Source organism: Pyrgilauda ruficollis, unplaced genomic scaffold, assembly GCF_017590135.1.
Source record: "Pyrgilauda ruficollis isolate IOZ18807 unplaced genomic scaffold, ASM1759013v1 scaffold28, whole genome shotgun sequence".
Lineage (NCBI taxonomy): Eukaryota > Metazoa > Chordata > Aves > Passeriformes > Passeridae > Pyrgilauda > Pyrgilauda ruficollis.
In genome coordinates, this window is record NW_024524155.1 from 1 (window position 1) to 71,553 (window position 71,553).

Sequence of the window (71,553 nt, forward strand, 5' to 3'; positions counted from 1 at the left end):
TGTTTTGGCATGTTTTGGCCTTTTGCCAAAAGATGTGTATATAAAAACATAGAACTGATTCAAGCCATACATACACTAGACATGTTCTGGTTCTATTTCTGGCTCCAGCCTGACATTCTGCAATACAATGCCTGTTTTGTTTAGAGAAGCTCCTTCTGCAAATTTTTTTAATAAATAATTTTATAGTACCCAGCCCTGGAGGCAGCCGAGGAGCCTCTGCAGAGCTGGCTCTGGGAGCCCCAGGGCCTCCAGCACAGCGAGTCGCCCCATCTTAGTCTGCTGCCTCACAAACTGGAATTATCAGTTCTGCTATGTGACACACCTAATGCATTTGTAAATGCTTATTTCTAATGATGCAATCTAAACCCCAAGACCTATTTCTATTAAAAGATTAACATACAGCCACTTCCATGTCTCTCAGGTAATTTTTTTCTTGTTTCTCATAATTGTTTTTTCCAATTTTATCTAAATTACTAATGCCTCAGTTGTTATTAACATGCTTGAACAAAAGCATGATTGACCAGCTGCGTCCAAATGATATTCAAACTGCCTTTGACCTCCAGCTTGCACTAAAAAAATTTAAGGTTCTATGACAGAGGATATAACCCCCCAGATGATACGATAATAAGGTAGACTGCAGTGGGAAAACAACTTGGTAGCCTTCTGATTCATTTATTATTATTCAAATGTAATGCTTAATTAAATCCCTAACTATATCCCTACTTTAAAAAAGAAATCTGTGTTTTGTAATTATCACGACTTAAACCACTTCTTCACTAGCTCAATCTAAACAAAAGGACACACTGCAAAAACTTTCTTCTAGAAATTTAAACTTCAGTAAACACATTGTATTTTATTAATGAAATTACTCTATCTTTAATAAGGTATTCAAAATCTAAAAAGAACTGTCCAAGACAAACAGATTCTTGATTTATACTAAAAGAAATACTGAAAAAGACTGCACTCAAATTAGCAAATTGAATTCAAGTATGGTATCAATCAAGCCAACATAAGGCAAGTAACTGGAAATTAATGGTTACTCTTCTTTTTCTCAACAAAAAGGAGCTAATAAAGTCAGTATATCAAAGGACTTTTATAAAGCATTTCACAATTAAAAATCATGCTTAACATTCCTAATGCCACCACACAGAAGGGATTTTCTCACACTCATACAAATAACATTATCTACTGCTGAAAAAGAGGTTATCAGTCATGGTAGTAGTTTGCAAAGAAACATTACAATCAAGTATTGATTTAATTCACAGAGAGATTGGATTTATGCTATGTTACTTCAAAAAGAGTACATTAACTTATCATTATTTCCATGTACACTTAAAACACTCACATACAACTCTGGACACATTTAAATAAAACCACAATAAAACACCACAAAAAAACCACGATCCCAGAAACCTACCCATGTTTTGCTGGCCAGTTATTAAGAAGTGAAAGCACTCAATTAGAGGGAAACTCCTACGAACTTCAGGAAAGCTCAGGTTCATCTAAGAAGTTTAAGGCTCACTGTTTTTAGTTCCCAAAACAACAGGGTTTTTAATCAAATACACATGAAGTTTTTAAATACAGGGAAAAGCACTCTCTTCTCATGAGTACACGTTTGAGAAAATGAAATAATCTGAAAGACATTATCTCTAGATACTGTACATCTATAATTTCTGATGTCAACAGACGCTGCATAAAAGACGCAATAGTACCAATTACTGGGCCGTTAAAATCACAGTTCTTTGGTCAAGTATCACTTTAGGGAAGTTCTGAGAAAAGCAAGCAGCACTCGGAAACACATTAACTTCTCCAAGAAAGTTTTGCATCAAAGCTCTGCTTTTTAACTTTTATTTTTTAAACAACAACAACAACAAAAAAATTCTGCACTTAGGAAAGTTGTTACCCTCTTACATTTCAGAATACAAAACTGAAAAAAATCCCTATTAAAAAAAAGATAGGACTTCAGCCAAGTATTCAGCTACTTATTGCTGTAGTTGTAACTCAAGTCCCTTGAAATCCCTATGTTTTGGTTGTTTGTAGCGAAAACATGTTTGGAACACTAGCAGCAATAGAAAACCCCTTGAAAACCTAGACATAGTTACACTGTTGAGTGAAAATCAGCAGAAACCATAGCCATTGGAACATAATAAAGCATCCTGTAAAAGTGAACTGGTAGCTAGAAAAACAGGAGATTTAAAGTGCTATCCCAAAGTCGTATGTGGGCCAATGCCAGTAAAGAAAAGTCCATTTGTCCCCCACCCAGACAGAGTCCAGAACCACAGCACTACTTCAAACATAATGAATGCAGTCTTCACTCTGCTTCAATGCCTCATCTCCCCTCCCTCCTCCCACAGGCAGAATACAGAAACTTGAAATAATTGCTAATTCCAAATGTAGGTGATATGCACAAATAAACTGTTGAACAAGGCTTGGACAGCAAACAGTACACCTGAGTTCAGTCATACAAACTAACTTTTGTAAATAGCATTAGATGAATATATCCATGTCTCTAATATGAATCTAGATGTGTTTTCTTACAAAACGCATTAATAGAAATATCCAGGCAAATACATACCATACAATAGCAAAAGCTTTAAGCCCCATTTAATAAGATGACTTTCTGATTAAAAATAGAAGGCAATTAAGATTTACTCAAAATTACAATTAAGAAAAGCTTTCACAGTGCAATATTGAAACTGTCACAAAGTTAAGAAAATACTGATATCAAAGTACAATCACAATGTTAAAGTAGACAAAACTACTATACAAGGGCATATCTTGTAAAATTAAAGGGAACGAACACAACATAGGGGACATCTCACATCCCTGTTCTACATATCTCATTTCCTAGTCTTCAGAGTCATAATTGTGTCTTTCGGACATCAGTAGAAATCTTGGTAAAACTTAAGAGGCTCATTCTTCTTTGTAGACCAGATTTCAAAGCCCGGTTACTTCTTGAAAACATGTTCTTCATCACTGCACAATTTCAAAGTAGTGCAATATTGCCATGATGTGCTGAGGCATGAACACATAGCCTGTGTACAGGGCCATTCCAACAATGGAAACTAGCATGGAATCTGAACTACAGTTGAGGAAAAAAGCATTTGAAATAGAAACCACAGAAGACATCACAAACTATAGCATTAAAACTTTAGTGGTTACTATCTTATAACATTATGTTTCTAAAACAGACACAATCAACTGTATTCAGCAATTATAAGCCACAGAAGAACCTACTGAACACTGAAACACTGAAAACCAGAATGCCAGTAGAAGCAATCAGCTGAACTGCAAAGGATGCCTTGCAAGTTATCCACTGCCTTGTCAGTGACACAGGAGCACAGGTGAGAGCATGGCAAGTGTGATGGAGAACAGAAAACGAGCACTGAGAAAACACACATTTTCAAACTCATCTTCTCAGATGTTGAGCAAGTCTTGCAGAAGCCAGCCCCATTCAGCCAAGCAGAAAAAAGTCAACTACCGCAAAAATACAAAAGGAAACAAAACTATGAGCAGCTTTACTGAAAAAATATAACACCATTCTTATTTGTGGACGACCACCTTTTTAAGTAGACAGCATCAGATGTTTTTTAAGTACTTCACTCACAGTGCCTCAGAGCATGAGCATAGTTTTGAGTCAAGGTGTGTACTTAAATAAATACACTCATTAGTACTTTACTACAGGAGACTGCACTGCAAAATAAACTTCATGTGAAGTTATCTGCTAAAAAATCTGCAATGACCACTTTATTAGCTGAACTCCTCACAGAGAGCTTTTATAAAACTTATATAGAGAACTGAGACAATAGCTTATAAAGTACATGTACAGTTGGACTTTTGTCAACCTCTAGGGCTTTTGAACCTTTATCTAAACAAATTCTGGCATCATGGGAGACAGGAAAGCGCCTGCCCCCCCCACCAAAAAAAAAAGAAGGGGGAAAATGATGCCTTAGGTTTTAGCTTTTATCATTTTTAGATTCTGCACTGCTTTAGTGTGTAGCTCTGAGCTTCATATTAAGGGATGGTAAGCTCTCTTCACAGAGTAGCTAGACAAAACAATTCCTTTTCTAGCTTGGAACCAAGGACAGCTGATCCAAATTTCAGGCCCAAGAGCATAATAATGTGGACTGAAGCAAGAAAAACAAGAAGGATGGGACTTCATGAACTAAAGGTATAATTGGACAATTAACTCAAATATGCTAATGGACCAGAACTTATAAAAGCGACAGACCTCGCTTTTGAACGGTTGTCCATTTTGTGGCCATTTTGGGTTCGTCTTGGGTGTAGCCCTGGCTGGGCTCTTGTACTGCCCAAGCTGTAGCCATTGAGGCCTTTTAATAAATATCTACTTTATTCTTTAACTCCATCTAGCCTCTGTTCTAGGTCAGCCTTGACAAGGCATCAAGATTACTAAAATATTAAGGTTTCAGAAAGCTTAAGGTTTCAGAAATTCAAAAGTACACAAAATGAATAAAAAAAAAAAAGCCATTGATTTCATCCAACTACCTGCAGAGATTCAGTAAACTTAGCCCGAAACACTGTAAAACACACTGGAGATTAACAAGCCTGATAAGGCCAGACAGCAGCACTCAGTTTCCACAGGTGAAACCAGAGGAGCTGTGCGTGCTCTGCGCTCTCCTGAGATCAAGTCTGCACAGCACAGGCGTAACAAGCGCTCCGTGCCTGACTCCCCGCGGCACAGCAGAGCTATGAGGTGCGCCTGTTAGAGCTGCTTGGTGTATTTATAGTCCCAGAGGATTATACAGTAAGAGATACTAAAATGAAGGTCAACTCATAAATCCACATTTCCGTATCAGTGCTCACTTCTGATACTGGAGCACAGCCATGCACCATTAGTTCCCAAGGCCACTGTGTCCCCACTGCATCCATACAGCACCTGGCAGACATGACCCACCTACAGCCAAAGCTTCCAGTTTGAGGACAAAAACCATTTTTGCTCATCTGAGGTCAGAAGTGATGCTTGTGCCACATTTGTACATTATGTGGCAATTATGATATAAACATTTTATGAAAGTAGAAGTGCACACGCTTTCATTTACTTAAACATTTTGCACAAGATAAAAAGGAAAAAAAAAGTACTCATGACTAATATAATGGCAGGGAAAACAAAAATTACGTTTCCTCAGTGATACAGTCATGGCATAAAAGGAAGAAGGTACGTTAACATGGAATACAACATAAGAACCTCTACCTGAACAATTGTGCACAGTAAGTGTATAAAATTTACTATTTCTCTTTTCCAGTAATCTCCATTTCTACTGACTTGACACAGGAAAAAAAAAAAAGACTGATCACACCACTGTAACTTGGGCAATCACTTTTACATAACAAACGTGAGTTTCTTCACAAAACTTAGCAGAATCTCAGTAAAAGCAGCTTCTCGCTACTGCTTATACCCTTCTCTATGTTAATGTTTTAATTCATTTCTCTCTCTACCGCTCAGCATTAACTGCAGATGGCTCAGGGTCACTCATATTGACACAACATTTTAAGTCAAGATCAAAAAATCAGAGAAAAATACTGGTGATGCCACAGCAACACTTAAGAAAATGCTGTATGAAAGGGCCATGTAAAGAAGCAAACCTATAAACAGCCTTTATAGAGACGCCTTTACATGAGCATCTATCAAGTTCTTCCACTCTAAAACAGCCAAGCAAACTTACCAGCCCGAGGATTAAATATCCATGTAATAAAAGCCATGTGACAAAGCAGCATGAAAGCTAGGTTTGCAAGGCTTTGCAGCGTGCACATTTACTTTCCTCTAGGCAAAATACAAGAGAAATCATTAAAAACACTTATCCTTAACAGAAAGGTCGGGATTTCAGTGCAAAAGACAGAACTACCATAACTCCAAAGATATAAACTTCTGCCGGAGGAGAAACGGACAAGGCTGCCAGACGCCCGGACACAGCATGCCAAAGAGCACAGCGAGGTTTATTCCCAGCCCGGGCAGGATGTTAGTTTGGAAGGGTGAGGAGCTGAGTCCCCGCCAGCAAGGAGAGGTCAAGCCTCAGTCCCAGGCGGAGAGTGCCGCTCCTCCGGCAGCCGCGGGCTCTGGGCCGCGCTCAGCGCCTCAGGCCGGCTGCCCCCGACCCGACCCGACCCGACCCGACCCGGCCCGGCCCGGCCCGGCCCGGCCCCGCTCCCTTCCCGGCCCGACTGTCCCCCGCCCCCAGCAAGCCCCGCCGGCGGCAGCGCTCTCAGCACCACCACGGCCCGGGCGCTCCCCGCGCACCGCGCAGGGCCGGCGGAGCCGCCACACCCGCCCGGCGGCCTCGGGGCAGCCCCGGAGCCGCCGCCGGACACAGCGCGACAGGGAGGGGGACAGCCCCGGCCCCGCACTCGCACCCGCCGCCCCGCCAGGCCCGGCCGGCAGAAGGATACTGAAGACGGTGCGCTCCCAGGGCTCCAGCATGTAGAGCGCGGTGACCAGCAGGTACTGGTAGTACAGCCACGACATCTGCTTCCACGCCGAGCCCAGCGCCATGGCGCTCCCCCGCCCGCCACCGGCCCCGCGCTGGGCCCAGGCCGAGCGGAGACGGGGGCGGTGCAGCCGGGACCGCCCTCCTCCGGCCCCGCCCTGCGCCCGGGAGCCGCGGCCACCGGCAAGGAGGAGCCGCGGCCTGTGGGGCTGGCGTGGGGCGCTGCCCGCGCTCCCGGAGCGGGGCAGAACGGCGGGGACGCACGCCGCTTCCCCGGTTTTCCGCGCTGAACGCCGACATCGGGCCCGATCGGATTAAATTATACGGCTGACTCTGAACCTGGTAACCTCCCGGCCCCAGTCACACCGAGGAGATGGTGCTGCAACCTACTTTCTCTCATCCTGTTTAATCTGAATTGACGTTTTGGGAATCACGGAAGAGCCAAAGGCTGTGCTTGGCAGGGCCTAAGGGAGACATGTTAAAAATTATCTGCACGAGTCTTCAACTTCGTTCAGTTGTCGGAGGGTAAAGCTCACCCACAAACGTGGTTCAGATAAATGCGACCTTAAGATAGGCCAGCTTTGGCGAGATTAATCCATGTGAATAGGAAAAACAAAGAGGTGATGAATCAACTGTTTACTGTGACTGTTCTAACGTTGCACTACCCTAAGGCAGTCGGAGCGAGAAACCAGAGATTCCCAGAGTTTGGTTTGGTTTGGGACTATGTGATTAGGAAAACCCTTGGCAGTTTATGCTGGCACTGTAGAAGGCGCAGGTCGAAAACCGGCTGAAAGGGGATGTACACAATCATCAGGCACCTTACATGAGCGGAGTGTGTGTTGAAACTTCAAGGCCCTGGCTCCAGGCCAGCAGTCCAGACCACACATTCCAAGTGTGCACAGCATAGATTAGAAACTGGAATTGACCCACTATACTTACTCTGCTTAGTAAATCAATTTGCAATTATGTCACTGAGCAATGTGATTCTGTCTTTGTAGCCGTCCCACCCCTACCTTCACCTGTGCTATTTATACAATGAAAAATAAGGAAGTACAACCACAGGAGAATGCACATTTGAGTTACTTATACAGCTGCAAAATACAACTACATGACCAGGAGATAACTGTGAAAAAGAAAAGCAGCCAGCAAAGAAAACTTAAGAGTGTACTATTTTGTGTGGCAGGAATTTGAAATGGGATTTGATCCACCCTGAAGACACTTAGACACACCTTATCTATGCAGATTTATTTCAACACCAGGAGAATTAATACCCTGGCATAACTGCCTATGGGAGCTGTTGCCACTATCCAAGTCTGCTGTTGCTTGTTGCAGTCTCTGCTGGAGGAGTCCTGTGTTGGTGTTGCTGCTTGAGTAAACAGTGGTAATCATGAAATGTGCCTTTCTGTATAAACATGTCCAAAGTTCAAGGACAAGTGGGGTATTCAGCACAACTAAAGCGTTATTCCTGTTCAAAGCTGCAGGAATGGTATCAGCATGGAGCAAACAGGTCCAGTCCTCTCTGTTCCTGTGATCCCTAACAAAACGCTCTGCAATTCAAGTGGTAAGGCAAGCAAAATGCAGCAGCAATAAAGGACCTGGGATGAGAGGAAAGGTAATGCCTAGAGGCATGCCAGCTTCACAATCTCGTACATCTGCCCTAACCCACCAGGTAGGTGGCCCCTTACACTTTTTTGGTATGGTGCATACTCATGAGTTTTTTTGCTAGTTAGCCCCTTATGGAAATGAACATTATTCCTCTGTGCAGTTTCGCCTCCTTCACCAGCTCCATTCTACCCCTGCTTGGAGACTGTCATCATGTAATTGTTTTTCCTGATACCACTTGCATGGACACTTGAGCCCTTGAACTACATTCTCACGTGCTCATGTTTCCAGGAGGTCAATGCAAACATCCTTAACCTGACACTACAGAGAGCCTTTCTGTTTCATCTGGAATGTAAAGAGAAGTAAATCAAGGCCAGCATGCTCCAGAGCACAGACCATATTCCCCATTACTTGTATTCCTCCACACTTCTACCAAGAAACAGTTCTTCATGTATTCAAAATTTCCTGTGTACACCTCTTGGCTCATGGCACACAGTAAGAATTTATCCCACTTCACATGATCCCACAGCATCTGATACTGCAAGTTAGATATTTCACTATTTAGTCTGAATGTAGGTAGTAGCATAGATGAGATTGAAGTCTTGTCTCACACATACCCCAAGCCTCAGAACCAGGAGAGCTCCATTTTGTTCCTAAGTTGCATATGCAGAGGAAGGCACATCATACTGACCACCCACGTGTTCAGCAGCTGCATCAGCAGTTCTCTACCTCATCAAGCAGAGGTTAAGTTTCTGCTGATTTGAAAATAGTAATTCCGTGTTTTTCTTATGTAATCCTGACAGAAGAACCAGCATGTTTATTTCTTCCTAATCTCATGTAACAACATAGAATGAGTGTGTGTAGATCAGTAAAATACTACACCAGGGACTATAAAAGGTAACCAAAGAGTTAAAAGATTTTATTATAATCTAAGGCACAAAAGATGTTATTCATGTTTCTACCTCCTAAGTTCAAATATTTCTTACAGTTCATTAAAGTACATATAACTAGTTATTCCTAGTGCTATTACGAGAAAAAACCACAAAGATGAGATTTATTTTTTTTCAGACAGACCATTGTTCAAAGTACAGTTTAAAAATATCAGGCTATAAGAGATATTACAAATAAAAAGCAAGAGTTTGCCTCTTGGGCACACACCTGAATGAAGACAGAGAAGGATCCAGAATTAACAATACAGTGGCTTCATAGACATAAATACCAAGTACAGAAGCTCTTTGTGCTTCCATACAGAAGCTGTAAATGTACTAAAGAAACAGAAAAAGCAAACTAGTTCTATAGCAACAGATCTGACTATAAATTTCTTCTTAAAAGGTATCACAAGGAAAACAATAAAGTCCAGTACTTTCTTCTACTATGTATATGTAAATATACATATTTAAATGTACAACATTTAGCTGTATTACTAGGCATTACTAGGGATGTTGTTTTACGTGATCAGTGGTAGAACAGTCCATGCCAGCAAAATCAATATAAGCTCATCTCAATTTTTTGAGATCTTAATTAACGAAAAATCCAAATATCATGACAATTCCTTCTTTATCAGAGTGTCCTGGTCTTGGCTGGGACAGAGTTCATATTCTTGTCAGTAACTTGGATTTAGTCTGAGAATAAGTTGTTCCATGATGTTTTGGTTGTTGCTGCATTAACTACTAAGGCCCAAACAACAGCCCCTGAGCCAAAGTTAACCTCTAGATGAACATTCCAGCCAAAAGTTATGTATATATTTGCTCATTAATAAAGCATTGTTATATGTATTCATTTATTTGCAAACCTTTCCATATCTAGAAACCTGGGAATGCCTTACTGGGGGGGGTGTAGGATGAAAGACAACTCCCTTGGTTCCTCCTGGAGCCCTGGTGAGGCTTTAGGGAAAAGCCAACAGAAGAATTAAATTAGAAATTATGTCAGCTTGTTTGTTTAACAGTATAAAGTCTGGGCTACTTTCACAGCAAAGTCAGGGGAGCCTGGAGGCCTGCAAGGTGGACATACCACTGGAGCTCTGTTACCAGACGTGGTTCTCCAGTCCTTTGCTGTGACAGCTTCACCCCACAGTTGATGTTCTGAGGACCTGGATGATGGTCAAGTAATAGCGTAACACGTGATGTATCTGTCTTAATCACTGTAGGCATTCACTCATAGTAACAATTAGGTGCATTGCTTATCTTATCCTTTTGTAATTCTTTGCTAAGGATTATGTGCATTGCCTAACCTATCCTTTTGTGATTCTTTGCAGTTTTACATTACAGTAAATTACACTGTTCCTCAAGTTGGTGTCTGTCTGTGTCTATGTCTCTGACCCTGCTCACTGGCAAAACACTAAGTGGTGCTTAGGATAACTCACAGACTTTCCAGTGTCTCATGTCTGCCAGTGAGGAGCACCACAAAAAACTGGGAGGGAGCCTTCTTTCTGTACCAAATTGGCCAAAGGGATATTCCATACCCTAGAATATCATGCCCAGTGTATAAACTGGGGGAGTTACCTGGAAGGCAGATGATCACTGTTCAAGGACAAGCTGGCTCTCATTCAGCAGGTGGTGAGCAGTTGTGTTGTTGCGGTGGATTGACCCTGGCTGGACACCAGATACCCAGCAAAGCTGCTGTCTCTCCCCTCTGCAAATGGACAGGAAACTCACACAAAGGTCCATGACTAAAGTATTGGGAGAGCTCACTCACCAAATACCATCATGGGAAAATCACTGAACTTGGGGATATTAACTGAATTTATTACTAACAAAATCAGAGCAGGATAACGAGAAGTACAATAAATCTTACTTTCCCCTAACTCGCCCTGCTTCTTGGGCTCTACTTCCTCCCCCACCAGAAGTGCAGGGAGACAGAATGGGAGTTATGGTCAGTTCATCACCCATTATTCCTGCTACTGGTCCGGGAGAACTCCTTCCCCTGCTCTAGTGTGGGGTACCTCCCACAGGAGACAGTACTCCACTGACTTCTCTAATGTGAGTCCATCCCACAGGCAACACTTCTTCCCAAACTGTTCCTTTGTGGGTCATTTTTCCAGAGTGCAGTCCTTCAGGCACAGCCTGCTCCAACAGGGGCTTGCCACGGGGCCACAAGTTTTATTAGAACACCTACTTTAGTGTGGGCTCCTCTTGCTGTGGGTTTGCAGGTCCAAATTTTCCTCCCCACAGGGGGAGGGGGTGGAGGGAGTGAGCAAGCAGCTGTGTGGCCTAGTTGCCAGCCAGGGTAAAACCGTAACACAGACCACGTGTGCAAATCTACCAAGAACAGCTTAACAACATCAAACATTCGGACTGAATGTTGTTTATCCCTTGCTATAAAATAACCAATGCAGCTATGGAAAGTCAGTTACTATAAAGTGTTTATTCCAAGAAGCCATTCTAATGCACACTGAGATAATGAATGATAGTGTATATATACAGGGAATGATCGTAATATACAGATTTTACATGGTATTTACAAAATATTTAATCCCCAATGATAACCCAATGACAACCGCCTGATGGTGGGAACGAATATAGCTCTCATATACACGCAGTTAACAGTATGCCTTTTATGAACTTTGCAAAAAGTCCAACCATTATAAAGTTCTCAGATGAAAATGCGCATTTATAAGACTACATTTTCAAAAAGGCAAGTGTGCCTGCATTTCTAACACTTCCCACGCTCTTAAAAGCACACAGGATTTTTCCCTCTGCATTTCCACATTAGGAGTGGCTGGCCAGAACGTTGAAGAAGTGAAAAACTTCATCTTTATCCATTACTGCTACTTCAGTTGAGCATTCAGTACATAATACTGGATGATATATTTCCTCTTCTTCTTCATTTGACTGTATAGAGCCAATTTCTTTGCTGTGCTTAATTTTCTTACTTCTTCTCTTTACCTTCTTTCTGTACTTCAGTATTTCCTCTTTGTTAACAACGCAGTTCATCACAAACATTGCTCTGTACTGTGTTTTGTAAGATTCATGTCTGTGGAGAAGGGGAGAAAATGCAAGTCATACCATTCATACAACTCTGCTTCCAAGAAATCTGTTACCATCACTGAATATGGGATTAAAGATAGGAAGTAACATGCCAAAGGGCTGAAAGCCAAGTAAGTAGGAATTTTATAAACAGAAGTCACAGCTACAAAAATAATAAAAACATAGAATTGCAGCCATCTGTTGTTTTTTAAGGCATTTTTTAAAAATACTGTCTGTTGCTGAAAGAAATGCCCTGGAATACAATGGTATTGGTCCTGCAGAATTATGCATTGCTACATGTACCTCATAATAGTAAAAGATCAGGAAACTGTGAGTGTAAATGACTCATCTACTGGCACTGACATCCTACAATGTCATGCAAGTCTGAAATTCCTTATTTATAAGTAATATTGACATTATCAAGCTAGAAGCAGCATGTCTATAACAAAACATAAAATTTCAGCTGTCATCAGTCTTAACAACTGTATATCTGGAGTGTGTAGCAAAATTTAGTACTGTAGTTCAATTTAACACAATGTCCCTCAGGCTGCAATTTTACAGCAGCCTGAATGAATACAACAGTGGCTGCAGAAGTCCAATCTCAAATTCTGCTGGCTTACTGCTTGTATGACACTGTGCTGAGCTACTGCAGTAGATTAAACCCAAGAAAGACCAGTCTGACAATAAAAATATAGTTTTCTGTTATCTTAGCAAACTGAAATAGTTAACTACAGAAGAAGGTCACGGAGCACCAGAGCCAGCAAAGCAAAAACAGATAAAAACAGCACCCAGTACTTAGATGATTTCAGGCTGCTGTGGAATTTCATCCTTTATCACCAAAAATACTCAAAAAATGACAGGCATTTTATTCCTTGTTTCGGAAGATTTCTTTCTACTTTACTCCCAGTTCTAGAGTCCTTTCCTTAGCACAGGTTTACAGCACTAGGCCTGCAATGCAGTCAGATACTGAAGAGTAGCAAAACACACTGTGGACTCTCACCTAAATACCTTCCCGGCACTTTTAAATGTAACTGCACTCAAAACCCTAACTGCTGAGACTCAAACCAAGCAAGAATACATGATCTTCATTTTGCTTAATCCTCCTTTAACAAGACATTTTTAGACAAAAATAACCAATAATAGCTTTATGCCTCTAAACATCAAGCCAAAATATACAGAGATATGTTTCTCTAAAATCTCCAGTCTGCCTGAAATGCCTGTTGAGTCTCCACAATTATTATTTTTTTTAAATTTTACCTACTCCGCTATACTAACATTCTACCCTGTTCTTCCCCATCTCCACACTGCAGATCAAACTGATCATCGCTCTTACAAACCAGCATCTAACCCTAAATCTAACTCACACCTACGTGCCTTCTTGTTATTAGGGCCACCTTACAAGACAGAGTTGATAAAAATCCATAGATCAAACTAAATATACTAACAATACCACTGACCAAGAAAAAGAAATTACAAAAAGACCCCTCATTGTTCACTGCTGTTACCTCTGGCAGTCCAGACACAGTGTTGTCATGCAGGCAGGGCAGTTCAGAACAGCATCACTATTTGGAACAGCTGCAGGTTTTGCCTGCCGCTGCTGTGGTGCTCTTCTCTGGTTACGGTACCTGCCAATTCGAGAGAGGAGGAAGCAGAGACAGAAAGTGAAATGACGTGCCCTTGCTGTTGGTCGTATCAATTCGCTGTCAAACCCTTCTTTGCATTAAAATACACCAATTAATACTTGGCTCATTCTGGATACCTTTTGCATTAACTCAAAGAATACAAATGAGAAGGTGAGGGGAAAACACATACCAGTATCTTTTGATTTACAGAGTATTTTCATTTGGTGACACAAATACATCTGGCATGAGAATTTGTGCCTAACAACCCTGTCCTCTGACAAAGCAGGTATCTCTCGTAGATCTCCGCAGGCAACATTCATTATCTTACTCAACAGATTGAAGTGGGAAATTTTACTGCAACAACCTGTTGTTGCTGCAACAACCATTTTTCTACTTCAACCTTCAAAAACCCTCATTAAAGTACCTTTGTATTGTTCTTGTTTCCCTGCACATTTTGTGGCTTGCTAAGTTCAAAGTTTTCCAAAAACAGAAATTCAGTATTTATCAGGAATAAATATTAATCAGCAATCAAATTATCTTGCAACATTTTAATTCATAGCATGATTGTTTAGATGAGATCCACAGACAAAACTGGCTTAGAGAATTTGGAAATCTTGATTTTTAAAATTCTGAAATTTTGTGTAGTTTTGAAGACTCAGCTTCCATTACATACACCCAAAACATTTTACAGGCATTTAAGTTTCTTATGCTTTAAGTTTATATATAAAAAAGTTTCATATAATGGATTTGACAGCATTGGCTTTTTCTCTACATTTACCATTTTCATTTAAAATCTTCAGTTGATGTTAAGCATCTTACAATTCAAGTATTTATGGTTGCTTACCCTCTCCTCTGTGAGTCTACCCACTCTTGGTCTCTGCTGTCTTCTTCTGGGTCATACAGCAGCTCATCATTGGAGAGAATCCGACGTTGCTGATGTTTTCTGTTTTTCCGGACATCCTGTGTATCTAGAAAAAAATTGTGCATGAACACATTACATCCATCAGACACAAATTATCAAAATATACCATATACAATTTCCAATTTTCATTTTCCATCCTTGCAATAAATCAAACCTGAAACTTAAATGCCTGGCTCATCTCTCCTCCAAGTGCATGATGCCAGAGCATTACACTGGAATACATCATAAAATTGCAAGAGCTATGCTGAGATGATACAGGCTGATAATTCCCCTCAAAAATGCTGCCTTCAAAAACAGCCTCTTGACCCCGCCAAGAGGATTCTACAGGATCCAAGAGAGTGAGAGTTACTATAAAGATGCCCTCCTCTTGCCTCTGTCATTTACCTATTTTATCTTCATCCTCTGAATCAGAATCAAAGTAAACATCATCATAGTATTTTGAAGTGCTGGCAGATCCAGTCAGCCCAGTGCTTGAGGAAGTACCTACAGGTGAAATTAGAAGTGTTAAGAACACCCCACTAAAAGGACATCAAGTATAAAGCCCAGAACAAACCTTTACTTTCAAGTTACTCTGTTCAGAGTGCTCTGTTCTACCTGGGTGTGTTAAATAACAGCTCTCCCAGTTTATTCCCATACCCTTATCATTCACATCACTTGTGTTACTTCATTTACAGGCATTCTCAGAGCAAAGCTGCGCCCTCCTCCCTCAAGGATGAACCTCAGGTACCATTTGAAGGACAGTTTCTCCTAACACTCCCTTTAGACACAGAGGATACCACATCAAATATGCCTGTCTGTGCCCTACAGAATACACACACAATATCTTTAGTCACGTGAAGGACATACAGGTGTGGAACACTGTTTCACAAACTTTGATTACAATAAAATTCACTAAAAAAGTCCCCCAAAATTTCAGGGCCACAGAAGTTCAAAAATGCCTACATGAACTGCCAAGCAGTCACAGCCCCTCCGCGTCATAATTCCTATTCTGTGCTGTATGGATGTGTAATGTAAATACTGCTACATATTCTTAACAGTACAACCACTACCTAAAGATGATTTGGCCACTAACACATAATTCATTATTTCATATGCAAGCAGATGTTAAGCTTGATTTACCCATTTCGGGTGATTTCCATTTGCCTTCCATAGTCTTCATGGTGGTGTTTAGTTCTGCTTCCATCTCCTTTTGGAACTCATCATCACTGGAAGACTCGCTCTCACCAGTCAGGCACTCCCGTATCAGCTTCCGCTTCTGGTCAGGAGTACCATGTAGGAGCACGTCCACCTCATCCTCTGAGCTACAAGCATTGAGGTGGTACACATCTGATTATTACATATAGGCTACAGCGTGGACATATCACTTTGGAGAATGAACACCTGAACTGTGTGAGTGCACGGGAGAGCATTTACTCCTAAGTTTATGGGCAATGTACATATTAGAACACTTTACTAGCTATGCGGTATTGAAACTGGTTCAAACGCAGAGGCGCTTCAGCCGGCTGCGTGCGGCCTGCCACCATGCCCCCGGCAGCTCTCGCTCCGCGCAGGGAGCTGCGCGGTCAGAAATACGCCGGTTTCAAGGAAATCGCCGCGGCTGATGTGAGGCCGATCCTCCTGCACTCCGCGGGCAGCCCGGGGTCGATGCCCAGCGCCGTGCGAGACCCACGGCTCGGCACCGCCGGCGTCGCTGCGCGCCCGGGCCGGCACACGCCAGGCGGGGACCGGGGCCCGCCGCCGCCAGCCCGAGCCCTCCCCCACGGCCGGCAGCTCCAGGCACCTGCTGAGCGCTCGCTCCTCGTCGCTGGGCTCCTCCACCACGTACGGATCATCCTCCTCCCGCAGGCTGCTCATGGCGCCGCCGCTGTGCTCGCCCGCTGCCGCAGCCAGGCCCGGCCCGGCCCCTTCCGGGCGCCCCGCGGCTTCCGGCGGCCGCGCCCCGCCCGCCCCGCTCCGCCGCCGGGCCGGGCCAGAGCGGGGCCCCGGCGGCTCCCGGGCCGCCCCGCAGCGACGAGCGGGCAGGCGCGTCTTTTCCCTTCTCTCCACGGAGTTGCAGGTCCTTGGGTCACGTTTTAAGTACTTTTTTCCAGAGTCACCGAGACAGAGTTAGAGCTTTAAGAGACACACCCAATACCAAGAGGCTTGGAAAAAATTTAATGAGCTAGTAACACTCAACAGCAAGGACTAATCTAAAAACTGTTCCCACATCCTACTTAAAATATTTACAGTATTGTTAACTATATATACATTGTCATCGTTGTCCCTTGTAGTCTATTTATAGATGAGTTCCTTAGGAATTATACCTGTTATATCTAGAAGATGAACAGCACAGTATTAGTGTAGTAGGCATTGCTGGGAATACTCTCTGTACACTAGGTAAGTTGCTGAGACCCACTGGGCACTGGGCATCGAAGCCTGAGGTGATGGGTACATGAATCAAAGCACAATGCAAACTTCTCTGCCTGTGCAATGTTTTGATGTGCAAGGCAGCAGGGTAAGTATACGACACTGTGCAATTCACCCTATCTGAGGAAAACAAAACAAACCACACACGTCTGTGTGGCAGTACAGGGCATCTGTAATCAGACGTTGACTTACACTGATCTGCATTTCCAACCACAGCATTCACCCAAACTTCGCTGCTCCACTGAAGGCCTGCAAACAGCACATATTGCTTATAAAGCAGCAATCCCACTGTGAAGAGACGTTCATCAAGTAAAGCCTCATTTTATGACAGCGTGAAATTACACAACATAGCAGCACCTCTTGGAAAAGGGTCATAGTTCAAGGAAGGGAGACTAATCAATACAACTAACAATACTGGATTCATAGCTCTAAGTCTTAAGTCCAGTTAGCAGAATGAGATCCTCTTAACACACTCTTTTATAGGGGATACCTTCACTTTTTTCCTGAAGCAAAATATTTTATCTGTATGACAGTGGGGCAGTATTACTTTTCACTGATACTTTATGCACCTTCTGAACTCTCTTCCAGGGCTTTATTTCCCCTTTCTCAAAAGAAACCCAGGAAGCTCTCTCAAATGTACTTCTGCCAAAGAAATTGCAGAGTCAGCCACCAAGCTCAAAACAATTTAAGTACACTGGATAGGAAAGTCACAGACAAACAGATAAAACCTGAGAATGCAAGTGAAAAGTACTGGGCGAATAGTGTCAGACCAATCCAATATTTAGTCAATGGTTTTTACACAATGAATAGAGGAAAAAAAAAAAACCAAATTAATCTAATTTACTAGAAAATACTAAGCTTATAGATGATACAGTGTCTGCATCATTTTAGAAAAATCACTGATTTCATGGTTTATTTTACAATAATTGGATTAGTCTACAAGTTAAGGCAAACATACTAATGCATCTGCTTTTCTTTTTAAATCATAGTTATAAAGGTTACACAAAGTTCTCCAAAATTTCTAGGAAATGTTCACAATTGAAAAAAAGATAAGTTTTTTGATATAAGTACATGGAAAAAAAAACTAAGACAGTGTATACAATGCCATTATAGTAACAATATTCAAATATCTAATGGTAATATTTAGACCATTTGAACAATGTGCTTCAAATGGTGATCTTCAGAAATTACTTACAAAGGTAAATAAGATTGCAGCTGTATCATAGTATTCATAACATGAACATTATTATATTGGCTATTTTCACAAAACCCGAGCATTTGGTTTCTGAACAATGAAAGCATATAATGATTAAATAAACATGAATATGTATGTATAACAAGTATGCTGTTCATATAGTCTGGAGCTACTTTCACATGTTTAATTCTTTTGAAAGAAGAAGCTTGCTTATGTGCACTTTGTCAAATGTTTTCTCCAGGGAATTGTAAATGCCTATTTAAAGTCATGAAAACAAAATCCAGAGGAGGGCAGCCCTTGTTAGTGGGAGGACGGAACGTAGCTTATGTGTCACCATTTAACACTGCCAGGCAGCTCTGCAGAAGCTGTAAGTTACCCTGTAAAAATAAAGAAAAATATCACCACATTTGTCTTCCTTCTTTTAAGCCTGTGACAGAACAATGTTTTTTAAATAGCAATGATACAACTAAAGAAGAATAGACAGGTTTTAAACTTATGGAAAAATATGTGTAATAACTTTTGTATTAAAAGTTTTTTTAATGTAGGAATATAGTGTCATGGAAATAGAGAGCCAATCTGAGATACAAAAATAAGCACTTAATACCCTTTCATGTTTCTTCCTAAAGGTCTAATCTGGCCACAAAAATTATTCACTGCAGAGCAGTCTCAGCAATGAAATTCACAGTTGCAAAGTTTAAAATATTTTATATAGCAGGGCCATTGCTCTGTCTCTAGAATGAGATCCCCTAAGTCTAAGTATTCGTGTGTTACTGAATACTGTGAATACTGTATTCATCAGCAAATATTAAACAATTCATAGCACTCGGGATCTCCTCCCTCATAGCAGCCATTTGACAGCTTTGTTCAAGGAGGAGGCCCCGTTAGAAAGACAGCAGACTGATTTACATGCTTAGCCAGGTGACTTAGACATTCCAGCTGGAGCTACAGAAGTGATTATCAGAACATTAACTCATCTTAACTCTAAGCCAAGCTCTGGCCGCCTTTCCAAACACAGTTTTTAATCTTATTTAAAGCATTCTGGCTCTACCATAAAAATACACAGACTGGTTTTCAGGTATCTGAATGAATTTAGAGAACTGATACTGTTGTGAATAAAGCAAATGTAATTGATAAGCGAGAATTTATTTTGCAGGAAAAAAAACCCACTAAAACAACTCAGTAACTCAGTATTCGTATGTTCATTCACGTATGCTTACATCACTTTAAACTACTAGCTATTCACTATGAAATACTTGTACTACATTTGTTCCCAAATCTGAAATCTCTGTGTAAGAAAAAAATGCCAGGCTATTGACAGTGTTAAGAGTAATTCCTATCAGGTTCAGATAAAATGCAGGAACAAAGCAGTCTGAATGCCCAGTTATGAACATGGAAGAAACTGCTGACTTCTAAAAAAATTTTTGGATCAAAAAAGAAACATATAAAAAAATTCAGACACACAGAAGCATGTAAGTATCTGTGATTTCCATGCCTTTCATAAACAGTCCACAGAAGTCCTTAAGGATTTGAAAATATTCCTTCAGTTAAAAGCGCTCCAATAACTTTTGATAGATAAGCAGGACATTCATCCCTCAGCCCCAAAAGCTAAAATCATAATTCTATGCCCCCTTCACATTTTTATAATCCAGATTAAGCAATTAACTGATTTAAAGGCTTGAAAGCAGATTCCCAGTTATGCCTACTAAATCCTTCTCAGTCTTATCTAGAAGGCAGCAATATCAGTTACAGCTTCAACAGCTTTTTTGTTTCTTTATGTCTATACTGGCAGAGGACAATCACAAGCTATTTTTCAGAAGGTTGTAATTCGGTGACATAAAGAAGTTCTATATAAGCAAGACACATGAGGACTTGGTGGTCCATCTTTGTGGGGTACAGGATTCATAAATTTAAGGTCTCTGCTACTGAAAAGCTGATTCTTGACTGCAATGATCTAATGAATTGAAAGGAATACTTCAGTCTGAAGTCTTCAGTCTTCAAACAGAATTCAGTCTGAAGTACCTTTATGGACTGCATTAAAGTGTAACTAAAGTGTGACAATAATCTTTGGGCCATCTTATTACAGAAGCATGAAGTGTGTTTGTAATTTACAGACCATTATGTAGCACTCTAAAAAAAAAAAAAGTTACCAGAACATCTGTGCTGGTTTTGGCTGGGGTAGAATTAATTTTCTGCTCAGTGGCTAATATGGGGATATATTTTGGATTTGTGCTGAAAATTATTTTGATAACATAGAGATGACATCATCGTTGCCAAGCAGCTCTTACTCTGCCTTTCCTGCTTATACTGGCACGCTGTAGAAGTGGCTGGAGGTGCACAGGAGATGGGAGGGGACACAGCTAGGACAGCTGACCCCAAGTGACCAAAGGGATATTCCAGACCATATGACATCATGCTCAGTATATCAGGTGGGGGAAATAAGAAGGAAGAGGAGGACATTCAGACTGTTGTCTTCTCAAGTCACACATAATGGGGCCCTGCTCTCCTAGAGATGGATGAACATCTGCCTGCCCATGGGAAGCAGTGAATAAAGCCCTTGCTTATCTTTGCTTGTGTGCACGGCTTTTGCTTTCCCTGTTAAACTGTCTTTAACTCAACCCATCAGTTTTCTCACTTTTCTGAGATTTAGCTGCCAGCTGGGGTTAAACCATTACAACATCCTTTACACCACAGTTGTTTCCAGAGTAAGCCAGCCAGTCTACTCAAATTTTCAAAATAGGCACATAATTCATTTTCATTAATCAAATTTACAAAGTTCACAAGAACCTTATCTGTGAACCTTATTTAAATTATAATAAATCAAGGACAATAGAAACTGTGAGCCATTACTCCTTATGGCTGCAGTATCTGACATACTTGACTTACATCACCACAGCTTGAGAAAGTCCAATACATTCAGATTCAGAAAAGTGTTTCTTGCCAACTCACACTCCTAAGCTGTAATATTAAAATTATTGGCAGAACTACAGTGACAGAAACATCCTTTTCAGGAAAGAAAGAATTACTGACAAAACATTTCAGCAAATCCCTTAGCACTGCATTTTGCTTACTTCCTTCTTCTATCAGTTCCAAACAGACATCTGTTGCTAGTACAGAAGAAATTCTTTTTCCAAAAAACCCAGAGAGGCAAGAGTGTATATGTTAGTATTTGTGGAAAATATATGTTTCTGTTTATTTACATGAAGGAAGGGGCTGTCTTACTCAGTTGCAATTCAATGTCAAAAGACTCCAAATGCAAAGCCAAGGCTATGAATGCTATATGATTGTAACTGTAGGAGTTTCACCAGCTGTCAAACCTCCCTTCCTGAACATGAAGTCCAACACAGGAATTCCTCAAAATCCAACCATATTGAACAATACACCAAATGCAGATTTTGCACCAAAACGGCCAAACACTTACTCAGGCCTTACATTAGCTACAGCTGCATTAAGTCATGAAGAAACACACAACTAGCCAAACAGAAGCTAAGCACCACCTAGGGTGAGAATCATCCAGAATGGCCAGAGAAAAAGAAACATCAGTATGCTTTGAGTAGGTCACTGACCAACGATAATCTAAAGCTTTAGTTTGGCAGCTATTGTAAATAAAACTAGGGTACATGCTGCTGCTAAGAAGACAACTCTCTTTTATTGCCAACCCTCCCAGATAAACCGTGTGTTTTGATACAAGGGAAAACAAGACCAAGTAAAGCTTAGGAAAACCCAGAGCAACTTTCAGCACCTTCTTACTATGCAGCTGCACACACAATTGTGCCAATATAAGGGAAGAGCCATGCATCATCATCCTTCCTGGCAGCAGTCTGCCCTTTCATCAACTTAAAGCAAACCCAACCCACAGTCTGATTATTAGCTTTTTCAAAATTCTTGAGTTGCAATTCAAAATAAGAGGATATTAAAAATAATTCCAAGAAGTAAGTTACAGGGAAGTAGTATGAACATAACTGGGCAGAGGGGGTTTACTTAGAATTTGTATGTACAGTGTCCCTGATTTACTGAGTTTATTTCCCTATGGCCCTCCAGTCTTCTAGAGATACAGGCAAGTATAGCTCGCAAAATGCAAGCTGTGCCTCAGAACCTTCTCTCAATTCTTTGGTCACTCTGACTTCTTCTGTGCAGCAACCTCTGTGTTTTGGGATTTGTGCTTTTCTTTCCGCACAGAGCAAGTAACTTTAAACTGGAAGTCAAGCAGCAGCCTTCATTGTGTCTGAATTCCTCCAAAAGAGCCTCTCAGGTGCGTTCAGCACCCACAGCTACATCATATTTCACCTCTGTTTTTTGCGTGAGGCAGCTCCAAGTCCAGAAGACACATGGCTAGACTGATTCAGAAACAGATGCATCTACATGGCATCTAGTCTGGAGGCACTCACTACTGAAAAAGAAAACCCATAATTGAAGACTTCTAGCAAAATTCTAGCAGTGGGTATCCATTGTCCCCAGACCTCCTCCCTATTAGCATTTTTCCTGGAAGCAAACACATACACTTAGGTAATATAGGTCATGTTGCAAAGTTTGTCAGTACAGTGCTCCACACTCGATTGACCAAGCAATTGCCATTTTGTTGCTACTTAAAACTTCACATGCCTGCCTCCAGTAAGTGCAAAAGCACAGAGACTGCCGGCATTAGGCAAAGTATTTTGCCAAGAACCTAGAAGCAGGGGGCTTTTGATCTGACATCATTGACTGCCTACATGAAAACATAGCTTTCTTTTATGCTTCCATCAGTCTTCAGGAGGAATTAGGCGTCTAGAAACAGCCCAGCTTAGCTCAGTCAAAACCAGGGCTACTTACTCCTTGAAATGGAAGCATTGTTCATGACTTTCATTTCAGTCATATTCCTCTAGCACTGCTCTTCCCGCATCAGGGCACAATACTACATTAAAAAAAAATCCCCAACAAATAAGTCTTTTAATATCTTATTTTTTCCTTTTATGGAACTAACCTAGAAAGTGTCCACCAAACCATTTCATCCTTCAATACTCCGTATAGATTAATAAAAACCTATCCATAAGACTCTCTTCAAATACCTTGGTTACTGCATTCATAAGAACATTCCCCATTATATAATGCTGAAAATACAACCTACTGTACTTGTAAATTTTGTAATACTCAAACCCAGAATTCACAGAAAGAAAAACACAGCAACCAACTCCATCTATAGCAGCTTAGCTTGTTTTTAAATATGAAACAGTGGCATTGAAAAAGAGATTTTTCGAACCTAGTGAGAAACAAAAACATCTTTCTTTCAAGAGGCTACATTATTTGTTAATGTTTCAAGATTTATCATTCTTAGTCAAAATGACCTTCTATTATTGTAAAGCTTTAAAGATTCAAAACTGTCTGGTGAATGTTGTGCTCCATGATGAAGTAGGTGAAAAGGGTCAGCAAAAAAATTCATCTTCAAAAGCAGAACTACAATTTAAAGCTTTTTACAGCTTCATGGACTCCTTATTAAATTTACTAAGACAAGATAAGTCACAGACAGACTATTGAAAGAAATTAGTGTTAAACACAAGCTGTGGCAACAAACTAAAGCTAAAAATCTTCAAGCACTTCCAGGTACTGAGGACACAGGAAACATATCAAGTTGAAAGCTGCAGAATTTAAGCATATTCTCTCTGCATTCTGCAGTTATTAGCTGTCAAAATTAAAGAGAATATTATTCCAACATTGTGACTTGCATAGTTAAAAGAAGTGATTCTTTAATAGAAGACAGAGACATTGTCTAAGCATTCCACTTCAAGGCATGTGGAGACTTCAGCAGAGTCAGTTACAAGAGATGATGAAGAGTCAACAATTGAAGCGAGACAGAAGCATTCCCTTACTAAAGCACAATATGGCAAATCAATAAAAACTGTTCAAGTGAGATTGTTAGGACTATTTAAAGTAAAGACTGTTCATCTGAAAAAAGAGTCATGTGTTCCATACATTACTGATTGCTTTACCAGCAATACATAAATATCTCATTAAGCTGAACTTACACCTACAAAGATCTTTAAAAAAAAAGTTTCCCAAACAGCCCTATTACTGCACATGGGTTTTACAAGCAATGGGTTTAGCAGAAGGAAGAATGACACCATCAACACTACTGAAAAGAAAGTAAAGCAGCAATACACCTCTTAACAGTCCTTTCAACAGATATATTCTGAGATAATTCCAAACCAATGCAGTTTCAGATTTGAAGAGAAATGCTAAAGAACTGATTTTTAAAAGAAAGCTGCCTCCAGGTGTAAGACTGTTCAAATAAGAGATTCTCGTAGTCATGCATGAAATCAAATACATTGTGAAATTTAAGGACAGTACAGGGCTCCTGAAGTTCTTTTCCCACAAAAATTTATTTTCCTGAAAAGGCTATCTGCAACATGCCTCTTTTGTTAATGGTTTAAAGCCAAAAAGGTTTTAAAGTCAAAAAGCATACTCATCATACCAGAGAGGCCAGTGTGATCTCATGCTTAATATCCGACACATCAAGTCCCAAAATCTGGCTAACAGGAGAAACCACTTCCTATCTCATAATGAAATGGAGAGATGAAGTTTTAAAAATGTAAGTTCTCAAATTCTGCAGTTGTAAATATCAAACAGCCAAATAAACATAAAACTGAAGGCAAAATTGTCTTCCAGGATATGAGTTTTCCAAAGGCACCTCAAGCATACCAATCTCTCAGAGACACTTCACCTATACTTCATTTTCTCTTTATTAAAAAAAAAAAATTAGTATTTCTGGACAATACTTAACTTAAAATTCACCTTCCTGAACGTGAAGTGTATATCATACAACAACTGTAGCTATTTTGGTTAATCAAGCATATAATATTCACAATCACTTGAAATATAGGCCAAAGAGGATCACAGTTACCTTAGCATGCTTTAATTCCAGTTCTGCTAGTTCCACCAGATTTTTTCTGAATGCTGCAACTCTTCTTGTCTTAAAGTCTATCAGTTCTATAGAAAATAAAAATGGACTCAATTAACAGTATCCCTGCTAGTGATTTCAGCTATTAACAGACATTCATTCAGGATGGAAGAGGTAAAGGGTGAGAGAAGGAAAAAGGAAAAACCTCATGTTTAATCTCAGCACATTCTGGGCTCAAAAATACTGCAGCTCAGTTGGAAGAAAGCAAACCACCACTGCAGTTCCTCACCTCTAGGTAACCCTTTGCAGACACAAAGCTGTTTTGAAAAAAGACTGCCAAGTGGATGCTTTTAACATTTATTTCTCTTATTCCATCTACACTGTTCTTTCAAGCCTGATACTTGGAAGTCTTCAAGGAATATACTAAGCTAAAACCAGGGTGAACAACAGTATGCCTTCTGCATATACTGCTGTGGCTAACAGGATCACTCATTCTCCATTGTGTCATTTACAGGAATCATTAACCAGATTTACAGGCTCAAACAACTCTTCAATGATAAAAACAGGAGAGCATGGTGTTCAAACCTTGAACAGATCTGCCACAAGTGATGACTCAGATACCTACTAACTCACTGAAGTTTAACCTAAAAACGACAGTAAGCTTCCAGGAGAGAAGTAACATGTAAATAAGGTTCCTTTTCTCTACTAACTCTGTAATTCAGTGAAATCTCATTTCATTATTTCTCCCTTCTCTAATGTAGTATTGGATCTATGACAGACTGGTGCCTTCACAGAAGAAAGCCTAAAACCAAAAGGGGAATTTTAACAACACTAAAATATTTGTTTGCTATTACTGCTAACAGTTATCATTTCATATCCTAGCCTATGTTTGTGGAAAAAAAGCTTTTTTGTGCAAACAAGTAATTTGCACCTAGACTTTGCTCTACCTATCAGAGCTATGAGAAGCCAAAGAAAAATAGAATTTGAACTTTCTAAAATAAATAAATAATAATTAAAATATAATATTCCTGCTTAGGAAACAGTACAAAAATCTATTCTTATTAATTACATTGATTCTCATTAATAACATACTAAAATGTTAATTTTCAAGAAGTAACATAGATCAAGGACCACCCAAATACCTTGTTTTGCTGATTCAGAAATTTTCTCAAATTTCTGACAGCATATTTGCTGAGTAGTTTCAGCTTGCAGCACATCTTTATTTTTTGCTCTTGCTTTATCCAATGCCTTATTAGCATTTTCATAATCCACTAGTGACCTAGATCTTCTATATAGGAGATCCTATTAAAAAAACAAAGGTTGTGTGGAGTTTATAAGAATCTACCCAAGGATTTTATAATATTCCAAGTAATTTAACAAATCAAATTAATTTTAGTCCTTTTTGCTGTATTTCAGTTCTTAGTAAATTATTTCCATTCACTTTACTTCATCCTCCAAGTGACAGGAATGTCCATACTAGATCAGATCCACAACACAATACTGTCTGGTCTCCATCTTGTCTGACAGAGGCTAGCAACAGATGGCTTGGATCAAACTCCAAAAAGCCAAAGAAGGCAAACCATGGGAAATTTCACAGCTTCTTAGATTAGAAACAAACCACATTCAGATTATGTATCTGAAATACACACAGAGACCAAGAAGCAGCAGTAACGTTTTTTGTGCAACCGTTTGTGATCTTCTAACTACAGACATTTACTGTCAAATGCTTGCTCATTCTCTGATGTTATTTAACCATGTCACATCAAACAATAGTAAGAATGAAATTTTATGTAAGCACAGAATATCAAATTCAGCCCATGTGTTTTTGTATCAGCACTCGTCGATTATATGGAATATCCAATTTTAATATTCAAAAAAAAAGCAAAATAGCTTGAAATTACAAACACCAAACATGCTGCAAACTCAAGAACAGCCCTTCCAGTGTTTCTCGTTACTGAATGATTTGGCCTCGACAAGTGGCTTACTCAGTTCCACACAGTCAGTCCCACAACAGCAACTACTTTGTTACTCCTTATATTTAACAGAAACAGGTTTTACAGCTAAGGGAAAAAATGCAGGCTAGAGGAGGCAGCATTTTAATCTATATATATTGTGAGTTGATGAGCCCATATCACTTTCTCTCTCTTTTTTTTTTTTTTTTGTTAAAAAAACACAATTTCACTGAACAAAAACCATAGATTCACCTTAGCAGCTTGAGATTCCCTAAGGTAATATTTCAGAAGATCAGAAAGCTTAAGATCTTCATCAGCAGATACTCGAGCCTCTATTTTCTGGAAAAACAAAACAAAACACCGTCATAAAACAAAAAAACAGTAAGCAAAAGGATCAGCTTAAAAACATCCAGACTTTGAGTATTCCTTTGTATGATACAAATTAAATGTAAAATATGCAGTACACAACAGATGGTCTTTTTCAAAAACTAAGATCAGGCATTAATGACAGGATACTTCAAGATGCAAAATGAGAAGCATTAGGATTTTGTATTAAAGTATAAGGAATAAGCTAATCTGCAATACTTGACAACTGGCTTTCTATATTAAAAACTGCTTTTTTTCCCCAATAGCAATTATATTTATCATATGCTAGAAAAAATGTAGAGAAACAAACATATATTAAGAGTTGCACAAGCAGTTTTATGTTGCTGTTGAAATCAAAGGAAAACCAAATTTTTAAGGCACCTTTGCAGACTAATTGTGTAACTGCATGTGCTAAATGGTCTAAAAACCAATAAACTAATTTGCTTGCATTTGAAACAGATTAGAAACAGAATCTGCAAGTGCATTTTTAAACCCCAATTTAAAAAAGATAATTTCTGAAATGTAACATTTTGAGTCAAAACAAGTAATTCTGTCAATTTTCTTTAAAGTATGTGTTTATGCAGATACAATTGTCAATTTAGGAGACGCACACATTTTTCATTTGGAAGTTTTCCTGATACATGGCATACATCTTCTCTCTACCAAGCCAAGTAAGTAGGGCAAAAGAGCTTATGCTGGTTGCAAGCATAAGCAACATTACTTTTGAGTCAAATAATTGCAGAAACAGATCTTGGCTCCAGAAAAAAATCAGCATTACCACCATTTTTTTTGGATTAAGGATTCAATTTCTTCATTTCTTTTATCCATAGTAAGTTCTGTGATTCCCAGTAACAAGTATGCAGGACCTCAATGCATTTTAGAGGAACAGAAGGGTACTACAGCAGACTGCCTAGAAATGTTTGGTAGACTGAGGAGTCCTCAGGCTCATTTTACAAAACACAACTGAAACCTTACACTTTCTCCTTCCATACTACACATTGCTTAAATGCTCCATCTAGAAGCACCCATATTAATCCACACATTAATGCCTTGTTGACACATGATGTCCCTTTCGCAGTACATACCCTTGTTTTGTCAAATAACTCTGACACCTTCAGAAAAAACCTGTGCAAAGGAAACAGCTCATATTACAACATTGTTTTGAACAGTCTCATTACTTTCTACTCACACTACAGTCTGTGCCTGGCAATAAAGATTGCAAAGGCATTGCTTACAGTTATAATTCACAGGACTCAGAGAACATACTAGTTTCAAACTTCAAACATGTGGGAACTGGGCAATGTAAGTAAGGCAAGGGACAAACAAAGCATAACAGATGGATATTTTTAAGTAAAGAAAAATTGCTCAGCTCCTCAAGGAGTCTTTATGCTTCTGTGAATTAAACCCCTAACACCAGCACCATGGTCACTGGTCTTACACTATTATCAAGTGTCCTTTACACAAATTTGAATGTACTTTTCTTCACACAGTGAACATATGTCCTACTTGGAATTCAGGGATGCTGAGCAACAGTGTGGCAACATCTCCACTGCAGGAGACAATACACGGCTTCAGTCTTACAGCAGACTGAATTACAGTCAAATGATACTATTTTGACAGAAGACAGATGTGATTTCTGACACACCCTAATGGACTACAACAAATATCAATACTATCATCAAAGTATCTGGTATATAAGCTATCACCACATCTGGAAGTGTATCACTGTAATTCAGGTATATTAGAAAGTTAACTTTCATGTCCTACCTGTCATCACACTGACACCAACATCACACTAACTGTGTATGTTGACAAGCACTGACATCTTTAAGCTAGTTAACTAAGTTTTATTGTCAGATACACCAGACTTCAAGCAAATCACTGAAAGATTAAAGGACAAACATCTGTACATACAGACACCCTTTAAAGTTCTGGGGATCTCTGTAGATTCCTTTGTTTTCCTAAGGGCAATAAACTTCCCAGAACAGCAGAACTATTTTTCAGGATGTTGGTACACTCAGAAAATTCCATATACTCAGACTGAGACCTGTGCTTGCTGCATATATCAAAGCATTTGAAACATTTTTTTTTAATGGTGAAAGAATTGTGGGTTTTTTCCTCATTTGATAAGGACTTTTCCATCTCAACTGTGCAATTTTCTACACAATTTAGAAATTAGCATTTTTTCACAGACGAATACTAAAACAAAACTGTTAAATGCAGCCTGCTAAAGAAATTAAATACTAGAGAAGAAAATGTTTTAATATGATACAGCTGTAATAAATTCTGGTCTTCTCCTAACAAGAGCTATGAATCTCAGCAAGCCACCATTAAGACTGCTACACAGCAAATGACCCCGTAGGTTATTAACAATATCTTACTTGCATATATCTGTGGAGTCCTGCGTTCCTAATGCATATAATGAAGAACCAATTCTATTATAGTCATCCGCCACATCTAGAAAAACAAACAAGCACTTGTTTTACTACCTCATTCCTCTTCTTTCTGAAAATTTTGAAATTCCTTTCTTCAAAAATAGGTATTTTTCTAAAAGGACATGCTTTAACACAAAAGTAGAAATAAAATTGCGATCCCATCACTTAATAGGAAGGATAACTTGACACAGTAAAAACAGTGCTTTCACCCAATTGCAAAGCCTGTAATTTACCTAGGAGTATTTTATGCAATTACAACCTACTAGGTGAATTAATTGTGCAATTTTTTTTTTTTTTTATTTTGGTGGAAGACTTAATGGTTAAAGTCTGAATTTAAATTTTATTTTAAAACTATTTGGGGAAAAAAAAAACACAGTTTAACAGTAACAAAGTCTGTGTGCTTGAGAGCAGTTAATTGACTACAAACTCCAAACTACAAACAATACAGCACTATATACACCTATATACACAGCACATTTTCTAGCACATCCCTATTTTTAGAAAACCCTTATCTCTTCAACAAGCAGTCACTGGTTACAGTAGCATTAATGTTAAATCACTTTAAACAATAAATTAGAAGCAATATTTGTAAGAAGGCTGCATAATTTCACTAGTGAGGTATTGCTATACAATATAAAAAACATAAAAAATAAATCTTTGCCCACAGAGCCTTTTTAAAAAGCTTTAAGTATTAACTCAATGGACAAGGAAAACTAACAGATCCAAGCAATGAACAGGAAAATACATTTGTTTGTTATTTCTGAAGTTTATATGCCTTTAAGCAGAATTAATTTTTCCTAATAACACAACAGATTGAGTAGGTCAGCTTCCTTAGTTCATTATAATAGTTCCTAATAATTCATTAATCCATACATATCAATGCAGCTGGTTACAGTGAAGAATGGTTTTAGGAAGCAATTAATCTCCCATTCTATTCCTCCAATTTCAACATAAAAATTGATTTTCTGCTGGAAATAGCAAGTTGGTGTCTCTGCAAGACCTGCAGCTCTCTGTTGATAATGTTATCCATAAACTAGAGATTGCCCATGTCCAAAACAGGTTTCCCAAATCATTGCTCTACTCCTCTAGCCAGAATTTCAAAAGGTGCCATTTATCACAGTTTGGCAGAAGTTGTCAGTAAACACTGTACGTGATTTGAGCCTGGAAACCAATGAAGCTTTGTCATGAGTTTGATCAATCCTTTCCTATCAGATCCTCTACAACCTAATTTCAAAGGATTTTCCCACTTCTACAACCAATGTTAAAGACTTTCCTACTCCGTAAATAAATCTTGGCACTTCATTACCATGAATGAAGTTCAGTTCTCATTTTAAGAAAGCAACCAAAACCACTAGAAACCACTTCAGGGGGGAACTGAATGCATAAGCAGGGCCCTTAGCTCACTGAGCCATAACTGACTGTTTCCATCTTCTAGCATAGATACTAAAACTACAAAAGACTCAGTGTTCATGCAACAGCAAGAGAAGCATCTGAAGAACTCAGTAAATTCTTGGTTTAACATCTTATCCAATATCCATTTTAGACATCTTATCAATGGAGATTCATGAAAGGTTTGTAACCTGGTTTTGTATGAACTATGCTACTGTAGACAGTATCTGTAAATCAGACCCCAACTTCAAGGAACAGTCAGAATCTGGAAGATCAATTTTGATTTATCTAGGCAGAAGAACTTAAAATCAAGGGCAACACAGGTCAATTTCTTCTGAGCTTCTCAAAACACAGTAATCCTAAATCAAACACAATAGTCCTAACCCAAAGATTTTTCATTTTCTCAAATAAATGAACTGCACTTGAGAAGACCATCTAGAGCTTTCAGAAATCACAATGGCTAGCACTCAGCTCACAAAGATAAATCAATAGGCAAGTGGTAAATCTTGCCTCAGTAAGAAAAGGGATCCTGCAAACCAGGCTACTCAATGTATGCATTGCTGTCTCCATTCCAAATGGCTAAAAAATGGAAACCCAGTCTAGAACCAATGGCCCAAACAGGAGTTTGCTATGAACAAAGGTAACTTTGTTAGCAAGGTAATGCCATGCCCAGTTTGCCAAGATATTGCCCTCTGCACTAGGAGCAAAATCACCTGTACTGCCATATTACCCACCTCTACACCTAAATGACTAAGTCAGACTTCAAAAAAATATTAATACTTAAAGTGTATTTCTTTTCAAGCAGACAGCATGAAGAATAAACATATCCTCAGTGTTGCACCAGGCTGTTCTTACTCCCATCTAGTTTACTGCAGCAAAGTCTAAACTTAGAAAGTCAGATTGAACTTCTTTAGACTCCAAAGGCTTGGAGAAATGAATTCACTTTGCACATGCAAAAAGTAAACTAAAAATTACTTCTCCTCACTAACAACTTCTGTACACTTTAACCAGTACTATTTGCACCCTGAAAAAAACTCACTTTTATGTGATCTTGTCATTTTATCAGATTTGGCAGAAGCATCTTTGACTCGGTTGTGATATTCTACAAGGAATGTTCTCTCATGTTCAAAGAAGTCATCCACATCCTACCAAAAAAGGGAACAATTAATAAAACAGGATTTCACCCACTCTCTACAGAGCAATTCCACAGTAAAGTTGCACATTTCACTGCTGCTGTGACAGGAAATGCATCTGTTTTTATTCTCCAAAACACCATTTATATTAACTGATTTCTTCTCCACCTATATCATGACCTTGAGTTTTATTAAGAATTTGCAACAAGTACCCTAAAGGTCTATATAATTAAACATGAAGAAATAGCAAAGGATCACCAAGGGTGACAGAAAAATAGAATACATGTAATCTATTTAGAAAAAGGGAGGGAGGGATGAAAGTCACCCAGCAGCACAGAGGCTGTGGTCTCAGACAAGATGATTTAAACTCCTAGCTCAGAACATTGATCTTAGTGACAGACTTCTTTCAATTTGGTAAACAAAGGCAAATCTAAATATTGTCTGTAATATAATTTGAGATAACTGGTTTATACTTATTTTTAAAAACCCTCTAAAATAACACAGACGCTCAATACCATCGAATAGCCTACAACATGGGCTTTGAACAATATTATCAAATTGGAAGTTATTTGGACTTCATATTTTTCTCCAAGTCATAATTAATCCATGGTTATATCCACTTTCCAACAGTTTCAAAAAAAAAAAAAGATTTTAAACCTAGAAACTTTTAACTCTTGTAAAAATTGCTACCAAATGGAAGGTTACCACTAGAAAGAAAGGAGATTAAAAATCATCCTCTGCAGAATTTCTGCTTGCTGTAAAAGTGATCTTGTAACTTTTGGAAAAGTAAAAATTAAATTGAATTTTCATTACTTTTTTCTTCCCCTCAGTTACATTCTTACATCTACTGGGAAAAATTATATAACCTCTACTGCTGCTCCTTGAAACAGCAGACAGATTCTACAAGACTGGGAAAATTCATTCCATGAGGAACTTCTGAACAGAAGCAGTTGTCAGACCTAGTTCTCCTTTCCAATATATAAAATGGCAGGCCTGAACAAAAAAAACACCAACCAGACCATCAATTATCTATGTATATAAAAAGATACTTAATTTCATAGAGTACTGAAAGGCCACAAGAAAGCTCTCAGTTATTTTGCATCCAGGCCACAAGCTCTCACCCATGGTCTGCCACTAATTCTTAAGTTAGATATCACTATAAAAATCCCATTTTTGTACCTATGTAAAATTCTGCTTCATTAAAAAAGGTGACAAATGTTAATACATTTTAAATCTTGCTATGTGAAGCAGTAATCACCTTTACTCCTGAAACAATGACACCATCTGCTGATTTAACCATATTTTTGAAGAAGTCTTCAAGTTTCTCTTTCTTATTTTTCCCACGAACACTCAACTGAAAAACAAATTAATTTATCATGTTAATTCATTTTCTGGAGGCAAGACAAGCTTTAAAAAAAATTAAATAGAACTACATACCCCTACTCGCTATACTTAAAACAGTTTTCTGTTCTCTGTTTATTTTTATACTATGCACTAATGGGGACAGGGTACCTTGCATACAGAATGAAGACTACCTCATTTACTAGATTGTTTATCTCCTAAAATACCATTCTAGGGAAAAAAAAAAAAGGAAAAAAAAAAAGATCAGCACCATTCTAGTACCTGCAGATAGTACCAAATGTACAGAGTGTACATTTCAGTTACCAATAACACAGTATTTATCATGCACAGTATAGCTGAGTTGATGTAACAATAGTTGAGTTAATACAGCCATGTTTCACTCTCTGGTGAATGTCAGATCTTTGACATCCAGAGGATCATGCTGGTTTAAGCCTCCTCACACTCTTCCTGTCCATCTAACTTCTCCCAGTGTAAGTAAACTGAGTGCCTGAACCTGCAAGCATTTCTACATCAAGCAACAGAGGAACATATTTTGAATTAAGTATGTATGCAGTTGAGCCAGTCTGTGTAATAACTTCTTCCACTCAATGTTGATTCCTGAAATTTTAAAAAGTAACTGAACCTCGTGACAGAATAGGAGCAAACAGACTCCAACATCAAAGAGTTATGAATCCAAAAGTACTCTCCGTTACCTCAATTCAGTATGTTACATGTGGACAGCCCCACTAGTCCAATACTCAGAAAAAAATTAACCACGTTTTCACTCACATCATTAACATTATCAGAATATTTCATCAGAAATTCTCTCTAGTTTTGTTAGCAACAGAATTTACACCAAAGTTCCAAATCCTAAAAAATTAGTGTTCCATTTTGTTGCATCATTCTTCCCTGCAGCAAATAAAAATAATTCAAAGAATGGAAAAGCATACTGTCAAGTGAAATCACCACCAAAAGCTCATCTTTTTAATCCAAAATATACTGGATTTCCAGTAATATTTTTGATGCTGAGGTTAAAGCATATAGTGCATTTGGTTCCCCAGGTGGCAGAAAATGAACTCCTACAGACTAAACAATTTTTTAACTTTTACGATACAAATATGTCTGGCATGAAGGAATTGATGTAATTTGCTCCAGGAGGTAATTCCCTCTTAATCAGTTTTCCATCCTACCATAAAAGCACATCTTGATTTCTCTTGCCAGCAATTCAGTTTTCAATACTCACATCCTGATTATATTCCAAGAACACATGGAAATTTAAGTCCTTTCTCAAAATAGGATGTGCTGCCACGCGACACAAAAACACTTCATGCATTGCAACTGTCTTCTTGAATATTGCCAAATATTCACTAAAAACAAGAAATAAGACAGACATAAGAACTTCATATGAAGCAATTAAGTTTGAGATAAAGCTAGTGAGCAGCTTTAAGAGACCCTCAGTAAGGGTACAAAATTATAAGCCGATATATTGGAGTTTATCACTCCAATGTTTGATATAGACATAAATAAATACTGCAGTGTTAATACTAGGGAGAAATTTGAAGCCCAAACACATTACAGAGAGACTTTTAATGAAGAGTCAACAAATACACTCTAATTTTTATGGTTAGCTAACAGACACTGGTTTGCTGAAAGTGTAACCTCATTTCATTGTCCTTTCCCCAGCACCCCAAAATTCAAGAAACTACGGTACAGACTACAGTCCCTCAGCCCTGTGTATTGATGTGCAAATTCCTTCCTCCCCATCTCCATCCCCTTGCCCATTTGCACCCTCCTTACTTATTTGTATGTTTATGTAGTTTTGTTAGCTGTTTAGACAGTCTTTTATTTCAAGTTAAAGCACCTAGCCTTTTTGAGCCAAAGCTTACATCGATGTCTCACTTCATAGTGGTTCAAAAAGTGAAATTAAGAGCTGCATTTGGTAGGTACAACAAAAAACCACACTTAACCATAACAATCACATGGTTGCCCAGTTCAGCCAACTCAACTTCAAAGCAATTACTCACTTGCAATTTAATTAAGAGGAAGGCACTCTTATCAATACAAGTTTGCTAGAATTCATTGTGCTTTGCAAATTCAATGAGTAAGATGCAACTCATCTAAAAATGAGGAAAGGGCTCTTTTTCCCATTCTGAGGTCAAACAGTGAAATTATAATCAGTGCTTTTCCTTCCACTATGTGCAAGGAGGTTAAGATTTACATACCAGCAAACCAGCAGGGCCAGTGTTGGGAGATGTTTGATCTCAGTGAGAGTAGTAGTCATTCAGTGAAGACAAAAAAGGAGGATGCAGAGGATGGAGGTGGCAGTAGAAGAAACCCAAAGTTTTCTGTGTTATCCAACCCCTAACCAGACCACAAGAGAATCATGATCAGGGCCGCTGGAAAACCAGATTCTTTAAAAATCTATAGTGTTCTGCTATTTTCCAGTTTTCTGCATATGAAGTGTATATCTACTCTGCTATAAATTATGTTGTACATATCACTAATACAGAGCTTTTTAAGACATTTGCTCACAGCAGCTGAAGTTCGGAGAGAAAGCAGCAGTTGTAAGAGTTCTATGTACTTTTCTTGCCAATTCAGAGCTCTTGATAGAAGCAGTCTAGAAGCAGTGTAAATATACACTTGAAAACTGAAACCAATGACAGGAAAAAGATCAAAGAAGTGAATGCATGATAAAGAAAATGGACGAAGCAAGGAGAAACTTCACTGTGTAACTCAATACGGAACAAGAAGCTTCAGAGCAGTTATTTCAATATAAATTAAATTCATCCTATGGGAAAATAGTATTTCAGGAAGTATATTCTCCTTGTGGAAAAATTTTTAAAAAAGTGTCAAAAAAGGATTTTTCTAGTAATCTTCGTATTTCTTGGGGAACAGAAGGTTGGCATCTAAGTTTACAGTACCAACCACATGCACAACTCCCTACTCCCAATCACTGAGTGTATTACCCTAAAGTCTAATTGTACTTATCAAATGTGGAATACCAGAACTAAAAAAGATAGAGGCTATCTCCTCCCTTTGCAGATGTTCTGTGAAGAACAGGATCTAAGTACTTTCTTTCTTATGAAAGAATGCTCAAGAACAAGCTAATTTATTTCCTGTTTCAGAAGATCTTCCATGAAATTATTTCCACAATTTTCCTAATGGCACTGATCATGATCACTAAGATTAACCTTGGTTATATAACAACTGGATTCTCAAGTCTGTGTTTCACAGAGAACCGTTACAGTGAGATCAGAAACATAGGATAGCAAACAGCATTAAAAGTTTTGGAATATAAATAAATTAATAAAGTAGTAATCAAGTCTACATACGCTTCCAGTTCTTGTTTCATCTTGGTGAATTCCTCTTTAGTCATTGATCCTTCCCCTTCTCCAAGTTTCTGCAGTTTCTCCCTGGAGGCATCAAAGTCAGGCCTGGGTGGTGCTGGTGGAATCTGGAATTTAATCCAATTTTTTTTAAGTTCTCATTTTCTCAGTCAAACAACACCCATTCACAGTACAGGAACTGTAGACTGCCTGCAGCTTTTTAATACATGTTTCTCTCTTTCATCATTCATTACAGCATTTCTGGATAAATTCCACTGCATTTAAAAGCAGTCTCTCTTACAAAAATTTCTGGATTTCTCTTATTCATGAGTTATTTGTGCTGCATTACTACACCAATTTCAGTCAAGTATCCTTGAAGATTACTAAAGCATTAACTAATGGCTTCAGTTTAATTACAACAGAAGCCAAATAATACTTCATTTCCCATGACAATGACTTAAAACTTGAAAAAATTATTTTTAATTAGTTTTGGTTTAGCTTATTTGGTAAGGATTATTTCGTGTTTAAAGAAAGAAGAAAAAAAGAAAGAAAAAAGAATTCCACAACTGTTTTCACACCATCCATTTCTAACTCCCCAAAACTTTAAACCAAGAAAACCATTCCCTGTTGTTTGCAGGCACTAGCTCTTTCCTGCAGCACTGCTGACATTAAAGAGATATGTGTTGAAGTAACAAAGCCCCCAGTCAACAAGGCTCTAGGTTAATTTTGTAATATGGTATATTAACACTGAAAGAGAAAACACCAGAGTCAAACTAAACCTGAATTGGTGCCAGGAAAGGAACACAGAACCAAATATGTTTAAATTTTAATTTACTGATATTGGCCCATTACTTTAACATATTACAGAAAAAAAAGAAAAATCCAGCATCTAGATGGTCAACCATGTGAAACTAGTTATTACCACACTGAAGGTCTAATCACTTCAAATAGCTTTTCTGACTAAGAAAGACTAGCTGAAGAATGGTATGACCATCACAGCTTATACTCATTATAATCTACCCACTAATCAATTAGAAATATCTGTTTACCCTCTGAATCAGCAAACATCCCCCAAACACAAAACCAATACCAAAGTTTCATACCAAGATAACAGATATTCCTATTTGCAATTAACGTATGAAAAGCAGCACCATTTTCAATATGCAGTATCATACGGTGCCTGTTTTGAGACCTCTGTTCCTGGAATGCCTGAAATTAACTTCAAACTGTAAGTTACTACATATTAAGGTTCCCTGTAGTTCTACATGATATTTAAAGTGGTTTTTCCTTCCTCTTATTTATAGAAAAATTATCTGATCTTTATAATAAGAACTCAAAAAGTCTACCATTTCAGCTAAAACAAAAGAAACATGAAACTTGTAACTCAGTTAAACATTAGCTTGCAGAAACAATACCACCAAGTTACACAGTTCAACCTCTCCCACACTTTTAACACAGTGGCATAAAAATACTCTTGGAGACAAATTAAACTACTCACTTCTTAGGAGTAAAGGGCAAGAAAGTATTACAGCTACTGTAGCTTTCTTCCAAGCTTGCTTCAACCATTAATTTTGTGTAATTGCATAAAATGAAGTATTAGAGAAGCTTATCTGATTTTATAAGGAATGAACACCTGCTGTTTCCACTACATTTAAAAGCAGCCTCAAGTAGTTTTAATCCAGCCCACAGAAAACAGCACATATAAACCAAAAGAATACCGGTACTTACAATATAGCCAGCATAGTCCTCGTTCTCAACAAAAGAATCATGAAGCCAAATAAACTCTTCGTGTTGCCGGACAACAGAAAATTCGTTTTGTTTGAAATTTGGTAAGGAACTCTAGAAGGGTAAAAGGAGGTAGAATTATGGGGGGGAAGGAGATACACAGGAAGAAAAGCTCAACAAAAAACAAGACTTTTCATTACTACATGAAAAAACCTTGAGGGAACAACAAAAGTGTCCCCAAAAGTTCATACCACAGTAATTAACCTCATCTTAATTAGTGCAGCAATCAGTTGGCATGGGTTGCCATAAAAGGTTGTGGAGTGCCTGCTCTCATCAACATGGCTAATATCTTTATTAATTTAATCCTGGAGTTCTGTTTAGTATCTTTATTGATGATCTGGATGAGGGGACCAAGTGCCCCTTAGTCAGTTTGTAGATGACACCAAGTTGGGCGGAGATGTTGATCTGCCAGAGGACAGGAAGGATCTGCAGAGGGATCTGGATCAGCTGGATCCATGGACTGAGGCAAACTGTAGGAGGTTCAACAAGGTGAGGAGCCAGGTCTGCACTTGGGTCACAACCCCGGACAGTGCTACAGGCTGGGGGCAGAGCACCTGGAAAGCTGCCCAGTGGAAAAGAACCTCATCAGTGGCTGGATATGATCCAGCGTGTGCCCAGGTGGCCAAGAAGGCCAATGGCATCCTGACTTGTATCAGAAATAATGCAGCCAGCAGGACCAGGGCAGTGATTGTCCCCCTGTGCTGGACACGGGTGAGGCCTCTAATCCTACACATCTCTAATCCTGCATCCAGTTCTGGGCCCCTCCTGGCAGGAAAGACACTGAGGTGATGGAGCATGCCCAGAGAAGGGCAACAGAGCTGGTGGCAGCTCTGGAGCACAAATCTGATGAGGAGTGGCTGAGGGAGCTGGAGGTGTTTTGGCTGACGAAAAATCAGGGGTTGACCTTATCACTCTGTACAAGTATCTGATATGAGGCCGCAGCCAGGTGGGGGGGTGGTCTCCTCTCTCAAGTAATAGGTGAGAGGACAAGAGGAAATGGCCTCAAGTTGCATCAGGGGAGGTTTAGATTGGATATTAAAAGAATTTCTTCACTAAAAGGGCTGTCAAGTTTTAGAAGGGGCTGCCAAGGGAAATGGTTGAGCAACCATCCCTGAAGGTATTTAAAAAACATGTAGATATGGCACTTAGGAACATGGTTTAATGGTGGACTCAGCAGTGCTGGATTAATGGTTGGACTCAATCTTAGAGGTATTTTCCAATTTAAGTGATTCTTTGATTCTGTAAGAGAAACCCAAATGGACAAATCCTGAGCAATGTGCTCCTGTGCACTCTAATTTAATGGTGAGAGTGAGGGACGAGATAGGATTGATGATGTCCAGATATTTTATTCAACTTCAATTATTCTGTCACTCTGCAATCAATAAACATTCAAATCTAAAAAAAAGCCATAAACAATAGTAATTAAAAATGATCCCTGAATGTAATACAATTACAAAATATGCTTTTAGAATCTGAAACTATAGTAAGATCTAATCAAATGAAAAAACTATACTGAAGTATATTCATGTATATTAAAGATTCTACCTGCAAACAGGCTAATTAATAGGCATGGGAATGGCATAACAACACATCAATACAAAAAAAATGAAAACAACTTTCTTCCAAACTGCTTTTAAACTCTTAAGTCATCTTTTTCTTATGCACCGCAGCTACACAGTCTCATAAATATGAGATAATTCTACTTTCTCATTTCCTCTGGATTGTGTTACACTTTGTTTCAACAAACAGTTTAAGCAAACTCTCTTTTGTATATAATTAAGAACTGTTCCATGTACAAACCCATGTTTTACCTTTGTATGGACTGTGAATTTCACTTTATCTCTCTCACTGAGTGCATCTGAGATATCCACTTGCAGAGCAGCATCAGTCTGGAGATCTACATTTATTGCTCTAAGCTGAAGAAAAATATATTTAGCTTAAAAAAAAAGGTAAAGTATATTTCCATTATTCTTCCTTTGAAATGAACCCTGATCCTGCAATGCTGAAGACAGATCACAAAACCCTGCAACATTAAAAGATTATTTCCAGCAGGAAAAAGAAATTCCAGCAGTACTCCCTATGAACAAATAATAATCTCTTTTACAATATGCCTTGTTAGTGCAGTATTTTCATTTCTGTAGATTGTTAACTTGTTAGTAATTGAGATGCTCAAGACAAAGTACATTTACAGATAGCAACAAGTTTGGTAGGTTTTTCTCTTTATTGTCCCCATTCCTCTGAACTGACAAGCTGTTCTAAATATACTTGTAAAGGTAATTATAAGGATATTAACAATTGGAAAGGTACTTTTAAGGGGAAAAGTGGTTCTATATTTCAAAGAAGCAAGAGCAGTTATAGACCTGATTTACCCACACTGTCTTACACTATTCTGTTCAACATATCTTATCATATAATGAAAAAGCTTAAAAGAATATCCTGAACTTCACAGAGATTAAGTCTTCTTGGAAATATTTTTTTTCTGGAAAACCCCAAAGCAAAACACTTAAACCCAAGACTTTGATGTCTTCAAAATGAGCACAAGAAATGGCAAAAGTGCAAGGAATACATGCGTTTTTTTCTACAAGACATGAAACCTGAACTCTTTCACAAAATAATTCCAGTAACATTGAAAAAAAAAAACAAAAACAAAAAAGAGACAATGATCAAATATAGCAAAACTGAAATATTATCTGAGCATCACAATATTTGGCAGTAACTGGACCAAAGGCTTCAGTACTTGGTGCAAGCTCATCTAGAGCCCAACTGGAAATTCAAGTCCCCTCACCCTTGCACCCTTGCTGTTCGAGAGGAATTTGTCCCACGACAATTTCATCATCATGGCCAACAGACATTTGGAATGTTTTTACAAGCACTAACGCTTACCCTGAAATCTTTTCCAATCACATTGTCAAAAAATATTTCAACATCATGCTCACAAGGCATACTTTATACTCAGACATGGTGTTTTCTCTGATGCTGCATTTTTTCTACAAATTTCCCATTCTACAGTATAAAAATGCTTTGCCATACAGAGATTTGGACTTTCTCCACGAATTTTTTCAGGATTGCATTTTGAAGTCAATACTTAAGTACAAAAATGCTTAAGTATTCTCAACAAACACTACAGAAGTCACACATGAGCTGAATTTGAAGGTAACACTGTGAGGCACTGGAAAAGCTCTAGGACAGAAGCATCAACTGCTACATCTTGTTTTCCATAAGTTACCTTTATATTAAATCACCGTGGTCAGATCCCACTCTAGTCTAGCTGTTAACCTTGTTGCATGGACAACTCTTGCCTATGTAGCAGCAACCAGACTCATGGACCTAGAATTAGTGTGTTAAAATAAACCAGAACCATGCAGTCTAGCACATTCTGCTAAGGCTAGCAAAATGTAACTGTTCAAAAGCTCTTACACATAGCTTTTCCTTACAGTGAAGTTGGAAATCATTAAAATGACTGCACAGTAACATATTCACGCACGTGATTCAGGCATTGCCTTTTGTTTTTTTTCCCCAAGGTTTAGAGGGTCACTGCCTCACACAAAGGCATATTATCATGCAATGGTTTCTCACAGATCCCTTCTCAGAGGCAGAATCTCCTAGCTCCTACTGAGTTTCCAAAGTGCTTACCATCTAATTTAGGAAAGAAAAATATAATGACATACCAATGTCTCTCTTATGTCATGACACCACATTTTTCAGTGTGTAAAAAGGTTTTTGTGGTTACACTGTCTGGGGTACTGTTTGTTTTTCTCCGGTCCCCCCAGAATACATTAACAGACTGAGTACACTCAGCAAATAATCTAAATTATCTAAATGGTATTTCTGTAATCTTTCACAGGTCACAAATATTTATACCAAAATACTTTTGCACCTCCTTTTTTTTTTCTTTCCAAAGTGGTACTATACAAAACGCTAGAATTCAGTATAGCAGCTGATCAAGTTTGCCATTAGAGCATACCCAGTGCAGTGCAACCTGATCATATGCACTACTCCCAACTTCAGATACAAAAATCCTATCTGTGCTGAGAAAATTAAGAACTAAATATGACAACTTCACCCATGACATGCAGCTGTAAAGGACTATTTGTTTGATTTATACTGAGTTAAGTTTGTAACAGTTTTGAAGAGTTTAATCATATGTTAAGTTATGCCATGTAGCCTGACTGCCAACAGGGAATATTTTCATCTGCAATGGTAATGAAGCATTTATGAAAGGTGTCAAAGACAATCAGAAACTTGAAGGACTTTAAATGTATTCATGTGACACAACGAATCACATTGCATTACTGGAAATTGAATTCACAAACAACATCACTGCACCACAAACTTAAACAAACTCTGCATCACTACTTCCAAAATAAAACTGTCACCAATGGATGGTCTTCTAGTGACAAAGGAAGTAGAAAATTAAAAAATAAAAACAGTCTGATACAGATGAAAACTGAAATGAAAGTACCTTAAAAGTATGGAAAAAATAGAGATAAGGTAGTATTTTTATATTGCCCCCCCCCAAGTCTAATATATAAACATTGCATAATAATTTTACGCTTACCTACGTTATCTACATCTATGCTGAACAACTTGCAAAACAAAACCTGATTTAATTACTTTACAGTTCCCTATGCTATACCAAGAAAGTCCCTGTTCTATTCAAAGGGTCTAGAAAACACCAGAAGCCAAAACCCAGGCCAAGCCAATGTTACAGTAGTAACTGAGAACACAATGCAAGGAGAGGATTTAACATCTAAGTTCTTGCTTAAGGATCAATTATACTTCAAATGATAATGTAAGGAATTTGGTACAGACAAGGGAAACAACCAAGTGCTACATTCCTAGGTAATGTCATCCATTAACAGTAACTTCCCTGCTCTAAGCTCTTTCAAAAATGTTAGAGTAAAAAGGACCCTATCTTCAGCTGGTTCTTTACAGACAGGCAAATACACAAAACAAGGGGACAAAGAGTACCTTTACAACAAAAGCTTTCGAAGTGTTTTCACAGCATTAAGCTTCCAGCTGACCTGTTCTAAAGGACAGCTCATTTCCACTGAATGAGTGTTACCTAAAGATCATATAGATATAAAATATACAAGGCAGTACTAATGGAGCAATACTACACCACTTTAAAAAGCATGTATTGTTTATGTTAGAGAGCACAAAAATCCCAACAGCACCCAAGTTACACCAAGCAAATTCAATCCCATCCTATTTTCTAAGTGAAATTCAGAAAAGCAATTCCCACAAGTTCATTTTATGCAGACCATTTATAATAAGTTCCTTCTACAGACCACCCACTGCTACTTCCTCAAAGATGATTCTCAGCGCTCTGTTTTACAGTTCTCCAGAAAAGGCTCCATATGGTGTAACACCATTGTCTGAGAATTACTCTTCTGTGTGGCATCAGCATAAATTCCAGCCCTCTTTCATCCCACCACCCCAAGATTAAACTTAACACAACTGTATCCAACAAACATGTTCCTGCAGCAGAAGTACAGCTGTCACAGCAATATCTGAATTCAACAGAGGCAAGAGTATTGATTTTCAAAACTAAAAGCTCAATTACTCCAACTAGAAGTTGCCATCCATGCTTTCAAGTAAAGGCTTGACCTACTCATTATTTAATTGCAGAGAAAGGCAACAAATCAGAACTAGGGAATCACTTTATGAAAAGATGCGTATTTTTACTACTTCTACTTAGAAAAAAGTATTACAGTTTTGAAGATTAAAGCACAGCAAATCCATTCATGAACAGACTGCCATATTGCTTTTGATTAACTTCCTGTATCACAAACAAAATCATGCAGATAAGAACCTGTGTTTTAACCCCAGGCTTTCAGACAGAAGAGAAAAAATTAAACCCCCACAGTGATGGGTGATTGAAAATAAGAAACCCTAAAAAGACGAGGCAAATGAGAAGGCCACTGTTCTAGTTTAATTCCTCAGTACCGGATGAAGACAGAGGAGAGAAAAAAAAATGACTGCATTTGGCCAAGTGAGATGGCAAGTCTTACAACAGTACAAACAAAACTGCTAAGAGATTTCTTAATGTTTTCAAATTACCTTGTGAACTCTTAACGACCTGTAGCCATAGAGGGAAAACTAATAACCAGCCAAACAAACAAGTTTCACAGGAGGTCAGATCCACATTGTTATGTTCTACCTGCACCTTCAGATAAAGGCAACTTAACTGTGCACATCAAAGCTGCTCCTAAGTACCAGAGAGAACCTATATAAAATACCTATGTAAATAAAATTCCAGTTAGTAAGATCTTCGATCCTTGTTCTGAAGACACTCAAAGGACGACAACGACAACCTCCTCTCTCTTTTATCCCATATTCTTAGTAAAGTAGCTGTATACGTAAAGACAAAAGCTTTACAGTGGCCAGAATTGGCCTGATACAATATTAGAATACCTTTTTAAATTTCTGGCCATAAACTGGAACATAAAATGCACTGAACTTAACATTTGACTGTGGTGTGCATGATAAAACATCATACCAACACAGCGTTTCTCAGGTTTTTGGTTTTTTAGGAATATACTGTATGCAGTCACTTCAATAACCACCAACAGCCAAGGGAACCTAAGCAACCCTGAAGCTGCTCTCCTACCTTGCTCACAGTTGGTCTTTCTCAAGATACTAAGTGACAGGGATAATCAGTCTTACTAAATTATACTAGGTTAGCTGATTTGTGCTTAAGTGAGGCAGTCAAGTTAAATAAAGACGGATACAGCAGTCAGAAGAGAAACTAAGGCCAGAAACAGAAAGACAGAGAAAAAGGTTTTCTCAGTAAGAAACGTAATTGTGGCATCCTGTCCCAACAACAGAACTTCTCTGCAATAAAGAGTTTATTATGTAGCATGCGTCTGCAATGTAAATGTCTCATTGTTATCTATGGGAGAGCCCCCTGGGCCTGAAGGGAGAAGGGAGGGCAGGACTGCATCACCCAGGCCCTAGATCGCGATGGAGCCCGGCGCTCCCAGGGCTGGGCAGCCTGGGCAGGACCGGCCCCGCCGGGCGTGTGCAGCGGGAGAGCGGGGCCGCAGGCAGAGAACATCCACCTCCGGCCGCAACCCCCTCCCCAGCTAAGCCAACGACAGCACGAAAGAACTGTCCTTCCAAAACTTGGGTGACAGAACAATGAGCACACGCACACAGACGCCGGTATCAGCGGGGGGCTGTGCCAGGAGCAGATCCCGGCGGGCGGACGGACGGACGGACAGACAGACAGCCCGGACGCTCGCAGCCCAGCATCCCGCCTCCGCCCGACACCCACGCGGCGGTCTCGGGCCAGCAGCGCCCGGAGGCCCCCGAAGAGGGGCCGACCCCGTTTCCCCCACGCCCAGCCTCAGGCACCGAGTCCCGACGCCTCCCCGCGGCACTTACACCTCGGTCCTCCTCCGAGAGGAAATCTGGGCCGTCGTCCGAGCCTTCCTGCTTGGGGGCGAGGCGACGGCGCAGGCAGGGGGTACGGAGGGGCACGGCCGGCGGCAGGCAGGGTGAGGGGAGACAAAGCGCACAGGTTAGCGAGTGCCCGGCCGCGCCGCCCGCCCTGCCCCGCCCCGGCCCGGCTCCGCGGCCGCCCCGGACCCACCATCATGGCTGCTCGCGGCGCTCTGCGAGGAGGGAAGGAAGGGATGGGAGGGCGCCGGGCGGCGCTTCGGCGGCGGCTGCGGGCGAGGGAGGGGAGCGGGGCTGGCCGCAGCCGGGGCGGTGGTTGCTTGTGTCGCAGCCGCGCGGTGTTGCCGTGCGCTGCTGGGGCTGGCGGGTGCCGGGTCGCGGGTGTTGAGGGCGCTGGGCGTGCCCCGTGCGCGGGGGAGCGGCTCTGGTCGGTGGAACGCGGCAGAGCGGCGCGCCCGGCCTTGGGGGGGTGTGCGCAGCTCCGGCCGCAGGCCGGGGCCTCCGCGCTGCCCTGCGCTGCTCCCCGGCCTCGGTGCGGGAGACGGGCTTCGCACGTTTGTGCAAGCCTGGGTGTGAAACTGGGCAATGACAGCGCGAGAAATTCGGAGGCTTATAATACGGCTTTGATTTTTGGGCAGTTACGTGATTCAAGATTGACAACTGCCTGTTTCTTACTAAGGAGTGGAGTCTTTAGATGCCGCTTTGTCTAATGCAGTGGGAAAGGTCAGCATCAACGCACTAAAGCGGATGTAAGCGTGGAGGGAGTATATGCCCGAGACTGCGGTTTTGTGTGAATCGGAGACAGAACGGCCAAGAAACGGCCCCAGGGTGGGGTTCCATGGTCAGCATGCTCCGATCTCGGTGTTGCCCAGGGATGCATTTGTGTATGCATTTTGTAAATAATTTTAAAAGCTGTTCTTTAAACAATTTTCAAGTATGCAGCCTGTTTCTGTCTTGATACAGACATGTGCAACATCATCCAAAATACTGACTTACTTCTGAGGTCGAGAGAAATAAAAATATTTTATGAAGTACAGAGAAAGTATGAAAGATCTCTGATTAAACACCAACTTTGTCATTCTGAAGGGATAAAGACAAAGTCACACAGGAAACTGATTTCTGGGGGTTCACCTGTATTAGTATCCTATTCTGTGCACATTCTGGGTTCAGTATCATATACCATTCCACTCAGCAAACATCTATTTTTATAGGAAAAAAAAATTTGGTGACAGATTGAGTTTGCTTTCTTAATATTTATTATTTACTGCTGATATATTTTATTAGAACCAAAGAATCCAGGGCAAAAAGTTGAGGAGGTGCTTCACAAGGAACAATGACATGATTTTTTCTTACAGGGGAGAACTAAGTAGATCAGCTGCCTAGTATGAATCTAGCAAGATGACCATTTCAGTTGCATCTACAAAAAAACAAGGTTATATTGCTTTCCAGTGTGGCTCTGGGAGCATGGACTGGTCATGTTTTGGTTGGCACAGAGGCTCATAAGGGACCTGGTCTGGTAAAAAGTGTTCCTGCCCACAGAGGCATTCAAACGAGGTGATCTTTAAGGTCCCTTCCAACCCAGCCTTTTCTGTGATTCTGTGGTTCTCTGGTGTTCCATAACAGCAGCAGTACTATGGCTCTAAAAGTCGATACCAAAAGATGATACAAAAAATATCAATCTTTCATCCTGTCCTAATCAACTTGTTCCAGGTCCGTGTCTTGCCCTACTTTTCTCCCCAGTGCGTGCTGCCTGCTGTTTCTGCTTCAGCAGCCGAGACAGATGGTGTGTGCCGTGGGGACACCCTGGCTAGGAGGTGGGAGAGGAGCATTACCTCTTCTCATTGCTCTTCTCTCAAGACTCACCTTAATAAACCTGCTCTGCAGCTCCAGGAGCAGTTTCCTTTGACAGCTGAGCTCACCCTACCTGTAGAGTTTCCATCTTGGCTGTTTGCACACTTTTCAATGTCTATGTAACAATAATAAATCAAGTCAATGAACTAAATATAACCCAGGAAGCATGAAATTACAAGTTGCAGCTGAGACAATCTGACAGTCCTTTGGTATGACCGCATTCCTACCCTCCTCCACAGCACCTGGCTGTCTACACCAACTCTGGTCTTCAAGCAGGCCCTTACTGCTGCCAACCTATCTCACCAGCAGGAAAATTACATAGAACAGAGGAGAGGGAAACTTATTTAACAGAGTTCCACTGGCTCTGATAAACTGTATGGATGGCCCATAGGAACGCAGTTCAAAACCAAAAGGAAGGAAAGTCTTGGGGCTCTCAAATGACATCTTGAGAACTTACTCCCTTCACTAGCAACATCCTCCTTTTAGCTCCAGGACGCACTTTGGCTCACTCAGCTACTCAGTTTTGGTCTCATTTTTGGTCTCATTTTTCCTCCCTTTTCTCCTCATTTTTTCTCTTCAGATACCATGTTTTCTCAGTCTCATTTCAGCTGCTAAACCCTTGAGGCAAGGATCAGCATTATCTTGAGTTTACAGAGCTGTAAATACAAGGAGGAATGCAACCCGTAGGTCTCCCAATTTTTAAAAAGCATCCACCTGCAAAGGCCCATAATGTCAGTAGATGGTGCTATATCCATATTTTTCGGAATTCTTTTCAGCCTAGGTTTCTCCAACCAATAGCATTTCCTTTGTGTTTGAGCATGTTATCCCTGGAAAATGAGAAGCCATATAATTTAAGAACTATTTGGCTTTTATCAGAGAATCACTGGGGAGATCTTCAGCCTTCCCACTCCATGGCATCATGTCATATAGTACTGTCTGCACTGGATGACTCACCATGGAGTGATTCAATGGATGCAAGCATTTGATATAGGCAGGAATTGTAGTTCTGGTGTTTCACTAGCTGATATGTTGGTTTTTGGGGGTTTTTAAGTGTGAGGAACTATTCTTCAGGCACTTTTTTCTTTTCGAGAAGTTTCTCCACTTCCCTTTCTAAACGTAATTACTCAAAGTTTCCTTCAGACTACCTCATGTACTGCTGTTTATGCGACACTCAAATACAGCACCTTGCAGTGAAACTGTGGTTGTAAGGACCAGCTTTCCTGTATGTCAGTAACAGATTGATTCCTTTTTGTTTTGTCTTTGAGATAAAAACATTTTATTCCCTTACATACTTCATTTCAATTTTCTCTACTGATACTAACTGAAACTGTATTAAGGACACATATCATTAAAGCTTTATGGTGGAGCTTTTTTCTTTTTTTTTTTTTATGGCAGAGCAGATAATTACATTTTGTAAAAGATTAATCAATATTTACCTTTTATTTCTGTGGAAAACTAGGCTTTTAAGTGTAATGTTCTCAGAAGTTTAAGGCTGAACAAGAAAAAGGATTCAAAACCTTATTATAAAATCTGTCTAAAAAGCTCAGTTAGCAATAGAGGCTTTTTACCTGTTATGGAGATAGATCACTTTATAGCAATAAATTGCTATCAAACAGATCATATTTCCTTAGAAACACAAAGAGGATGTGATATGTAGGATTAAAAGAACAGACAGGGAAAATTGTATAATGTTATAGAGAAGAAAGAGAAACATAGCTTAGTACTGCTCAGTAACTTCTAGACACTCTGAGGAACAGTAATTTCCATAAGAAAAGAAAAGAAATATCTGTTCCTCAGTATGGAATAGTCTTCTGTGAATTCCAAAGCATAATGGGGACATATGCAAATAGTAAGCATGTGTGGGTTTCTATTCAGACTGCAGGGACCCAGAAAAGGCTCGCTCTGCAGTTTCAAAAATCCTGGCCTCCTTGTGCAAGATGCTGACTGCATGTATGAAGCTATATTGTAATGCAATTCTTCCCTAGGAAAGAATCAAATTCTTTCTTTTTAAAATTCATTTAAGTGGAATTATAGACATTGTCTGCAATGAATGACTTAGTGCCCATATGCAGTTACACTGATGCAGAAAGCTGAACTATCTAAAGCCTCGTTTTTCACCAGTGCCATGAACTGACACCAAGAAGATGTAAGGGGAAGAATATATTATGCAGTACACATAGGTAAAATTCACTTATTCTGAGCTCTGAATATACTGATAGGTTTTATCTTCTTTGGATTGCATACTGTTATTAACCTAATAGTCATATTTCTATAACAGATTGTAGGCCATCACTGATCTGCACAAATTCTTCATTACAAATGTGTGCAAAAGGAGACTGCATCTCCCATAGCTCCTATAGGATTGTCTAGGAAGGAGCCTATAAAGAAGTTCTCTTCTCCCTGGTTCACAGGGATGCATAGAAATGTTTATAAACAAGTCACAGACTGATCAGCATCAGCTGTCTACTGGATTTAAAGCAACTGAACTCATCTCTTTTCCTAAACTCCAGTCCCTTCTTTATAAACCAGATGAAACATGGATGTTCAGAGAATATTCTGAGTGAATTCTTTTTAATCATTCTTCCTAGTTCTTAATGTCCTTTTTTTAAGAGAAAGCCAAAATTTCCCGCCTCACCTTTGCTCCAGACTAAGGGTTGTACTTGTACCAAGTACAGCACAAAATTCTTTAACTCTTTATTGTAACAAAATTTATTATTATAACAGAAAAAGAAAAAACGTTTTGGTGACATGACACCTGAAAACAGGGAGATTTTTTTTGCCCTGTCAGTTAACAGGTTTTTAAATTTAGAGCTGCCTGGTTTAATCCATGTGCTGTGGAGGGCAAAAAGAATGCTTTGGGATATCAGCTTCACAGCAGTCTTAACTCTGTCAGTCAGTAACTGCAATGGTAAGAGCATTATGGGAGACTTCTCCAAAGCAGTGTTATTACTCTTTTTGTGTCAGATGTTGAGATGAGTCTGAGGTAAAAATACCAGAAGACCATTTACAGTAGTGCTTGTCACACCTAAAAACAAAACCTCAGTATAAATAAGGCCTTGTTGATGAAAGTGGGACCAAGAAGGATAAAAAGCAGATTTGCTAAGACTGACCTCATACACATCATTCCTCAAAGGCCAGCTCTGCCCTAGCAGGGCAGCGCCAGGCAGGGAAGACAAAGCAGCTCTTGTCATGTCTTGTCACTGGTACAATAGTGGGTATCAGGAAGGACTGCACAGTGCTGCTTATGTTGTCAGAACAGACTGAATGACATTTTCTGCCTAGTTCAGTATATATCAGTATTGTTGGGGACCACTAGTCTTTTGCTCCATGTTATCTTATTGCCTTTTATCCTAATATTTTTGAGGTTTATTTTTGATTATTTTCCCCTCTTTTTTAATAGTTAGCATTTTTCCTTCCTAATATCTTATTCTCTTTCCAATCTGTCTCTTCCTTTCTCTTTGTTGGACCACCCCATTCCATACCCCAATTTCCTTTGGTCTTGACTGAGGGCAGCTGTCTGTTCTCTCCAGCTTATTGCAAAATAATTCTACACTGCATCCAAATGTGTTCCTTTCTATGTAGTATCTGCAGAGCCAGAGGCATTAGGACTTGAGGGGTAGTCAGAAAAAAAAAATTGGGCCAGGGAGACATTGGCTGGCCAACCAATCACCTTCTTAGTTCTCTTTTTCTGACTTAAGAGCTATGGAGATGCAGATGCTTGTTAATTTTAAATGGTGTTGGACAGCCAGTTGCAATAAGAGGCATGGGTTAAAGTGCAGCCACAGAAAGCACTCACTGTTTAGCTTCACTGCAGTTTTACTTACAGCTCTCTGCTTTTGAGTTAACATCTCCTGATTCATCTTGATTCAACGGATGGTGCTCACTGCAAGCAGCCAAGATGTGCAGGTTTATCATAATAGCTGCACTAGCTGATTCCCACAGTGTGACCACCAGCACTTGAGCTGCAGCCCATGCTTCCAGACAGGCCAGTTCTCTCGATCTGGAGATGATGAATGTAAAACAACCAAGGGTGCCCTTTGGATTAAGCTCATTGTCATCACTGAACTCCAGCTGGCAGCTGAGTACCACACAGCTGCTCACTCACTCCCTACTTCCCACCCCAGTGGGGTCAGGAGGAGAATCAGAAAAAGGTAAAACCATAGGGTTGAGATAAGAGCAGTTTAATACTTGAAATAAAGTAAAATATAAATAGAACTCACATTAAAAAAAACAGTGATGCACAATAAAATCGCTCACTTCCCGCTGGCTGATGCCCAACCCATCACCAAGCAGCACTCGGTGCCCTTCCAAGTAACTCCTCCACTTTATATACTGGGTGTTCTGTGTAAAGGAACATCTCTTTGGCCAGTTTGGTCAGTTGTCCTGACCATACTCCCTCCCAGCTTTTTGTGTACCTCCTCACTGGCAGAGCATGAAACAGTGAAAAGTCCTTGACCTGGGGCAAGCACCACTTAGCAACACCTAAAATATTGGTGTGTAACAACATTATTCTCATACTGAAACTGAAACACAGCGTTGTACCAGCTACGAGGAAGGAAATGTACCCTATCTCAGCTGAAGCCAGGACACACATCAAAAGCCATGCTCCTGCTAAGGGGGAAGTCATGTCATGTTAATAATCTCTATTTTTGAGAATTATTTCAGGACTATTACCCACATTAACAAGACAATCAGTAATGCACCTCCTTCCACTCAGCTCTTCTGCTAGTGCAAATCAATGTTTTTCCATTAAAGTCAATGGAGCTTTGCTTATTACATGAAGTCAAAATCATTATGTACAGTTTATTGGCTCTAGTCATTTTATAATACTCTACAATAGGAAATCTTTTACCTCTGCTTCTTTTATAAGATACAAAGGACCCTTGCAGTTTCAGGTCATTATGTTGGTTCTAGTCCCACCTTCTCAAAAAATATCCTTTTGCTATCTCTTGCTTGAGGGGGCAGCTATGACTAAGTGGCTGAACAAAACCTTCAGATTTACCAAACCTGCAATGCAGCTTATTTCCCAGCATTTAAGGCGATGCTATTTTTGGAATTCAAACATTGAAATCTCCCCATCCAGAGAATCAGTGCTTAGGACAAAGGTAGGCCTTTACAAAACAGTGTAAAGTTCAATTGCAAATGCACCTAATAAAGATCTTTGCTAAATTTTGCCTTTTGCTTCTCACAAAAACATTTTATTTGCTGTATTTCTTATTTTACATCTCAAATAATAGCACTGAAGACTGCGGAGTTACAGTAATATGTCCTGGCAATGGATTCCCCATCCAGTCTGGCTGATTTTCTTAGCTCTGGACTTCATGCAATCCTGTGTCCCAGGCATATACTCACAAAATCAGCTCTGAGCCACCAACAGCTAAGAATTTTGCTTAATCATGATTACTTTATCTCAGTGTGTGTACATTCATTTCTGATCCGTAAAACACACCAGTGTTCTGTAGTGGTACAAGATGGTATAGAATCCTGCAGACAAACCAAAACTGAGTTACACCAAGTCAGTACCTGTGGGACAAGCTGATGGGAAAGAACACTGAAATGTGCCATACTCATGATTCATGAGGTGACACATCGCTCTGCAATGCCTCTGAACCAATGCCCTGAGGTACACAGCTCTCTGATTTCCACATGAATCATAAAATGGTTTGGCTGCTTTTGAGATATGATTGTGTGTGACCTGTAAACTTTGTATGAACTAAATCAAATTAGAAGAGCAAGTAAGGCTCTTTGTTAAATCTACACATTTTCAGCTTAAGTCCCATCCCAATGTTCTACGAATTCTTCTAACCCCCTCCTCTTTGGGTCACCTCCTGTTTACATCTGGTTCTGAATCTAAAACACGTCAATGCTGAAATTTCTGTTAAGGACTTGCAATGTCACAGCTGAGTCTGATTGATTCATATTGGGTAACAAGGCAGTCCTGTGGGGCTCCACAGTGAGACAACAGCATGGTCCTTAATTGAAATTTGGCTAAATGATGCTTACAGAATTTATAAATGCCATCCACAATAACATTTATAGCCATTTCATTGTTTTCATATTTCCCCTCTTTGAACTTTTCTGAGACACTGTTTGATAATTATTAACAAAGTATTAGAAAGTAACTTAATTTTTACTTTTTATAGCATTTTAATTTTGAATGAACTATCAAATATTTGGGGATTAATTTATTTACAATAAAATTGAGATCTCAATCTCTTAATATTAGTTTTTAAACTTAACTGAGAAAGAGAATAAATTAACTAGGTAGCAGCTGCCAAAGTATGTATCTCTGAGCTGAATAATGATCAGGATCTTATGACACATTTGGAAGGGAAACATCATAAAAGATAAAGAAGGATCAGAAGTAGGATAAAAGTACACCACTTATCACAGATAAATTATTCTAGACTTGTTTGATGCATTTATTTGATAAAATGATTTGTGTTCTTTACAGAGATAGATGCTAGACCTAATCTTGCTGGACTCCTGAAGGTATAATATTAATTAAGATGAACATCAAGACTAACAAACATATGAACTGTGAAGCATATAAGAAACTGACTGAAGAGTAGTCTTCTATCAGGAGAAAGGGAATTATTAATGGAGTTTCCTAGATTCACTTTGGGAGCAATCTTATTTAATCTTCTCATTAATTATCTTGGCACAAAAAACAGGAGGTAAATGAGCAAGTGAAATCTGCTAAAACAAAAAACTGGAGAGTACTTCTGGTACAGAAGAGGATTGGAGTATCATGCAGGAAGACCTTCTTGACCTCAAGGACTGCAGTAACAGAAATAGGATGGAATTTTTAGTGAATAATGCAAAGTGGTGATCTTAACGGACCAAAAAAATTTCTGTAAAAGCAGAGGAGAGAAAAAAGAATTAAATATACTACTCATGTGCTATAATCAGACTTCTGTGCAAGAAGGCAGAGGATCCTGTGATGCAGAGAAAGCAATGCATTAATATCTTCATAATCTGTAGTGGTAAAGCATGGTCAAATGTGTCCAGAAAAGATAGATTCAGACTGGACCAGGCACCAAGAGATGCTGCTAGAACAATGAAGGGGATGAAGAAGGCTATCTTACTGGAAATATCTTGGTGTGAACATATTAAAAAAGGGAATATAATAACATCAGAGGATAAAAAAGGGGAGGAGAGGGAAGGCTATTCTAAGCAAAGAACAATACAGGTACGAAATAAAATGCCCAAGAATATGTTTAGGCTAGTATTAAAATAAGGCCTCATGGCATCAATGCAGGATTCTGAAACATCATTCCCATCACAGTACTAGGGGGGAAAAAATTAAGTTGTACTTGTTACATTTGAGGGAGGGGGGAGGAAGAGGAGCAATATGGCTTGATTGCAGGTAATAGCCAATGATAGGAGTGAAAGCTCCATTGGATAGGGTCAGGTTCTCTATTCTCTGTCAGGCAGATTTGCATAGAAAAACAATGTGCAAGCTTGGAGACCTGACCTGTACCACATCTCTAGGTATGGGGCTCTGTGGTCAGACTTGCAGACATTTTGGGTGCTGTGGAACACCATACAGCTGGAATATGGGTACCTTTGTGAGCCTGTGTACCTTTGGCTGTGGCAGCCCCATCCTTCAGCAATGCACAAGACCAAGCAACTCCCATGAGAAGAAATGAACCAGGCAGCTTTGACCTGTTCAGTGAGTGCTCCCTGGCAACATGTGGAGCGCTGAATTCACAGCAGTAACTGATTTTTATAGCAATAACTTCCAGGGATTCCTATCTGACTTCCCAGATTGTGAGTCACAGAAATATTTCTTGGCATCTCGTCATTGGAGCTTAGGCTGAGAAAAACACATTTACTTACCTCTGATCAAAGACAGGGATCGGGAGATGATTCCTGAAGGAATGAAATTAAACTCATGGTGATGTTAAGCCATCAAAACAAATAAAGAATTGTTCTGACAACTGACTCTGATTTTTCAAACAAGCTCACCCGGCTTATTAAAGAGAAGTACTAAACAGACAAATAACACGAGTAAGGCATGTGTTAGATGTGGAGATGTTCATGTTATGATCTCTAAGAGCTGAATCTATGAAATGCCAAGTGAGCTGGATAGGATGATATATCATCACCATGATGATACAGACATCACTGTATCTGGTTTCTAGATGCCTGCTCCCTTAGCACTAACAAACATAGAATATTTGTACAATTCTGGAGGCAGAAACCAGGCAAACAAGATCCTGACCAGTAACCAGTGTCCTTCAAGATGCAAAGTTATGCTGCAGTCAGTACGAAGGTGTGTTAAAGCACTGATTTGTACCTTGGCATTATCAAAGGGTAAGTCTTGGCCATCAGACCAGGCTGTCACACAGGAACACCAGTGAAACCCCTAACCTGCAGTGCAAACAGAGACTGGAGTTCTCAGACCTAGTTAGGGAGCTAACATGTGAATTAGAACTATAACTACTCACAAAAGAGATTAATTCAGGTTTCTTCCATAATGGGTAGATTTTCCAATGTTTTTTCTTTCTAATGTTTCTTCTTGATTTTCTAATCTTTTTTTTTTCTTAGTTTTGTATAAAAAATTGAGGGGACTCACCCATTTATTAATTAATATGGCATTAAGACTGGCCTGTGCATTGTTTCTGCTGAATCCAGTGCTGTCAGTTTGTGCTAGTCACATTTAAAGTACCCATACTACACTGGGCCACTGGGGAGACTGGGACAGGAGAGTCCAGATTCTGCCTTACAAATGGCCCCTGATGTTAATACTGCTTTCTGAACTTAAATTCACAAAAATGAGGAGTGCTTCTGTGGGCATACAAAGAACACAAAGAGACAGTACATAGGAGCTGATCCAAAAAGGCCATAATAGATATAAATGGCCACATGATAACAGCATTTATCATTGCTTTTGGTGCATTTAAAAAGTGAGTGCTCTTAGGTTAAATTAAAAGAATTTTGATTAAAAGAATCATGCCTGCATTTCTTGTATATATTGAGACCTATCACTTTTCAGTCTGGATTCTTTGTTGCCTAAAACAGCAAATCTGTGTTGCATGCTCTGAAATATGCATAATGCTGGCAAAACGTTTGGCTTCATCTACTGTACACCCAGTGCATTTCCCTGCTGCCATTAGCATCACACCATACTGTTCTGATGATTCCAGACAGTAATGAACTTCTAATAAGCATTTCTAACTTCTGCTGATTTTAATGGAACTACACCTAATAATCCTTGGATTACATCAATCCTGACAAAAACCCCTCCAACTTCCTTTATTTTTAGCATACACATGCACTGCTTGAATTCCAAATACACATCAGGTGACCTATTTTGCCCATTATTTTTGTTTTCTAACTAGTCTACAGTAAGTTCCTAATTTACTTTCCCACTTAAAACACCACTAGATACAATTCATCTGGAATGCTAACAGGAAAGTGAAGCTGAAAAAACAAAGTTTTTCTCACTAACTAAGTGAACAAAGCAAAACCCAAACTCTGTAGAAGTGCTGGTCCTTAGATAGTCAAAGCTGAGTGACTGTGCTGTACATGGAGCATGCTTGCCTACACCCTTCGGAATACATGGCATGGCAGCATTCCCAGTCTCTCAAAGCTTGGAGTCAGAACTTCAGAATCTGAGGAATTCAGTTAATTCATATCACAGATTTCATGGGGGAAGGGTGGGCAGAACTCTGTTCAGAGGAGTGCAGGGAGGAAGCAAGAGCTGGGGTCAGGCATGCAGGGTCTGATGTGTGTAACTCCCAACTTTCACCTTGAACACTGAAATGTCTTGTGCTGCATGATCAGCAGCTGAGTGTGGATGAAATGAATTTCACCTCTGCTCTGTAGGAGTCAGAGTGCTGAAGAATACACAGTTTAAAGTATGTGCATAAGGAGAAGCTGAGATGCCAGTGATCACTGGGCTTTCCAGATTTTTGCCCCAGGTTTGCCAGCTAAGACACAACATGACGATGTCAGAATCATTCATTACCTACCAGACACCCAAATATCTGATTGTTCTATCTTTGTTAAATACATTGTGAGTATAGACATCAGCTGTGTGATACATGGACAGAGAATGTCCAATTCTTCTTGGAAGTGCTGGATTTACTGTACAAGATACATTTAACACAGGAGCCCAGCATCACCTAGAAATGCACTGAGCAACACGCAGGAGCATGGTGGCTGTCATCAGTCATAAAATCATTTATAAAGTCATATAATCATAGAATCTCCTGACTTGGAAGGGATTAAAATCATTGATTCCAGCTATTAACCCAGCAGTGTCAAGTCTACCCCTAAACCATTAAATCACATCCCCAAGTACCAAATCTACACATCTTTCAAATACCTGCAGGGATGGTGACCCCACCACTTTCCCGGGCAGTGTGTTCAAATGCTTGACAACTCTTTTGGTGAAGAAAGTTTTCATAATATCCAATCTAAACCTCCCCTGGTGCAGCCTGAGGTCATTTCCTCTAGCCCTGTTACTTGGGAGAAGAGACCAATCCCAAACTGGCTACGAACTCCTCCTTCAGGCACTTGTGGAGAGTGATAAGGTCTCACCTGAGCCTCCTTTTCTGCAGGCTGAACAGCCCCAGCTCCCTCAGCAGCTGCTCACCAGAGCTGTGCTCCAGACCCTTCCCCAGCTCCGTGGCCCTTTGGACACCCTGCATACCAGATGCCGACCAAGGCAATTCTCAGAAACATCTGAAACATTTCAGGCATCGTGCCTCCCTAAACAACCAAATAAAAAAAAAACCCAGACTCTTCCAAGCAAGTGATAAGTGTAGATTGACAAATTCACTGCCTGATCAGGCAGATATGAGCACCAGAAATGAGAGGGGGCATTCAGCCCAGCATCTGCAGGAATCCCCTCTTATCCCACTCGTGCCATTAGAGTGCCTTCATTAGGCTGTCAAATAGCACCCTCAGATGGCTCTACTTCATAAATCTCTTCATCAGATTTTTTTTTCTTTCCTTTTTAAAATCAGGAAAAGGACATACATCCCTACTGCAATGCTGTCAATTCCTAGTGCTTCTGACTGCAGAGAAAAGCCCAAGGAGATGAATAAGCCTAATACAAGGTTCCAAAAAAGGAAGCAGATGAAAACACTCAAAAGGTATTGTATCAATATAATTTCTGATTATACAAAAGGTTACTTCAAGATTTATTGAATCTAACTTTTTTAACATGTAATATTTTAATATGGCCTTGAATGCTTGTAGCACATTTTCTATACATTTTATAATACTGAGATTTTTTTCAATTTTACTAGGAACCAGTGCATTTGGCAATGAACCAGTGAGCCATGCAATTAACTTTGAGCTTCTGTGTTGATACACAGTTTATTTCACACTATTTCTACAGCTTCAGTTTTCAATATATCATAAATTCATGCATCTGTAGCATTTCCTCACACTCTAAGTACTTAACCACTTTCATGGAAGTTAACAGCTGAAATCAGATGCTTTAATGATTGCAGAAAAAGGAGAGTTCATGTTTCTGACACTGAGGAGAGCGTAAAATAACCCAATATGGCAATTTCCCATCTAAATGGTGAAGTCTGGATTTCTGAGTTAAACCCCATGGACAAAATGGATCTGCTCAAACATCTCAAGAGATTATTTCAAACTGTTTGACACTGTGGCAAACTTTGGTAGTCAGGTTTACAATTTGAACAATTTCTTCATAAGGATTCATATTTTTAATAAAACAGTAAATAGATCAAAAGTTATTTGGTTTGTGGGTTTTTTTTTTCTTGTTTGCTCTCTGTTTATGATGAAGACGAAAGGACACGTCTAATATGAAGGAACAGGACCAGAGGAAAATTAGAACTAGCAGGGAGCAAAAGAAGTGATGAAAGGAAGTGAAACTGACGTAAGTGAGGTAAATAAGAGGATTAGAGGAAGCAGGTGAGCAATATCTCAGGGATAAAGCTTTGGAGGAAGGGGAAAGTGCTTTGGAGGAGATAGGACACAGAGAAAATCAAAGGTGGGGAAAAGGCTTGGGTTTGTCGTTTTCATCTTCAGGGAAACAAAGACACAGCAGGACATTTACACCTGTTCAAAGGGAACTAAATGTTACTATGAAAATGACAAATTCTAATCTGAGAATATTTTTTATTCCTTTTGCATACAGCATGGCTTGTAACTTCCCTACTATTAAATGAATTTCATGTGGGTGCTAACAGCCTTTCTGTGCATTCTTTCATACTGTGCCCAACAGATGGAAAATCAAGCCTGATAACGTTATAGGAATTCCCCCAAAAAGATTAAGGGAAGTGCTTGCTTCTATAACCTTCACTTTAATTTTTAGACCCATAGAAGATGCATTTCTTCAGAAATACATTTCCACTAGTTGGAAACCATCTTTTGAAAGACACAACAGATGTTTGTGAAAACATCAAAACATTGATCACAGGTAGAAATATTCTATATTTATCTGGAGAGCTCCAAGATTATAATAATAGAAAATTATCTCGGACTAATATCACAAAGTAGCTGGAATATTTATGTCTCTCAGATGCTGATGCAACGTTGATGAGATGGTGTATGATTATTTCAGGATTAAGCACTACAGTAATAATCTCATTCCCAATGAGTGCTCCTAAATACTCTCAGCAAACCCATTTGTCCCTCTTCCTTGACTGAATCCCATCTCTGTAGAAAGAAATAGCTCCATAAAACTGGGTCAAGCAAACAGTTTAGTCTTTCCTACAGAAACTGTATATGTTACATATATAATACCTTCTTCCTTTGATAACAGTTTTATCCAGTCCATATTAGGCTGAAACATGATGCAGTGTGGGGAAAGTGAGAGCGCCAAAACCAAAAAACTAACAAAAAGGAAAAACCAGATCCTAATGGATAACTTCAGGAAAAAAAATGTAAAGTGCTAGCGGAGGAAAATATAAGCTTTAAAAAGTTATTACTTTTTTCTCCCAAAATATACCCTTTTGTAACTAGAAGTTTTTATCTCACAGCTCAAAAAAACATGAATACTGTAAAATGTGACTTACAAAACTCCTATATTCTTGTCTGTTCACCAGTGAATGTGATCCAGACACTATTTTAAGAAGAAACTGAGAGGGTCTGTATTTGCACACAATGTAGGATGCTGATGTGAAGAGAAGTAACTCTTCTCACATTTCCACAGTTCCCTGTTACAGCAAAAAAACTGGTTATTAACACCATTGCTATAAAAAAAAAAAAACAAACAAAATCAACAACAAAAAAATCCAAGGTAAAATCTTACCCTCACTATCTTCACTAACAGAAGATAGCTGTTAAATTAACATAAGATTCTGAATTACTATTAGTGTTAGATGTATATTTATGTGTCATTATTACTTTGTGCACAAAATAACTGCAGATAAACACGTGCTTCTTGAATCTGGTGTGCATGAAGCAATTACTGGAAGTATCTCAACTTTGTATTTTCTCTTACCACAGTTCTTTTCTGGAGTTTTCCAAGACAGTGCACAACTCATCTGACAAGGTCGTGTTTTGTACCTGCAGGTACAATAGCTGCAAACAGGTACAATAGCTGCAAACAATTATGATGCCTGCATTAATTGCAGTGCTGCATTTTGGCCTTATGCTGCACAGTGGGATGAGACACATTCTTTTCTCCCTTCTGGTAATCAGAAAAAAAAATGAAATTAATAGCTGAGATCCTTGACTGTATTACCCTAAGAAAATGTTGTAATTGCAGCCTATCCATTTTATTCAGAAATAGAAGGTGAAATACTTTAAATATTGATACCACAGTGACCTCAACATCTTCCAGGAGAGGAAATGCATCCAGCTATGCAAGAAAGCAAAGCAAACTGCTCTGATATGAATGCTCCAGCACTTCTTCCATCTTACCACAAAGATCTACGGCAGGTGTTCAGTCAGGAACTCCCTGGAAGACCACCTAACTCTCTGAGAGTTCTCATTGTCCTTGCAAAACTGAGACTAGCTCAATAAAATAAATAAAATTTATGTATATTATTACTAATTTTGATTATGACCACTTTTAAATGTTCCTCAAGCTGTGTTGCAAGATTACATTGGCAGTGCTGAACACTAGGCAGTTAAAATTGTAATGGAGTGAGTGAATTAAAATAATGAGATCAAAGCAACTGCCAGAATTATTAAAAGGTTATATATCTAAATATAGCTTGTCCTGAAGATACTTCCAACCAGTGCACCTGTCGAACTAAATCGATAAAACTGGCTAGAATCTAAGCCAGGTATTTTTGTCAGGACAGGTAAAAAGAAAACATTAAAAAGCTGTTGTCACACCCAGCTTGCAAAGTCTTTATCTGAGCAAAAACATTTGCTCAGAATTAAAACATCCTTTCCTGTTTCCACAAATTTTCTGTGTTGGGCTATTCCACACAAACCTGAATGAGGTGACCTTTCATCAGAATAACCCAGCAGTCAGAGATGGCATGCAGGGCCAAACATGTTCAGTGGCCACGCAGGCTAATACCATGCATTTGTTTCCTATGGGTGTTCTACAAGATGCCTTTCTACTTTAGTCACACAGAATAAATATTGTTTAGGAATTCTGGTTACTTGGAAGGAGAGTTCTGGGAACTGAATTTGAAGTGTGGATGCAGAGAAATAATGCAGCACTACAAAAGGAATTTGTCAAGCAGACGACTAAAAACCCTCAGGTGGCAGATTCTGGCATCAGTATATTCAGTGAAGAGCTAAAATTATGCTACTGCTGCTTAAAAGAATTTATGCAGGCAATGAATTCTGTGGACTGGGAAGTGTTTCATCTTTAAGTCATGCTTAAATAACAAGGCTAAGATTCAAAAATATGACCATGAATTATATTTGTCACTTGCAGTCACCTAATTAAGAACTACATCCGTTCATCCTCAGTGCCCGTGTAATAGCATAATTATTGTATTTGGTGTAATCAAACCCCACACATTTTTAAAGGATTGTTCAAAGGCAGCTTAGGTGCATCTCTCCATGTGACATGGCTAACCAAGAGCACTGCTGTAGCAGGGCTTCACTTTTGTAGGAGTAAACCACATTTCACTGATAAAGAGCTGTGTGTTCACATTTCATTGCATGAAAGCAGTGAGACAGTTGAGACTGTGGAATCAGTATGTTCAGGCAGAGCAAAAGATAACATAAGCCCAGTCATTACAGCTGCAAGCTCCTACTGAAATTAAAAGGAAACAAATCCTCTGCTGTAACCCTTTCCCCCCCACCAGATGTACAGGTCTCTATGAAAAACCTGCTGCTTCTAAACCTTCTCTGCTTCTCTGCACCTTGTTTGCTACAAGCACATTCCATTTTCTGTTGAAACAGCCAAAATGGAAGAAAAGCTTAGCTCTCACATCAGCTTTAATAGAAGGTCACAGATGAAAGCAGTGCTGCCACTACGAGGAAGCAGACACAAATAAGGCTCTCTAAACTGGTTCTCAAAATCACATCTCTTTTTCCAAGCCGATGTACACCCTGCAACTGTGCTCACCAGAGATAAACAGATGCTTTTATAACTTTTTGCATAATAGAAAAGGTTTCAAGGAGCACAGAATTACAGCGGTTAGTTTTTCTAAACCAAACTCCTACAATCACAAACAAGAGAGGGGAAAAATAGATACTGAAAGGTACAAGTGGAGATTGTCTGTAAACCTTTACAGAAGACAGTGGGCAGATGGTAGGGATTTGCAGTGACACAGCTGTTTTTAAAAATAAAGGGCTGGAAGAGGAGAGGCATGATTACACATACATTTCTAAGCCTGTACACACAAGAATAAAAATTGGGCTAGCAGTGGGAAATTGAAGTTTGTATATTATTTTACAGTCCAAATTGACATTTAGAAACTTCTAAAAATAATCTGCAGCACCTTCAAGCTTTTTTTCCCCAATCATTAGTTTTCTAAATAACTATGAAGCAAAGCTGACAACAGAAACATCAACCTACAATGAGTTACTAAAAAGACAATCATAGAATCTTAGGAATGTCAAAATTACTTTCAGTACCTCAAATTAGCACAGTTTTTCTCTAAGCTTTACAATATAAAAAGACAACTCTATGAAATCATTAATTGAACATAAATTATGTCACCTGTTTGAACTTCCTATGAAAAGATTTGATTTTTACTGCTCTATTTTTTTTTCAGAGGTTACTAGAAGAATACATATATAAGTAATTCAAGAAAGAGTAAGATGTATGGGGATTATTGTAGATTCAACAGCATGGGAGGTGAGGCAGAAAAACGTCCAAATTCAATAGGGTCAAGGACTGGATATGAATTTAGTAAAAACAGTAAATTTTATTTAAAAACTTCAGAGACCTTTCATTCTTTTTTAATGCACATTCTTATGTATGTTCCCCACAGCCATAGAGAAGGCTTATGTTACACAAACAGTAAAGGGTTTTTTAATGCACATTGTTAAAGTCTGCCTTCTCCAGAGAATCCAATGAAGCTGTTTCTTCACATCTTTGTTTACAAAATTAACTATTCCAGATAACATATTCCTAGATCCAAGAAATCTTACATCAACAAGAGACATGCCACTGACACCAAAACAGTAATATTTTGATCTTTCTTCATCGGGTCAGTCTTTTCACACTACATCGGTTCACTTCCTTCCCTGTATTAGAAATGACTTGCCAGTGTAAACATACTTCTTTACATTTACTATATAAAAGCCATCTAATTTCCTGAACACACGAGCTGGGATCCAACAAAAGAAAAAGGTTATCTAGAACCGGCCCACTAAAAATTTCTTCATATCCATCTCCAGAGCCACTGGTGCTGGCTTTTGCTACTGTTAGATATTGAACTGAATGGGCAGCAGATGAAACCTGTTACAAAAAATCCAGGTATTCCACAGCATCTGGGCTGCTCCTAGTCCAAAGACAATAAAGTGATTAGCATAGATGCTGTCTAGTACACAAACAAACTCAACAACTGAAGACATTTAAATTAATTTTATTTATACCAGGTTTTCAAAATCAGAAATATTTCAAAGAAGTTCAATAGACAGGTGCTACATTGATGATCTTTGATCCACCATTAGTGCCGTGTTTTCACTCTACAATCATTAACTTGCCACCACAAACTAAAGGGGACTTACAGAAGTTTATAAAAAATAGGCAGACATGAAAATTTGGTTTATACTGGAATTGGCATAAGAGAGTAAAGCTTATTATCAAATTGTGGCAATTGCTGTATTCCATCACTTGTTTTGAGGGAATAGTAGAGAAGGAAAAGTCTTCCACTTAGCAAAACACTTTGGGTTTAACGGAGCATACTCAAACTCCCCTTCATGATCGGACTAGGAGTGATTTTTACACTCAAGTCCATATAAATTTAAGCTTTGCACTTCTAAACATCGCCACAAGCATAAACCTCACTTACACACTCTAGTCTTGGATTGATTTCCCTTTTCAGAGAAACCAAACCCATCTATCTATACCTCTTCCAGGATTTACCAAATCAAACAAAACTGCTGACTTTGAAATTTTTTAGAAAAAAAATGCCATCTCTGCACAAGCTACTCTCATGAAAAATTTATTTAACATTTCTTTATCAATAAAATAACTGAGGCCAAGATATCCAAAAGTCACGTCTACACAGATACACAGAAGATATTCAACTTGAGAGGATTTTCCTCCACTTCTTGATCACAATGAGGCCCTCACCATTTTGCATAATGACAGAAAACAACAGCTGACAAACCATTTTGGAACAGATGCCAGCTGTCTCTCATTTGTTTTATGATTCAAACAGTAACAGTTCTGTAGCACTTTATTGGTTTTTGTTTTTTTGTTTTTGTTTTTTTTTAAAAGCAAGCCATCTGAATTGGACCTCACATCAGTCAGTCAGTCATTCATTTCAAGAACAAACTGAAGGCTTGATCCTTTCGGATCCAAAACTTTAATTTGGTAGGAATCTTACATAAAGACAGTTTGTGCTTCAATTTCATAGCTAGTCAGACTGAGTGAATATACACCTAAGCTAGTTTAAAAAAAAAAAAAAAAGGAAAAAAAAAAAGGAACCCATAATACTCAACTAAGAAGCCACAGATATTTTTCTGGACTGCAGCAGAGACAAACAATAAATTTAAACACGGTACTCCTTAAAAAAAGTTTACTGTCTAAAATGAAAATTCAAATGGTTTATTAAAATTTAACATTTTCCATTTTGGCTTTTTCTAAAGAAACAATTTATTCCTTGTGAAAATTCAGTTAAAAGATAATTTCTTTTTACTGTACTGAACTCAAGTTAAACATAAAGCACAAAGATCTTTACATTAAACTGGGCTTTGCATACAACGTGAATGATCAGAAATGGACTATTTTGAGGAATAAAAAGTTGTGGGTTTTTTTTTCATCTAGACAACATGCATACCATCAGTTATTTCGCAATCTTAAAAGGTACCTGAAAGGAGAGTTTTGTAGAACAAAACCAAGACTCGTTAATACACTTAGTAAGTCAGTGGTCATCATGCCTTTTTACTTAAATTCTAGTAAAGTTTAGTCTACATAGAACAGCAAACACAATGAAGTGTGCAAGTCATAGGGATAGCCAGAAGCCTGAAATAAAGTCTTAAAGTTCTACAGGACAAGAGAGCCTAAACACAGTACCACTAGGTTACTTAAACTATTGGGGGGAAAAAAAAAAGACAGGAAGTATTTGGATTATTATCTGCTTCCTTGTTGAAAAAGGGCTATGGACTGAACATAAAGAGCCTGCATTTAAAAGCTCCACAGTTCTACTCTACCAACTTTTTAAAATAAGGTAATGATAAAAGAGCATTCCTTCTAGCAGCATGTACAGTTCAGCTGCCAGTGGCTGCCTAACAGCGCTCCTTTATGCATACCAGGAGAATCATGTCCAGTTTTGCCATTTGTGGATAACGATGACAAGATACAAAAGCATGTGTTTGCCATAAATAGCTCTGGCTAACGGAGGATTGCTCACACAGAGCAGATCAAATTCTCTATAAGGAGAGCATTATTTGGCTCCCAGCCAAAACACGTCCCCTATGCAAGCCTCAGTAGTGGCAAACACTTTCCAGTTCTATTTACATAGAAACTAACAAGTAGAACAGTTCATTTAGGCTAATTCTTGTACTGAGTTGGTCTAACTGTAACACTCAAGAAACAAAAATTATTTCCCCGCTTCATACTCTGCATGTAACTGTTATTACACATCATCTTACCCAGAAACACAGCAAGCTGTAAAAACTCGTGCAAGGTTTTACTCTGCCATGTAGAACTTTAAGAACATTCAGGTACAAAACACACTGCATGGTTAATTACTTTGTATTTTTAAGTTTCTGACACAAGTGTTTCATGGAACTAATGGTCTCCAGTAGTGGTAGCTTCTTTACTTTATGGTAAACTAGGAGCAGGTCCTTTATTCAATGGCCAGAACAGAGCCACAAAGTATTGTAAAGCAGTGCCTAAATCAGTATTAAAAACTTGCATTATTCAAGATGAGATTAATGATTGTTTACCTTTACAATACTTTCCACAGAAGTTATTTGAAATATGCTTAAACACTTAAAAACTATATTTTCCAATGAAAACAAGGCAACGTTCTGTAATAAGCCACAAGTTTTATTGCAACGTGGCCAGTTTTTGATCTCAAAGAACAAGGTTCCATTTAAGGCTCTTTTTAATACAGAAATTGCCACCGTGACTGATGTTTTACAAAACTTTAGTGTTTCAAGACTCACATGGTAAACAGATAACTTCTACTCCTGTTCAGTAGTGTACATTCAATGGAAAACGAAAGGCATCGTAACAGCTACTTCATTTATAAAGATATGCATGTAACAGGAATGAAACTGAGGTACTACAATAATTTGATGACACAGTTACAGCAACTTAATTGGCATTCCTTGGGGGGCGGGGGGCAGGTCAAACATATTACAAAAAAGTGCTTTAAATGCATAGTGTTGTGTGCTGCCATGTCACAAAAATAGGCTTGTCAAGGCAGGTGAGGTGTATGAATGCACAAGAGCCTCATGGAACTGCAATCAAGTGCAACTGTAAGTAATACTGTAGAGAGTCTACCATCCGACCAGTGGACAATACTTTCAAGGCATTCGATTAGCTTACCCTTTGCTGTCTGCTAGACTATTTACATTAACTATCACATTCATTGAACATGTTGCAAGGAATGCCTGCAACGTCAGTTTTGGCCAAGTGTATGACGTGAAAGCATTCCTTGAATCCTACATAAAACTACCAGGATTAAACAGTCTAATGGCAATCACTGGTAGACTGCTTAACAATGACATCTCCTTCAGGGCAGTGGGGAAGGGACTTATTTTTTTGAGGAGGAGAGGGGATGGGGAGACTAATACTATTCCAATTGAACGAGCTGCAGAAATGGAAGCTCCTTAGATCCAGATGGCACTTGTCTTTTTATAAGGGTTTTCCTTCAAGTGAAACTACCACGTTGCCTCCCAATTTCTCTCCAAGTGTTGAACGGTCCTTAATATCATCCAAACCATTTACTTGCCACTCATGTTTAATACCTGAAAGACAGATGGACAACAATGTACTTGTGAGAACCTCAACATCTAAATGGCACAGTGGTTAAGGAGAAAAACATTTTTAGGTCCATACCTGTAAATTTCTTTTTAATGGCATCTTTAGAGCTTGCGTAGATCATCTTGCTTTTTAAAGGTGCACTTTCAGGAGCCCTTTAAAGAAAAAAGCCAACAACAAAACAGTTACTAAGTCATCCAGTGGTAGCTCCAGAATATTCAATTTTGACAGCAAGCTTTGCTTTCACACACCAGAATATAAATACCAGGTCTTCTTTCTTAGATTCCTTTGTCTCGTATGTGGCATCATACAAAGCGTATCGGCAATCATTCAAAGGTAGCAACTTCACAAAGGCTGTATAGGGGTCCTCCACAGTATCACCAATGTCACCAACCAATATCTGCTTTGCCTCCTCTACAATTATTTGTTTTTTGTCATCACTTAAGCAGAAGAGAACAGCTTTCTTTCTTTTTTTAATCTCTTCTGGGGTTGAAGATTTCCTTACTTTCATGTCATTAAAAACCTTTATGACTTCATCGTTCACTGTTACTCCAGAAGCCTGTAAAATGAGATCAAAGGAATAATTTAAACAGCAAAAATTAACACTCACTAGAAGAAGATGATAGCCCACAGTGCTAGATAAAGAAGTCTGCCTGCCCCCGTAAGAATAAAAATACTATACTCAACCTGAACACACTATGAATTTGGTAATATTTGTAGGACTGGAGCAGAGGATATACAGGAGGCGTGAATTCAGTAGTTTCTTGTTGTAGATCTCAGCATTTTCAGCTGCAATTCTGGACAGCAGTTTCACACAGTCACACAACTGTACTACTCAAACAGTTTTCCTCTACCTTATCATGCATTTGGCTTATTTGGGGGGAGGGGAAGAGGGAGTGATGAGGGGGTAGGCACTGAACATAGGAGAGGAGTTTGTAATTTTCGGTTGGGATAGGAGGGGGTGGGGTTTTGGTGGGTAGATTTTTGTTGGCTTTTTTTCTTTTAGTAGAGCAAACACTACAGCAGCAGCTCACATCCAGCGCTGTCATGACTCTCATTTTGTTGAGTGAGGTAAGGCTCTACAAGCAGCAGAAATGTTTTCTGCATTGTGTCAGCTTCAACACCGCGCCTTAAGAACTCCCGAATTTTACTTCAAACTGCTGCGGGAGTATTGTTTGACTGCTCTTCGTTCATACAAAAATACCGATTACAACTGTACAGCTCCCCATAAGGTCGCAAGCCGCTCAAAACAAGAGCCTAAACCAGCAAGGAAACAAAACACCGGCAGGGCAAACGGGGAGCTCCAGGCAAAATTAAAATAATTTAGCAAACCCCGCTGCGAGTGAGCAAGCGAGCTCAGCCCATCTGCAGCGCCCTTGCTCTCGGGTCCAGCAATTACATCTGCCGAGGCAGGCGCTGCCAGCGCAGGCTGCCCGGGAGGGAAGGCAGGTGCGCGGCTCGCAGGGAGCCGCCGGCTTTGTCCCCGGGGGCGCCGCGGGCCCCTCTCCCCGCTTTGTTCGCGGGGACGGAGGGAACCCCGCCGCCCCGCGCCCTCCGTGCCTGCGCTCCGACACCCCCGCCCCGGCCCCAGCGCTCCCACACGGCCGCTCCTCGGGCCTGGGCACCAGGCGGCCGCGGCGGCGGCTCCTCGGGCGGACTGCGGGACCCTTCTCTCCGCGCCCACCGCCCCTCACCGCACCGCCGGGTACTCGCGCGCCCGGGCGGCGCCGCAGGGAGCGCTGCGCCGCCCGCCCGGTCCAGGCCCCGGCCCCCGGCCCCAGCCCCGCCGCCCGCAGCTGCCCCGCGGCCGCTCCCGCGTCCCCTTCCCCCCGCACCCGGCTAAAATTAGACTAAAATGGCCGCCGGAGGCCGCGCCGGGCCGGGCCTGCTCTGCTCAGCCTCGTTCGGCTCCGCCGGGCCGCGCCAGCGCCCGCACCGCCCTCCCCGCCCGTCCGCGCCGCGCCGCCCTTACCATGGCGCCGGGTCCCGGGGCGGCGGCGGCTGCCTGCGGTGCGGGGCTGCTGCACGCAGAGAGCGCTGCGCTGCGCTGGGGGCGAGGCGGGCGGGGACTCGGCCGGGCGGGGGATGAGCCGCAGCGGCCGGGGAGGGCCGGTCACATGGGCCGCGCCGCCACCACGTGCCATCGCCGGGCCGCGCTGGGCCGGCCCCCGCGGGGTAGGGCCCGCAGGCGGCGGGGCCGGGTCGCCCGCTCGGCGGAGACAGCGGCAGCGCCGGACTGCGGGTGTTTGCCCCGCGCCCCGCAGCCCGGGGCGGCCCCTTCAGCGGTCCCCGGCAGCGGCCGGCTGGCTGCTGAGAGGGCGAGGCGGCCCCTCCGTGGGCTCGGAGCACCAGCGTCAGGCCGGGGCACGATGGCGGCGCGGCTGCTCTGAGCCGCCCTGCCCAGCCAGCGCTGCCCGCCCTGCCCCGCACCGCCCGGCGCTGCTCCCCTGGCCCAGGCGCTTTCTGCTGCTCGAAAGGGTTTGCCCCTGTTCGCGGTTCGTGGCCGGGCGCTGCCAGGCTGCCCGCTGACCCCCACCAGGCGGCACAGGCGGCATTGTGCCGCTCCCGTGTGCCACGCCGTCTACTCCCCGCTGGAAGAGGATCTGTGCTGCTGCCCCGGGCTGTGCAGGGAAGGGCCTGGGCACAAAGGGACCTGGCACAAAGTGCTCTTTCTGCGGTCTTGGCAGAGATTCTCAGACAGTGGGGCGGGACACAGCACGTAGGGCAGAAGGTGCATTAAAAGATGAGAAAATTACTTACAGGAAAACATGGAAGGGCAGCTCTCCCGACAGTGTTTTACTGTTCCATGCTTCCAGACAGGGCTTCAGGCACAGGGCAACAGAGCATTTTATCTCTAGCCCATCCAAGTGGACAAGAGTCTGCACCCTGAACTGGTGTGTCTGAAAACCAAGAAATCCTAAACACTGAAGACCTCAAGGAGCTGTACCTGTGAGTCTCCAGCCTGCGTTGTGACCAGCCAGCTCTCTCTCCCCCAAACACTTGAACTGCTAGCAATGTGGTGGTAGAAACCGA

General features: G+C 39.9%; 4 protein-coding genes across 7 annotated transcripts; all 4 read right to left on the reverse strand.

Annotated features, from left to right (window-relative positions):
* Nucleotides 1-1,074: 1,074 nt before the first annotated feature.
* Nucleotides 1,075-6,629, reverse strand: SPTSSA (serine palmitoyltransferase small subunit A). The gene is made up of 2 exons (XM_041471995.1): nt 6,406-6,629; nt 1,075-3,077 (listed from the first exon to the last, which is right to left on the reverse strand). Exons 1-2 carry the CDS (start codon nt 6,506-6,508, stop codon nt 2,974-2,976), a joined length of 207 nt encoding a protein of 68 aa, XP_041327929.1. The 5' UTR covers nt 6,509-6,629; the 3' UTR covers nt 1,075-2,973.
* Nucleotides 6,630-11,389: 4,760 nt separating this feature from the next.
* Nucleotides 11,390-16,451, reverse strand: LOC121355949 (E2F associated phosphoprotein). The gene is made up of 6 exons (XM_041471870.1): nt 16,335-16,451; nt 15,674-15,855; nt 14,939-15,037; nt 14,477-14,600; nt 13,516-13,635; nt 11,390-12,017 (listed from the first exon to the last, which is right to left on the reverse strand). The coding sequence occupies exons 1-6, from the start codon at nt 16,406-16,408 to the stop codon at nt 11,753-11,755; spliced, it is 864 nt and encodes a 287-aa protein (XP_041327804.1). The 5' UTR covers nt 16,409-16,451; the 3' UTR covers nt 11,390-11,752.
* A 1,393-nt stretch (nt 16,452-17,844) lies between these two features.
* Nucleotides 17,845-46,368, reverse strand: SNX6 (sorting nexin 6). Of its 3 annotated transcripts, none has more exons than XM_041471869.1 (14): nt 46,348-46,368; nt 46,140-46,187; nt 40,562-40,666; nt 38,694-38,804; nt 36,972-37,093; nt 34,883-35,006; nt 33,557-33,652; nt 32,205-32,310; nt 29,723-29,798; nt 28,427-28,466; nt 27,228-27,314; nt 26,166-26,325; nt 25,027-25,112; nt 17,845-18,532 (listed from the first exon to the last, which is right to left on the reverse strand). In XM_041471869.1, the coding sequence occupies exons 1-14, from the start codon at nt 46,351-46,353 to the stop codon at nt 18,479-18,481; spliced, it is 1,221 nt and encodes a 406-aa protein (XP_041327803.1). In that variant the 5' UTR covers nt 46,354-46,368; the 3' UTR covers nt 17,845-18,478. The 3 variants fall into 3 exon arrangements, 2 of the variants coding, with proteins under 2 accessions (XP_041327803.1, XP_041327802.1); XM_041471868.1 differs by having other exon boundaries at nt 46,140-46,190; XR_005955486.1 differs by lacking the exon at nt 26,166-26,325 and having other exon boundaries at nt 18,511-18,532; nt 46,140-46,190.
* An 18,561-nt stretch (nt 46,369-64,929) lies between these two features.
* On the reverse strand, nt 64,930-70,642 carry CFL2 (cofilin 2). 2 transcript variants are annotated; one of them, XM_041471918.1, is made up of 4 exons: nt 70,493-70,642; nt 68,772-69,079; nt 68,599-68,675; nt 64,930-68,507 (listed from the first exon to the last, which is right to left on the reverse strand). In XM_041471918.1, exons 1-4 carry the CDS (start codon nt 70,493-70,495, stop codon nt 68,395-68,397), a joined length of 501 nt encoding a protein of 166 aa, XP_041327852.1. In that variant the 5' UTR covers nt 70,496-70,642; the 3' UTR covers nt 64,930-68,394. The 2 variants fall into 2 exon arrangements, with proteins under 2 accessions (XP_041327852.1, XP_041327853.1); XM_041471919.1 differs by lacking the exon at nt 70,493-70,642 and adding an exon at nt 69,208-69,324.
* Between the last annotated feature and the right edge of the window lie 911 nt (nt 70,643-71,553).

What these genes read in the sequence shown, in the direction of transcription:
- SPTSSA (XM_041471995.1), bottom strand. Translation starts at nt 6,508, where the DNA reads ATGGCGCTGGGCTCGGCGTGGAAGCAGATGTCGTGGCTGTACTACCAG. An exon ending in CTGGGAGCGCACCGTCTTCA is followed by an intron (nt 3,078 to 6,405) that starts GTATCCTTCTGC and finishes ACTGTAGTTCAG; the next exon opens with ATTCCATGCTAGTTTCCATT.
- SNX6 (XM_041471868.1), bottom strand. An exon ending in TCTCGGAGGAGGACCGAGGT is followed by an intron (nt 40,667 to 46,139) that starts GTAAGTGCCGCG and finishes ATTTTTCTTCAG; the next exon opens with CTTAGAGCAATAAATGTAGA. An exon ending in GGGAATCTCAAGCTGCTAAG is followed by an intron (nt 26,326 to 27,227) that starts GTGAATCTATGG and finishes TTTTTTTAATAG; the next exon opens with GATCTCCTATATAGAAGATC.
- LOC121355949 (XM_041471870.1), bottom strand. Translation starts at nt 16,408, where the DNA reads ATGAGCAGCCTGCGGGAGGAGGATGATCCGTACGTGGTGGAGGAGCCC. An exon ending in AGAGGATGAAGATAAAATAG is followed by an intron (nt 14,601 to 14,938) that starts GTAAATGACAGA and finishes ATTTTTTTCTAG; the next exon opens with ATACACAGGATGTCCGGAAA. An exon ending in CTGTGTCTGGACTGCCAGAG is followed by an intron (nt 12,018 to 13,515) that starts GTAACAGCAGTG and finishes CCTTCTCCACAG; the next exon opens with ACATGAATCTTACAAAACAC.
- CFL2 (XM_041471918.1), bottom strand. An exon ending in GACCTGGTATTTATATTCTG is followed by an intron (nt 68,676 to 68,771) that starts GTGTGTGAAAGC and finishes TTTTCTTTAAAG; the next exon opens with GGCTCCTGAAAGTGCACCTT. An exon ending in CATTAAAAAGAAATTTACAG is followed by an intron (nt 68,508 to 68,598) that starts GTATGGACCTAA and finishes TCTGTCTTTCAG; the next exon opens with GTATTAAACATGAGTGGCAA.